This window comes from Hibiscus syriacus, unplaced genomic scaffold, assembly GCF_006381635.1.
Source record: "Hibiscus syriacus cultivar Baekdansim isolate YM2019G1 unplaced genomic scaffold, ASM638163v2 tig00112350_pilon, whole genome shotgun sequence".
NCBI lineage: Eukaryota > Viridiplantae > Streptophyta > Magnoliopsida > Malvales > Malvaceae > Hibiscus > Hibiscus syriacus.
Window position 1 is genome coordinate 172,557 of NW_024063311.1, and position 72,089 is coordinate 244,645.

Consider the following 72,089-nt stretch of genomic DNA (forward strand, 5'->3'; position numbering starts at 1 on the left):
ATGGACTTTTTAATTCAACATCATCTTCTAATAATCTTCGTCCCGACTTTTCTCCCTCAACATCAAGTAGTTCTTCACCAATGAACGAACCTTTTGCTTCAACGTCGTCTCTCAATAATCTTCTTTTCATCTTCATTCCCTCATCATCAGATGATTTTTCATGGGCGGACGAACTTTCTGATTCAACATCGTCTTCTAGTAATCTTTTCGGTTTCTCTCCCTCATTATCAAATTGTTTTTCATCAGCGGATGAACTTCCTACCTTAACGTCATAACTTTTTGTTTCAACGTCGTCTCTCAGTAATCTTCTTTTTAGCTTATCTCTCTCATCATGAGATGATTTTTCACCGGTGGACAAATATCTAATTCAACATCATCATCAGATGGTTTTTCACAGGCAGATTAACTTTCTAATTCAACATCATCTTATAATAATATTCTTTTAGGCTTCTCTCCCTTATCATCATATGGTTTTTGACTAGCGGACAAACTTTCTGATTCAACATCGTCTTCTAGTAATCTTCTAATCGGCTTCTCACCCTCAACATTAGGTGGTTTTTCACCAACAAACGTGCTCTTTTCCTCAATATCAGGAGTTTTTGCTTCAAAGTCATCTCCCAACAATCTTATTTTGGGCTTTTCTCCCTCTTCATCATATGGTTTTTCACCGCTAGGCGGACTTTCGGATTCAACATTATCTTCTAGCAATCTTTTTTTCGGTTTATCTCCCTCATCATCAGATGTTTTTCATTGGCAGACAAACTTTCTAATTCAACATCGTCTTCTAGTAATCTTTTTTTTTTGCTTCTCCCCTTATCTTCTAGTAATCTTCTTTTCAGCTTTTCTCCCTCATCATCATATGGTTTTTCACTGGCCGACAGACGTTTTGGTTTAACACAGTCTTCTCATAATCTTCTTTACGACTGCTCCCCCTCATCATCATATGGTTTTTTACCGACCAATGGAATTTTTGATTAAACATCGTCCTCTAGTAATCTTCTTTTCAGCTTCTCTCTCCCATCATTAGATGGTTTTTCACTGGCCTAAAGACTTTCTGATTTAACACATTCTTCTAGTAAACTTCTTTTCGCTTCTCTCCCTCATCATCATATGGTTTTTCAACCGCGGACAAACTTTCTGATCTAACACTACCTTCTAGTAATTTTCTTTTCGACTTATCTCTCTCATATTCAGATGGTTTTTCACTGGTCGACAGACTTTCTGATTCAACATTGTCTTCTAGTAATCTTCTTTTCAGCTTTGCTCTCTTATCATCAGATGGTTTTTCACCTATCGAAGAACTTTTTGATTCAACACCGTCATTTAGTAATCTTCTTTTTGGCTTCCCCTATCTTTATATGGTTTTTCACCAGCCAACAGGGTTAGGGAAATACTTATTGCTATTGCACTTTTAGGGAACTTCACATGTATGAGGGCTCTCCAATCGTTCTAGTTGTTGTTGGAAAAGTCAATGGGAAACTTTCGGTGTGAAAGTGGTGCATTTAATTGCACCGAATTCAAGCTTTTTTTTTGTCTGATAATTGCACCGAATTCAAGCAGTTTTTTGTTGAAAAAAAAAGGTAAGAGGAAAAATTACAATTAGTCACTGACTTTAGGGTATTTATAAGATTAGTCCTTAAGTTTCAACTATAAATACCCTAACTTATTTAGCTTCAAAATCATCCCAAATCATTTCTTTCTCCTAGTACTAGAGAGCTTTCTTGTGAGTAGTGAGTGTTTTATAAACACCTGTAAATTTTCTCTTAGTAAAAGATCAGCAGCAGTCCGGAGACGTAGGCATAATTGGCTGAACTCCGTTATCAATTTTGGGTATTATTTTTCCTCTTTTATTTCACATTCTCACTAATCTGATTATAGGAAAATTACTTGTTTTCGTTTATTTCCCAACAACTGGTATCAGAGCTTTTGGTTATGAATTTTATCAATTTTTTGTGAGGTTACTATTCATTACTATTCACATGAATAGTAAATTTTGTGAATAGTAAAAATTTTATCGACGATACGAATTTATCGACAGATGTGTTCTAATACACAGTGGTTCGCAAGAATTATCAGAAACGATCCAAACGAAGCCAGATTCGAGTGGGAGCGATTGCTACAGACGAAGGGAATGTGAAAATTGAAAAGTTCGATGGTGCAGACTTTGACTTTTGGAAGATGCAGATTGAAGATTTTATGTACCAGAAAAATCTATATCAACATCTCTCAGGAAAGTAACTATAGGGCATGAAGAATAAAGACTGAGCTCTTCTCGACAGACAAGCTCTCGGAGTTATCCGACCGATGTTGTCCCAAAATGTTGCTTTCAACATAGCAAAGGAAAAGACAACGGCGGGTCTTACGACGACTCTCTCCAGTATTTATGAGAAGCCATCGACCTCAAACAAAGTTCACTTGATGAGGTAATTATTCAATTTACGGATGACGGAAGGGGCATCAGTGGCTCAACACCTAAATGAACTCAACACAATCAACACCCAGTTGAGTTTCATGGAAATTGAATTCGAAGATGAAGTTCGAGCTTTAATTCTCTTATCATCTGTACCAGACAGTTGGAATGCTACTGATACAGCAGTTAGTAGCTCGTCGGGAAACAACAAATTAAAATTCGACGATGTTCGGGATCTGGTATTGAGTGAAGAAATTCGACGGAGAGAATCGGGTGAAGCATCAAGCTCATCGACCTTGCACACGGAGTCCAGAGAGAGAACTTCAGAAAAAAATTCAAATCGTGGCAGATCGAAATCTAGAAGGGGAAAATCAAGAACGGGAAAGAAAGATTTTACCTGTTATAATTGTGGCAAGAAGGGTCACTTTAAAAGAGATTGCCGAGCACTGAAGAAATATACCAGCGCACAGGAATCTGTCAACATGACAGAGGAGACAAGTGATGTCATGATTCTAAGTGTCAACAGTCCGATTGAATCATGAATCTTGGATTCAGGGGCATCTTTCCACTCCACCCCATGCCAAGAAATCATGGAGAACTATGTCAATGGTGATTTTGGGAAGGTTCATCTAGCTGATGATGAAACTTTGAAGATCGTCGGAAAAGGAGACATCCGATTAAAGCTACCAAACCAGACCACTTGGACGCTGAAAGGTATGAGACATATTTTTAGTCTCAAAAGAAATTTGATTTCTGTAGGACAACTTGATGAAGAATGATATAGTACAACCTTTTCAGGTTGTGAATAAAAGATTACCAAATGAGCACTCGTCATTGCTCGTGGTAAGAAGACTGATACTCTCTATGTAACCTCAAACTTAGAGAATATCATTATAGTAGCAGATGATTATGGAAAATCAAATATATGGCACCAAAGGCTTGGTCATATGAGCGAGAAAGGGATGAAGACACTTTTGTCAAAAGGGAAGCTGACGGATATAAAGAATGTAGATGTCGGACTATGCGAGGATTGCATCTTTGGTAAACAAAAGAAAGTCAGTTTTGAAAAGATTGACAAGACACCCAATGCAGAAAAGTTAGAGTTGGTTCATACTGATGTATGGGGACCATTTCTAGTTCCATCTTTTGTAAGCTCACTAAATTATGTCACATTCATCGATGATTCTAAAAGAAATGTATGGGTTTATTTTCTGAAGAAGAAATCAGAAGTCTTTGATACCTTCAGAAAATGGAAGGCCATGGTGGAAAATGAGACTGGTTTGAAAGTTAAGCGGCTGAGGTCTGACAATGGAAGAGAGTACAGAAACAGTAGATTCGGAGATTTCTGCGCAAACAATAGGATCAAGATAGAGACAATAGTTCCCATGACACCGCAGGAGAATGGCGTAGCAGAGCGTATGAACAGAACTCTGAATGAACGTGCCAGAAGCATGAGGATACATGTCGGATTACCCAAATTTCTATGGGTTGAAGCTATCAACAGTGCAGCTTACCTAATCAACTGTGGGCCCTCAGTTCCCTTGGATGGTGGAATACGAGAAGAAGTTTGGAGCAAGAAAAAAATAAACCTATCACACTTAAGAGTGTTTGGTTGTATTTCTTATGTACACATAAATTCTACTGAAAGAAGTAAACTTGAAACCAAGTCTAACAAATGTGTCTTTGTTGGTTATGGTAGTGATGAGTTCAGTTACCGGTTTTGGGACTATGAAAATCGAAAGATCATCATAAGCAGAGATGTCATTTTCAATGAGAATGTGATGTACAAAGATAGGTCAACCATGGAATCAAGTAGCTCCAACACCGAATCTGAAACAAAGGAATTTGTTGAGTTTGAGGAGATTTCTGGAAATGATGTTCAGATCACTCCTGAAGCAGTTCAAGAAGAACCAGACACACCAGAATTGAGACGCTCCTCCATAATTCCTAAACCAACCCAGCGTTATTCGCCTTCTTTGTACTACTTGTTATTGACTGATAATGGTGAACCAGAGTGCTATGATAAAGCAATGCATGTGGAGGATTTAGTCAAGTGGGAGTCTTCCATGAAAGATGAGATGGACTCGCTTATGTCAAATCAGACGTGTGAATTAGTTGAATTACCATCAGGCAAGAAAGCGCTCCACAACAAGTGGATTTACAGGATCAAAGAAGAGCACAATGGGAGCAAACGCTACAAAACAAGATTGGTTGTCAAAGGTTTTCAGCAAAAAGAAGGTATTAACTATAATGAAATTTTCTCTCCAGTCGTGAAACTGTCTACAATCAGACTGGTGTTGAAAATTGTAGCTGCAGAGAATTTGCATCTTGAACAGTTAGATGTAAAGACAGCTTTCCTTCATGGTGATTTGGAAGAAGAAATCTATATGAGACAGCCAGAAAGCTTCATAGATATGCAAGAAAAACCTGGTATACAGGTTGAAGAAGAGCTTGTATGGTTTAAAACAAGCTCCTAGACAGTGGTACAAGAAGTTCGATAGTTTCATGAGTAGCAGTGGTTTTACCAGATGCCAAGCAGATCATTGTTGCTACATCAAGAAGTTTGACAATAGCTTCATTATTTTATTGTTGTATGTTGATGACATGCTTGTTGCAGGTTCAGACATGCAAGAGATTATAAACTTGAAGAAAAAATTGTCAAAGCAGTTTGCAATGAAAGATATGGGCGCTGCAAAACAGATTCTTGGGATGAGGATTAAGAGAGACACAAAGTCGGGGACTTTGATGTTATCACAGGCTGAGTACATCAACAAAGTACTCTCCAGGTTCAACATGCAAGATGCTAAACTAGTAAGTACACCTTTAGGTGTTCATTTTAGACTCTCCAAAGAACAGTCACCAAAGACGAAGGAAGAACGTGCACACATGGTGAAGGTGTTGTATGCCTCAACAATTGGAAGTCTGATGTATGTCATGGTTTGTATCAGACCAGATATTGCTCATGCAGTGGGAGCTGTTAACAGGTACATGAATAATCCAGGCAAGGTACACTGGGAAGCTGTCAAATTGATCCTCAGATATCTGCGGGGTACTACAAACAAAGCACTTTGTTTCAAAGGTGAAGATACGATACTGACAAGCTATGTAGATATTGACTTAGCCGGAAATGTTGACATCAGAATGAGCGCTACAGGGTATGTCTATACTCTAGGAGTAACTGCAGTGAGTTGGGTTTCTCAACTACAGAAGATAGTTGTTCTCTCCACAACTGAAGCAGAATATGTCGCTGTTACGGAAGCCAGCAAGGAGATGGTTTGGCTCCAAAGTTTCTTGGAATAGTTAGGCAAGAAACAAGAAAATAATGTCTTGTATTGCGACAGTCAAAATGTTATCCATCTAGCAAAGAATCCGTCTTTTCATTCCAGGACGAAGCACATACAATTACAATATCATTTTATCCGGTCTCTTCTGTGGAGCTCAAAATCCGACAGACATGTTGACAAAGACGGTGGCCACTGAAAAACTGAAGTTGTGTTCAACTTCAGTTGGCATGCTAGAATAACAAGACTAGAAAAGTTGATGCATTGATCGAGGTGTGAAAACAGATTAAAATCAGTCTTCAAGTGGAAGATTGTTAAAAAGTCAACAAGCGGTGCCAACCAGCATGATATTGCTGGAAAAAAATTAGGCACCGAATGGTGCAGCATTTGTTGAAAATGGTAATGGGTAAATAACACATTTAGTCATTGCACTTTAGGGTATTTTCAAAGATTAGTCCCTAAGCTTCAACTATAAATACCCTAACTCATTTAGGTTCAAAATCATCCCAAATCATTTCTTTTTCCCAATACTAGAGAGTTTTCTTGTGAGTAGTGAGTGTTTTGTAAACACCTGTAAATTTTCTCTCTTAGTAAAAGATCTGCAACAGTCCGAAGACGTAGGCCTAATTGGTTGAATTCCGTTATCAATTTCGGGTATTATTTTTCCGCTTTTATTTCGCATTCTCACTAATCTTGTTATAGGGAAATTACTTGTTTACTCGTTTATTTCCCATCAACTTTCACCAGAAGATCAAAGCATGTAAATGGTTGAAAGACCCTTTTAACCAGTATCGAACATTTACACCCGAATTCGAGTAATATGGGATTGTTGAGTGTTTTCGTGATCCAGGAGACATTCATGGTCAGTATGTTGACTGATGTTCCAGAATCTAGCTTAATTTGTAATCTCTTCTGGTCTGGTCCTAGTAAAGACATTATGGACTGGGTGTAAATGATCGAGGAGTTTCCTACATGTTCTGTACCAATAGGCCAGTTGAGTTTCTTGAGAGGCTCAATATCGATATAATATGTCGAGCAAACCAGGTTTAAATTCATTTCACAGGAAACATTTGTTAGATTTTCATGGCTTTGGGTTCTTTTTTCTCATTCTATGATCTCCATGCTTGTAGGTTGTTGAATATGGATATGAATTCTTTGCTAACAGGTAACTTGTAAACATATTTTTTGTTCCGAATTACTCGGAGACTTTGACAATGTTGCTACCATGAAGATCGTAGATGAGAGTTTAACTTGTTCTGTCCAGTTATTAAAGGCTGCGGATAAGAAACTGAAGTTCGGATTTGGAACCTTTGCTCCAACCAAGTCATCTATTACACTCTGATAATCAAGGTATATTATATATGGATAGAGTTCACACAAAGCAATGTAGGAAGGAACTATAATCTGTGTAATTTTTGCTCATTTATTGGCGGAAACTACACATGACTGATGTTGGTAATAGCTAATTGATATCATCTAATTCTTTTAAAAGCTCATGTGTTTGTGTGTGTATATCTTGAGCATTGTTCATAACACCCTAGGCTCTTCGAGGAAGGCTTAAGTTTGCAGGTTGGCTTAATCCGATTTATTAGACAGATAACTAAATAGTTTTAATTACCATTCTTGCTAGAAGTACGTTCCAAATCGATGTTATCATGTATCGATCGCTTCATATCAGTATATCCGTACCTGCCACTGGACGATGAACAAGATTGGGGAACAGAGAATGACATTCTACTGATACTTTGCCTGTTAGATGCCGAAGATTCAGTGGTCGAGCATAGGTCTTCTTCGCCTATAGAGGTCTCTGCTTGTTTATTGTGATTATCATTAGGTTGATTGATGGACAACCTTTCTTCTTCCACATATTTTGCTCTCTTCCTGTGCAACGAACCATTGTTGCCATTTTTAAATGATGGAACCCTTTGATCCTTAGATGAATATATCGGGATCGGAAACGTATCCATACCATCAGAATTTTCGAAAACTTCTTCATTCTTCCCATTTGAAGTTGAAGCCTTCGCAGCAACTTCTGTTTCCCACATATTCACTATAGCTTCTCTAATATGTTCTCTAGTTGTATCGATGTCGATTACCGGTTTTGGATTCTTTAACCACAACTCCACACCGTCAGCTTTAAGCACAGAATGAGGTGTATCCCAAGGGTGATGGATCCACTCGGGCCATTGCCTTACATTTTCACCTTCGAGGTCGAATTTCGACCCTTGAATCTGACTAGAAAAAAAAAATCAACTTAGGAAAATACTTGTTGATTTAATATCGGTACTGAGTGATGAGTGTCAATACTCATTACTGACACCAAATCTGGCAATTAGAATGCATGATATCAAAATTGTTAGTGAAATATCGAAACCAATAATATTAAATTGTTAAAAACTTGTTTTCAAAACCTTTTAACCTCATTCCACAAGCCTTTAAATGCATCTTAGCATTATTAAACTTGAAAATCACTTCAAATTTTATATGAAAAACTCATTTGAGAAAATATCAAGAACAAAAGAAAGAAATTATTATATTAGCATCAAAATACGTATATAATCCCGTACAAAATTTAGAGATTCTAGGAACAAATTTATTGTTGTACAAACACACAAATGATTCAAGGTTGTAGTCAACCACTAATCCTTATTTTTCTTTTAATTTATTTCTTCATAAAGCAGGTTGTACCATAAGTCTGCTAGCTTGTTGGGTCGGGCCAAAATGGAATTCAAATCACAATCTCTCCAGTAATCTTCTTTCGGTTTCTCTCCCTCATCATCATCATTAAGTGGTTTTTCACCGGCGAACGGACTCTCTTCCTCGACATCTAGACTATTCGCTTCAACATCGTCTCCTAGTAAACTTATTTTCGGCTTCTCTCCTCATCATCATCATCAAGTGGTTTTCACCAACAAAAGGACTCTTCCTCAACATCTGGACTTTTAGCTTCAACGTCGTCTCCTAGTAATATTCTTTTCTTCTCTCCCTCTCATCATCATCATCATCATCAAGTGGTTTTTCACCAGCGAACGGACTCTCTTCCTCGACATCTGGACTTTTCGCTTCAATGTCTTCTCCTAGTAATCTTCTTTTCGGCTTCTCTCCCTCATCATCATCATCATCAAGTGGTTTTTCACCAGCGAACGGACTCTCTTCCTCGACATCTGGACTTTTCGCTTCAACGTCGTCTCCTATCGGCTTCTCTCCCTCATCATCAAGTGGTTTCTCACCAGCAAACGGACTCTCTTCCTCGACATCTGGACTTTTCGCTTCAACGTCGTCTCCTAGTAATCTTATTTTCGGCTTCTCTCCCTCATCATCATCATCAAGTGGTTTTTCACCAGCGAACGGGCTCTCTTCCTCGACATCTGGACTTTTGCTTCAACGTCGTCTCCTATCGGCTTCTCTCCCTCATCATCAAGTGGTTTTTCACCAGCGAACGGACTCTCTTCCTCGACTTCTGGACTTTTCGCTTGAACGTCGTCTCCTAGTAATCTTCTTTTCGCCTTCTCTCCCCCTTGTAGAAGGTGCCTCCAAGTAGGTTCACGTAGCTGGAATGGGTTTTGTTCCAATAGTTTCTCGCCTGGAAATGGAGCCATGGGCGGTTGTCCATTGTCATTCGATGCATAGGTTGAAGAGGGAATTGAGGTTAAAACAATCACCATTCCGAGGAGAAACAAATGTAATAAAGCTTTCGACATCTTTAAGATCAATGGTTTTTCTTGTGATGTTATGAAATTGGTTCAGTTGGTTCCTTTTTATAATGGAGGAATGGCGTTGAAGCCACATCTTTATCACACTTGTATGCAACTCCGCATTTTCCTTTCTATTTTGAAACTTTCTTCTTTGATATTCCGTGGGACATTCATCACATGTACCACAAATGCGGGATTTAAAAGGCCATAATACAAGATCAAGTGCGTCTTTTTTCTGGGTTACTCTATATTAAGTTAATTCCTCCCTTGAATATTTTATGCATACAAATATTACCCTTAAATATTTAGTCTTAGTGAGATTAAAATTTGGACCTGTAAAATCTTAAATAATCAGGCTTTACCAGTAAAGTTTCATTGATAATTGTTGGGTAAACTTATACATAATGGCATACCCTAATGATGAAATTTAGATATGATTACATTAATATCTTAGTCCTAATGAGACGTTAGATCTTTAAGTAAGATCAAAGGTTCGAATATTGATAGTATATAGAGGAGTTAAAGTATATATATTAAACCAAAAATAATTTACTTTTTATTAAGCTAAAGACATCAACTTACTCTGTAATCTCCTCCGGTCTGATCCTAATACAGACAATTTGGGATGGGGTCCGAATAATCGAGGAGTTTCCTACATGTTCGGTGTCGATAGGGTGATCGGTTTTCTCGAGAAGCTCGATATCGATATAATATGTCGAGCAAACCAGGTTTAAATACGTTTCATGTGAAACATTTGTTGGACTTTCATGGCTTTGGGTTCCTTTGTCCCATTATCCATGCTTGTAGGCCGTTGAAGATGGATATGAATTCTTTGCTAAAAGACAACCTGTAACAATATTTTCCGAACTGAATTACGGCGGAGAGTTCGACAATTCTTCTTCCATGATGTGCATGGATGAGAGTTAGGGATCGTTGGATTTGAAGCATGATTTGATGTTAAAGTATTGTAGTATATATGGATGGAGTTTATACAAAGCAATATAGAAAGAAACTATAATCTTAGTGTAAGTTTTGCTCATTTATTGCAGGGAACTACACATTGTTGTTGTTGCTATTAGACAGATAACTTAATAGCTTTACTTTACTTACCATTCTTGCTTGAAGTTTATTCGAAATCGATATTTTCTTGCAGCATATTCATTCTCCTGCAAAGGCACGCCAATTGAAGAGGAACAAGATTGGGGAACAGATAATGACATTCTACTGAAACTTTTCCTCCTAGATGTCGAGGATTCGGCAGTCGAGCATAAGTCTTCTTCTCATGTACGGGTCCGTGCTTATTTATTGTGATCATTATTAGGTTGATTATCAAGCAACCTTTGTTCTTCCACATATTTTGCTCTCTTTCTATGCAATGAACCATTGTTGCCATTTTGAAATGATGGAACTCTTTGATCATAAGATGAATACGTCGGGATCGGAGACATTTCCATACCATCAGAATTGTCGAAAACTTCTTTCACTCATCCCATCTGAAGTTGCTGTTGAAAAGTCAATAATATAAGGCACCGAAAGTGCCTATAATCAATGCACCGAAAATTCCAGCCTAATATTGTTGAATTTTTTAAATGGTAAAAGCATTTTTTAGTCATTGTAATTTAGGGTATTTACAAATTAATCCTTAAGCTTCAACTATAAATACCCTAGCTCATTTAGCTTCAAAATCATCCCAAAATATTATAGCTTTCTTCTAGTACTAGAGAGAATTTAGAGAGTTTCTTGAGAGTTGTTTTCTCCTTTTTATCAAGAGATAATTATCATTGTTTTCTCCTTGGTAGATCGAAAGAGGTTGTAATTCATATTTTCTCATAGTGAAATTCTTCTACCGTTGCCCGTAGTTTTTACCCTATATTATTTAGGGTTTTTCCACGTAAATTTTTTGTCTTCTTTATCTTCATTTTTTTCTCAAATTATCAGTTACAATTTTGCTCTATCCGATAGCCGTATTCCACAACAATTGATATCAGAGCCAGATTAGAGTTTGTAATATCTGTTTATTGTCTTTGTGGTTACCACCAAAAGGTGGATCCTCCAACATAAGAAAGTAAGAAGTTATTATCTATTCTTTGAAGGTTCCAGAGAATTATTTACGATAGTGAAATAGTGGGAGCTATCCGTAAAAGAAGTTATGACAACGAAATTTGATATTGAAAAATTCAATGGGAGAAATTTCTCATTGTGGAAATTGAAGATGAAGGTCATCCTGAGGAAAGACAGTTGTCTAGCAGCTATCAGTGAAAGGCCAGTGGATTTCATAGATGACAACAAATGGATCGAAATGGACGGGAATGCTATGACAAACTTTCATCTAGCATTAGCAGATGAAGTATTGTCAAGCATCGAGGAGAAGAAGACAACTAAGGAGATATGGGATCATCTCACCAAACTGTACGAGGCCACATCACTGCACAATAAAATTTTCCTTAAGAGGAAATTGTACACTCTTCGTATGCCAGAATCTACTTCAGTGACGGAGCACTTAAACACACTGAACACTTTATTTTCTCAACTTACATCTTTAAGATGTACAATAGGAGAACAAGAACGTGCTGAACTTCTACTTCAAAGTCTATCGAATTCGTATGATCAACTCATCATCAACTTGACAAACAGTAATGTCATCAGTCTAGTCTTCGATGGCGTTGCAACTGCTATTCTACAAGAAGAAAATCGGCGCAAAAACAAGGAAGACAGACAAGTAAATCTGCAACAAGCAGAAGCGTTGACAACGATGAGAGGGAGATCAACAGAACGTGGCAAAAGCAGCAGTCATAAACATGGTAGATCGAAGTCGAGGAGCAAGAAGTATTTAAAGTACTACAACTGTGGAAAAAAATGTCACTTGAAGAATGATTGTTGGAGTCTAAATAAAAACTCCAATCCACAAGGCAATACCACAAACACTTCAGATGATGGAGATGCTCTATGCTGTGAAGCGTCAACCACCGTGGAAGGTAAAAAAGATTTACAGATATATGGATCATTGATTCGGGAGCAACATATCACATGACCTCAAGAAGAGAATAGTTCCATCATTATGAACCTGTCTCAGGGGGATCTGTGTATAATTGCAATAATCATGTCTTAGAGATCGTTGGTGTGAGAACCATCAAATTGAAGATGTATGATGAAACAATTAAAGTTGTTCGAGATGTGTGGCACGTGAAAGGCCTGAAGAAAAATGTATTATCCTACGGATTGTTGGATAATAATACAAGCAAGATTGAAACACGGAAAAGAATCATGAAGGTGTTCCGTGGAGCACTTGTGGTGCTGAAAGGCGAAAAGATAGCAACAAACTTCTACATGCTGAAGGGAGAGACTTTGCTAGAAGTAGAAGCCTCTGTTGCCTCATGTAGTTCATATTCTGCAATGTTATGGCATCAGAAACTTGGACACATGTCAGAACAAGGAATGAAAGTCCTTGTGGAGCAAAAACTACTTCCATGCTTAACAAAAGTATCACTTACTTTGTGTGAGCACTGCATAACAAGTAAACAGCACCGGTTGAAATTCAACACGTCAAATTATAGAGGCAAAAGTGTTCTAGAATTGGTTCACTCTGACGTATGGCAAGCACCAGTTACATCCCTAGGCGGAGCATAATACTTTGTCTCATTTATTGATGACTACTCTAGGAGATGTTGGGTGTACCCTATTAAGAAGAAGTCAGATGTGTTTTCAACTTTCAAAAACTTCAAAGCGCGGGTGGAACTTGATTCTGGAAATAAGATCAAGTGTTTCAGAACAGATAATGGAGGAGAATACACAAGTGAAGAATTTGATGACTTTTGCATAAAAGAAGGCATCAAAAGACAGTTAACAGTGGCGAACACTCCTCAACAAAATGGAGTGGCAGAGCGGATGAACATAACATTGTTAAAAAGAACAAGAGCAATGTTGAGGGACGCAGGCCTAGAAAAATCATTATGTGCAGAAGCAGTCAATACCGCCTGTTATTTGGTGAATCGAGCTCCATCAACTGCAATAGAACTGAAGACACCAATGGAGATGTGGACTGGTAAACCAGCTGATTATTTAAACCTCCATGTATTTGGAAGTATTGTGTACGTGATGTACAACTCCCAAGAAATCTCAAAGTTGGATCCAAAATCCAGGAAATGTAAATTCTTGGGGTATGCTGATGGAGTAAAGGGGTATCGTTTGTAGGATCCCACTGCCCGCTACGTGATCATCATCAGAGATGTTATCTTTGTAGAAGATAAACTACACAGAAAAGAAGACGATGATAGCGCTGAAAAGTCAGAGACTACTCAGATACATGTGGAAAAAGAGTTTGAACAAGGAGATTCTTCTGAAGCAGAACCAGCACATGATGAACAAGAACCAGAGAGTTCTGAAGCTCCAACAACTCGTTAATCAGATAGTGTGAGAAGACGTCCCAATTGGCACTCAGATTATGTTATAGAAAGTAATATTGCATACTGTCTTTTAACAGAGGATGGTGAGCCATCAACATACCAGGAGGCAATAAACAGCTCAGATGTTTCACTGTGGATGATGGCGATGCAAGAAGAAATTGAAGCCCTTCATAAAAATAATACATGGGACCTTGTGCCACTACCACAAGAAAGGAAGCCAATTGGTAACAAATGGGTCTTCAAAATCAAGCAAAATGGTGATGATCAAGTTGAGAGGTATCGTGCAAGACTAGTGGTCAAAGGATATGCTCCAAAAGAAGGTATTGATTTCAATGAAATATTTTCTCCCGTGGTTCGACTAACAACAGTTCGAGTAGTCCTGGCAATGTGTGCTACATTGAACTTACATCTAGAGCAGCTAGATGTTAAAACAACTTTTCTTCATGGAAATCTTGAAGAAAAGATTTAAATGCTCCAGCCTGAAGGTTTTGAAGAAAAAGAAAAGAAGAACTTGGTTTGCAGGTTGAACAAATCTATGTACGGTCTAAAGCAGGCGCCGAGGTGTTGGTATAAGAGATTTGATTCCTTCATTATGTGTCTTGGATACAACAAACTTAATGCAGACCCTTGTGCTTATTTCAAGAGGTCTGGTGATAACGATTTTGTTATATTGTTGTTGTATGTGGATGACATGTTGGTTGCAGGACCCAACAAAGATCATATTGAAGAATTGAAGGCACAACTGGCTAGGGAATTTGAAATGAAGGACTTGGGATCAGCAAACAAGATTCTAGGGATGCAAATTCACCGAGACAGAAGTAATAGGAAGATTTGGCTTTCACAAAAGAATTACTTGAAGAAGATCTTGTCACGATTCAGCATGCAAGATTGTAAGCCAATTTATACCCTTCTTCCTATTAACTTCAAATTATCCTCCAGTATGAGTCCTAGCAGTGAAGATGAGAGGATGGAGATGTCTCGAGTACCGTATGCATCAGCAGTGGGAAGTTTAATGTTCATTATGATATGCACAAGACCAGACATTGCCCAAGCAGTGGGAGTGGTTAGTCGGTACATAGCGAATCCAGGCAAAGAGCATTGGAATATAGTAAATAGGGTTTTGAGATACATCAAAGGGACCTCAAATATTGCATTATGTTACGGATGATCAAACTTACTAATCAATGGGTATGTAGATTCTGACTATGCAAGAGATTTGGATAAAAGCAAATCTACTATAGGATATGTGTTCAAAATTGTTGGTGGAGCTATAAGCTGAGTTTCAAAATTGCAGTCAGTTGTGGCTACGTCAACAACAAAAGCAGAATATGTAGCAGTCACACAAGACAGTAAAGAAGCAATTTGGTTGAAGATGCTATTGGAGGAGCTTGGGCACAATCAAGAGTATGTGTCTATGTTTTGTGACAGTCAAAGCGCCTTGCATCTAGCAAGGAATCCAGCATTTCATTCAAGGATAAAACACATACGAGTACAGTACCACTTCATTCATGAAAAGGTGGAAGAATGGACGGTAGATATGCAGAAAATCCATACCAAAGACAACATAGCAGATTTCATGACGAAGGCAATCAATGCTGATAAATTTACTTGGTGTCGATCCTCCTGTGGCTTGTTAGAAACATAAGCAACATGAAGGTACAAGGTAAAAAGAATGGTGTGAAGATATGATTGTTCCAATCAAATCTTCAAGTGGAAGATTGTTGAAAAGTCAACAATATAAGGCACCGAAAGTGCCTATAATCAATGCACCGAAAATTTCAGCCTAATATTGTTGAATTTTTTTAAATGGTAAAAGTATTTTTTTTAGTCATTGTAATTTAGGGTATTTACAAATTAGTCCTTAAGCTTCAACTATAAATATTCTAGTTCATTTAGCTTCAAAACCATCCCAAAGCATTCTAGCTTTCTTCCAATACTAAAGAGAATTTAGAGAGTTTCTTGAGAGTTGTTTTCTCCTTTTTATCAAGAGAGAATTATTATTGTTTTCTCCTTGGTAGATCGAGAGATGTTGTAATTCCTATTTTCTCATAGTGAAATTCTTCTACCGTTGCCCGTGGTTTTTACCTTATATTATTTAGGGGTTTTCCACGTAAATTTTGTGTCTTCTTTATCTTCATTTTTTTTCTCACATTATCAATTGCGATTTTGCTCTATCCGATAGTCGTCTTCCGTAAAAGTTGTAGCCTTTGCAGCTGTTGTTGTTTCCCACATTTTGAATATAGCTTCTGTCAGATGTTCTCTAGCTGTATCGATATCGATTACCGGTTTTGGATAGTTTAACCTCAACTCCACACCGACAACTTTAAGCACAGTAAGAGGTGCATCCCAAGGATGATGGATCCACTCGGTTGGCATCCTAGCTAGCTCCGGCAGCCATTGCCTTACATATTCACCTTTAAGGTCGAATTTCGACCCTTGAATCTGACTCGAAAACAAAAATCAACTCAGGAAAATACTTGTTTCTATTATTCTTTTAGGGATCTTGACATATCTGCGGACTGTCTAGTCGTTCTAGCTTATGACCATCCGGTAAGCTGCCAGAGATGTACTACCAACCAGGATATCGCATTCTGAATTGGCATCCAATAGTGTGTCCCAGAAATACTTCATTCCCCATCTCCATGGAAGAATAAGAAACTTCACCGCAAAACGTGAAACGATAACTCGTATTCGATTGCGTGGCCAACCGGTTGCCTAAAGCTCCCTCATTCCTGAATCGATTAACATATACCCGGTCCGACCTTGTCTCCAAGCCTTAAAACGGTTGACATCAGCATGCCAAGGAAAATACTTCAAGCTTCTCAACAAAGGTCGCTCATGAGTGAACGGACAGTTGAAAGTAAGGTATCAGGAGTACTCTCGAAGGCTGATCGCCCTTAGAAAAAGGGTTACACTCTCTTCCCCTTGAGCATTATGTTCTCTTGACCATAGTAATTGTTTGATCCGTGCACTCTGGAAAACTTTCCTCACACTTAGCTCCCCAAAATGAAGATACGGAGACAAAAGCGACGTGGAATTGCCCCAATCTTAAGCCTACTTTTTCGAATAGTCGAATTGATTCCGTTCAACAAACTCGGTTAGAGCCTTATCCGCTTTTCCCCAACCTGGAGACCATGCTCTTCCTAACAATGAATTGCTAGCTTTTTCTGTTTCGTTTTCGAGGCCCAAATTTTCGATTGGGCACCTTCCTATGGTTCTTGTCACTGATAAGGAAAGCTTATAGCAAACTAGTAACTCATTTGTGCACTATATATCATGCTTGTTACACAAGTTTCACTATCAAGAACGAACCAGTCGGATTACATGTTATTCTGTTCAAAGTTACCTGCAACAGGAAACAACCTCCATGGGGGAAGAAGTGAAATGGGTTCTATTTGCATGTTCAAGCACTTGTCCCGATACGCGTCAAATGTCGTAAAAGCTTGCCCCTTCTCATCGTATATCTCCCATGGTTCATATAACAGATCTCCATTATGGCTTTGCACAGAAATGCCAACCTCTGCCAGTTTCGTTTTGATGTTATGATCTCAAACTAACGAAACCGGATCTAGGAAAGAACAGCACACATAACACATAAGTATCTGCTAATAATTAAAACGACATCATCAGAGGAATTAGAGTATACCATAAATATGATTAAATACGACTTTAGTGGTGCCGGTAGCGCGGATGCAGTCCAAAAGAGCTAAAAGAGTCCTATGTGCTTTGATCAGCACAAGTTCAGAACCAATAGACTTCAAAGAGTGCTCCAGATGAGCAAGAGATTGCTTCAGCCCAACTGCTCTTCCTCATTGGAACACCATATATAGACCGGGAAAATGCCACCGTCTTTTGCGGCGGCGGCCAAAGCAGGATTATCATCAATCCTAAGGTCTCTCCTAAACCAAACTATTGTCTTATTGCTGCTACTACTACTCATGTTGAATCTAACAAGATCTTCCCGATGAGACCAATGTGTTCGAACTCATAAACATGAACATCAACTAAGTTCCAAGTTCCACAGATTTATGATATACAAAGCAACTCGAACTCAAAAACAAAAACCAGATTTTCCAACCAATCAAAAGTACCTGTCACAGTTAAGACTTACCCTACCAGTTTCAATGATCCCTCAATTCTACCAATCAAAAACATCAGAAGCTTACAAAATATAACCAAAGCCAAGACCTTTGATGAAGAAAAAAAAGTGATTACTTTACTAATTCTTATTAAAGAATGTTATCCAAAAACAAAGACAACTAAACCACAACTAAACCAAGATAAAAACACAACTTGACAAGACCCAGTTTTTTCTTTTTTAACCCATGAAAGAAACTAAGCAAAAACAAACAAAAATGTTTTGGTAAACATAATTGAACCAATGTCTTAATGCCAAAGGAAGCTGCTTTATGGATCCTTTGTATATGTCAAGATCACGTGGGGAGTTTTAACGATGGAAGTCATATCTTGTCTGCTTTGTGGATCCACTGTGAACTTAGTCTCAAGATAAGGTGGTTCTTTTCTTCCTATCTTTGTCTTTCTCTGTCTCATTCAATTGACACTTTGGTCATGTGATAGATTTTTATTTATTACTGTTTAACTGAGGAATGAATGCATTGAGATCATGTAGGAAGAAGAAGCAATCAGCCAGAAGCCTGAAATCCCAGGTTTTGTAACTGATGTTTTTAGTGATTTTAATTCATTTGCAAGCAACTTGATTGATTGAATCAAAACATTTCTCATTAGCTTCCATTTTCGTGATGATCATACAAGAAACTAGAACAGTTGAGAATCTTAAATTCAACCCCTTTGGCATGACTTGAATCAAAGTTTGCTTATTTGCATGCCTGCCATTTTTATTTGCTTATTTACATGTCATAAACATTAGGTGAAATTCTGTTGTCAATCCCTGTGCTAAGTTTTGGAGTTAGCCCCCATACTCTTATCTAGTCAATGTCAATCACTGCACTTTTCGGATTTTGAAATTTCAGACCTGATTCAAACATGGGGATAATATGACTAAATTACTTAAACTAAATGATCAAATTAGAAACAAAAATTAAATCCATAGGTGGAAAATCAGCTCGCGAAGGATCTAATTAAAATTTTGACAGAATTTAGAGACCTAATTGAAAATTTAAAAAATGAGGGGTTTAATGAAAAGTTCGTAAAAATTTTGGGCGTCCAATTAAATTTTTTTAAAATTTTGGTAGGCTTAATGAGAATTTTCAAAATTACTAAGGGGTCTAAATAAAAGTATACAATTTATGGGGCTTAATGGAATGTTGCCCTAGCCGAAAACTTTAAAAATTTTGAAGTGCTTAAATTTCTGGTTATAATACAGGAGCTAATAATAAGTTTTAATTGCAAAAGTATAAGAGTGCCGATAACCAAATTAGAATAAAAAAACTAAATGCATAACTTACACATAGTACAGGTAGGGGTGCACAAAAAATCCGAATATCTGATTTTGTGAAAAAAAAATATCCGAAACCGGATTTGGGAAAAACCGGTTTTTTTTAACCGGATCGGATTTTTTTAAACCGGTTATTTTAACCGGTTTGGAGAAAAAAACCCAGACCGGTTTTTTAACCGGATAAAAAACCGGTTTGAAAAAAACCGGTTAAAAAACCGGTTTTTATCCGGAAAAAAAAAACGGTCTGGGTTTAAAAAACTAGCCGTTAATATAGCCGTTTTTGACCGTTTTTTTCTTTAAAAAATTACTATTTTACCATCCTAAACATGTATAAATAGGTTGGGGATGTATTTGGTTGATTACAACTTTCTCAAATCTTATTACACAACACTTAAACATCTCTCAAATCTTAGTTTTGTAATTTTTTATTCATCATGAGTAACACTGCTGAATCTTCCGTCGGGGGAAACCTTGAAGTCGTGAGAGTGATCGAACACACTCGAAACAAAGATATTTGGGATCACTACGATTTATGTGAGATGTCAAATGGATCGAGGAGGGCGCGTTGTAAACTTTGTCTAAAGTTTCTTGCATCGGAAGGAAACACAACGTTGAAGAACCATTTGACAAAATCATGCAAGGCACTTCGCTCAAGATCGGATCCTAGTCAATCGAATCTTACACCGCAAGGTGGTGTTTTTGTTTACGACAACGAAAAATTACGAGAAGCGTTTACAAAGTTCGTGATTACAAAAGCATTGCCGTTCGACCACTTTGATGATGAAGATTTCACGACAACAATTCAACAACTAATGCAACCACGTTACTCAAGTAAGTCGTACTACCCTTAGAAGAGATGCTATAAAAATGTGGCGTACGGCGAGGGAAAAAATGATTTTAGGATTCCAAGAACACCGTTATGGTGTGTCGCTTACATGTGACGTTTGGAGTTCCCCTCATAATACCGGAAATTCTTTTTTAGCCGTTACGTCACATTGGTTAGATCAAGATAATTGGCAAATGATGAAAAGAACAATCGCGTTTGAATTATTCGGTGAGCCGCATACCGGTGCTAATTTATTTACACTTTTAAAACGGGTAATTTGTCTTTATAAATTAGAAATAAAGTTTTTTCTATATCCTTTGATAATGCATCGAATAATACAAACGCGGTTCCAAGATTGAAAATATTACTTTCACCGATTTTAGACGGTGCGTTTTTTCATACCCGTTGCGTTGCACACATAATTAATTTATCCGTGCAAGCCGGTTTGGAGGTTATTGAGCCAATTAGATTAGAATTTAAAACAATGATAAAATCGATTCTTTGTAACAACAACAAAAGACTAAATGATTATAAACGATTTTGTAAGTCTGTTAATAAAAAAGCTTTGGGTCCTAATTTGGATTGTCCAACTCGTTGGAACTCAACTTGGATGATGATGCATACTGCCTTAAGGCAAAGGGAAACATTGCAAACATTTCACGATCGGCTTTTCGAGAGGGGTCATGTCCCAGACATTTATTCGGATTCGAGTTGGGAAACTATAGCCAAAATAACCGATTTGCTTGAGGTTTTTAAAAATGCAACAACTTTTTTATCCGGTGTTTATTACCCTACTAGCCCGTTGGTTCTTAATCAAATATTTTGTTGGCTACCCGACTAAATGACTTTGAATTTGAAACCGAAGTTTTTCAAGAAATTGGCTTTGCAATGAAGGAAAAACTTTTAAAATATTTTAAGGAGATTCCCCCCATTTTTACTTGTGCCGCCGCTTTAAACCCAACGTTAAATGTTGGTGGGGTTGAAACACTAATTGAACAAATTGCGTTTGCTTTTAATCTAACCGATGATGAACCCAACTTTGTCCAAAACCAAATAAATTATTTTAACAAATGTTTTCGAGACATGTTTGCAATTTATTTAACTAAATACGGATCAAGTAGTGTAATACACGATCAAATGAGAATGAATGCGGAATCATCTAGTAGACGTCCAAGTAACATAAATTTGAATCTTTTTAACACTCTTGTAAATTCCCAATCCAAACGATCACGTACTACCACCCCAAGTAGCGAGTTGGGAAATTACATGTCATGCGATTTTCTATCAAAAATGACATTTGAAGAGTTTGAAAGTTTGTATATTTTGGCTTGGTGGAAAGAAAAGGAAGCACAATTTCCGATTTTAGCCGCCATGGCCCGTGATTTACTAACCGTCCAAGCTTCTACGGTAGCTTCGGAATCCGCTTTTTCTGTTAGTGACAGGGTTATATCACAACGGAGATCAAGACTAAGTCCCGAGTCGGTGGAAGTATGCATTTGTTTAAAGGATTATTTGGATGGAGCGGCTCGTAAGCAACATATCACCACCCTAGAAGATGCAATTGATGCCGATTTGGAAGCAAACTTACACATTGAAGAAGTCGAACTTGGAATATCCCCTCCAAACGAAGAAGGCGAAGATGATGAAGAAGAGATGGCAATGTAGTTTATTTTATAACTTTATTTCAATTATCGTAAACTTTGTTTCAATTATCGAACTTGAAGTTTTTAAGTATTTGAATTTATCGAACTTGGAAGTTTTTAAGTATTTGAATTTATCAAAACTTGGAAGTATTTAAGTATTTCAATTATGTTGAGTTAATTAAGTATTTCAATTAAGTATTTGAATTTATCGAACTTGAGGTTTGATGCTTTCTCTTTGATTCTCTCTTGATTCTAGTTGCTTGATGTTTCTTGTCTTTGATCAATGACTTCTAAGCTTGCTTAAATACACCTTGAATCACTTCTGAACGTTAGTGATAATTAATGAAGATAATATAGCCGTTTAAGTGTGAAAACATTTAATAAAAATGCTTAGAGCGTGGGGGAATCGGTACCCTCTCATAAGGAATCGGTTCCCTAAGTGTAAAATTCAAATATTTCGACCGTTGAATAGGGGGAATCGGTACCCCTATGGGGGAATCGGTTCCCTCCCGAGCATTCTGGAAATCTCGGAGCCAAACCATTCAGTGAGGAATCGATACCCCTTGGGGGGGAATCGGTTCCCTATGAGCAATCTGGAATATTAAAATCGGTTTTTTTATAACTGGTTTTTTAAAAAAACCGGTTTTTTAAAACCGAAACCGATTACACCGGTTAGGATATCCGGCCCTCCAAACCGGTTAGAAACCGAACCGGTTATTTTATAAACCGGTTTTTTTTCTATGGGAAAAAACCGGATCGGATAAAAACCGATCCGGATCGGATTGAAATCCGAATTATGTGCAACCCTAAGTACAGGGACTATTAACAAAATTTGACCTAATCATCATCCTCTTTTTAATACCATTGACAAGTCAAGGATGATCAAACTAGTCTCAAAGCCTAGCAAGAGGTTGTTAGGTTTTCCATCTAAAACCCGGCGAATTTTAGGCCATCTTTGTGGACTTTCAAGGCATCCCATCGTTTTCAGGACGGTAGCCGGCTCTGTTACTCGGACTCGATTTCCGAGTTCATTCATGTATTTCCAAGATCATATCTTTGTAAATATATTCAAGGGACACAAAATGAAAGATTGAAACAACATAAATAAAGAATAACACTTCAAATATCTCCTAATAACACGCCCATCTTCACCTGAGAAGCATCACAGCAATGAGGAGCCCAAAGTTCTGAACCCCGGAGCTCGAAATCAGCCTTCTCAGGTGTTATTTTAACAACAATAACATATGTGCATTGTGATAAGGATAGATAGCTACAGTACTACACTTAGTAACCCACTTAAGCACGGGAATTTTCTAAGCAAGCGAAATCAGTGATGGTATTCGACACTTAACGTGCACGCTCTCTGATCACCTCAAGATCCATCTCAGTCGGGTCAGTTGCCTGAATTTCATAATGAATGCCCTGCAGTTCCCTTCTGAACCTATCCTTGGATGTTGCGTAGAGCATCTTGGAACGGATCCTTGAAACAGAAGGAGACCTACAAGATAACATTGAGTCAGCCTTGTATATGGAAAACATCAACCGTCAATGGCATGAAAAGAAAACTCGTTTCATGATTTTTCCTGCAACCTATTCGCAGATTCAAACAACTTGGGCTTAGTGAACCTTAAAGTGAAAACCAGCACAGATATACTTGACTCGATATTCGATCAGATAAGCAGGACCGATATTACTTGTGCTACTCAAGAAGCCACCATGGCATAAATGAATTTACAAACAAAATACCATTTGCAAACAATAAAACTATTAAAATATGTGGAATAAGGATTATAATTGTTCAGCCATAATCGCTTCCGCTTTCAGTCAAGTTGCAGAACACAATGGGGGATAATAAAGGTGTTCCAATCATGGAGAAAGTTGTGTTACCATCAAACTAGACTTGCTGAGTTATAATGCAAATGCAGCACATGATTTTCCACAGAATCAAACTATTCTGCAACTTAAAGGGACACTGACCACGCAATAAAGAAGATCTTGCTCTTCTGGCAGTTCTCGGAAGTCACAAAATCGAAGTCAAAAACGGCATAGCGGCAATCAGCCTCAGGCAATGAATCAGTGAAATCATCATAGCTCTCGGATGGACCTCCAGTCTTTTCAACCACAACCTCCTTTCTGTTCTCGTCGATCTTAAATATCACGTATCGGAACACCTTCTTCCTCTGCAGCTCCAGGTACGTGCTCTTGCTGTGTTCAGACACTCCCATGCCAGATGACGCATTCGCCTAAAACCAGAAACAGATGCTCAATCTTCAATGTGCACCAATTTCAATATAAAAAATAATGTTATAAAAGAAAATCAAACTCGGTTCAACCAACTCTATAAGAACAGGTCTAAGATGCTAAGGTGAGTGATTCGAGCGAGAAAGCTTCACAAATTTTAAGAAGGTCAAATGTGCAAGGACACAAAACAATATTCTCCAACACAATCCTTAATTTCCAACTCGGATTATGCAATGTAAATACAATTTCCAAGTTCATAAGTAAACAGACCAATCAAAAACACTTCAGAACCCTAATTCTGCTACCATTACAATTGAGGTGAATATGCAAAAAGAACACTTTTTTTAGTACAAAATCAAATCTTTCGTTGTTGAGATAACTTTACTAGAACAAAGCTAAGACATAACCAGTCATGGCAGATTCAATCTCACCAAAATACATGCATGCATGCATACATACATACATACATACATACATAAAAACCTTAACTTTGTTTAAGTTTCAGCATGAAAATAAGAAATCAAGTAACTTTAAGCTAAAATAAAGAGAATAAAAAGAACCCAAACCAGATCAGATCTAAAAGAGTCATAAGAAAGAGAAACTTACTCCTCTGAAAGACATGGCTGCTTGAAGATGGAGAAAGGGAAAATGGGACGAAGAGAATTATTATGGATAAAAGGAAAATGCAAGTGAAAATAAGCAGCAACCAGAAAGAAACTCTTTCGAATTAAAGAAATTATTTTTTTAAGATTAAAATAGGAAAAAAAAATTATACTTTGAGAGGATGAAAAGGGTGGCGTGGCGTCCCAATTCTTTTCTTTGACAATGACAGCACCGTCATCCTGTATGTGGACATCTTAAATTGATTTAATTTTTGAGTAAAATACATTGCAGCTCACTCAATTATTAATTTTATTATAAATAGATCACCCTTTTTTCTAAACATTACAATTTAAATACTCGGTTAAAATATTCATTTACAATTAAAAGATTGATTCTTGAAGAGAATTCCATCTTTTGTCCTCAACTTTGTTAGTTTAGTTATTTAAACTTTTATTGCTGTCTTTTATCTTAATTTTTTATTTATTTTTTATTAATTCACTGAGAGTTTCATGAATCAAGCAACTCCAATGGTTTAATGAATGGTTGTTATCATAGAAGTTCCAGGTTCGAGCACGATGTTTGTAGATATGTTTGAGTGTTCAATGTTAAATGGTTGGGAGTCTTTCGAATTGATATTATCTTGTAGGGTTGAGCAACGAAATCAAGAAAACCTAAAAATCGATCCAAACCGAATCAAATTATGTAGTTTGATTCAATTTAAGTTTTTTTATTTTGCATCTCATTGTCGGTTCGGTTTAAAAGTATAATTACATAACTCGTTTCGATTTTTTCATATGGAATCCGTTTGTTCCAAACCAAAATGAATTAAAAAAGTAGTTATTCAAAACAAATTTATTTTGAATTTATTATAAGACAACATTTTTTTCTATTAAGCTAAGATGATTACAAGCAGGGGCGGATGCACTAAGCCCCCTAGGGGTCAAGCGCATCCCCATTATTTAGGGAAAAAAGTGAAATTTAATATAATATGTTAAAGAAAAATAGAAGAAAATATTTTTTAGCACCCCCCTTATTTTTTTAAGAAAAGAAAATTAAAATTTTGGACCCTCATTTATAAATTTTTTAATCTGCCACTGATTACAAATAGTATTTATTCTAACTATACTATCAACCATTTGTCAATAAACGTTCAATCACCTTTATAATCGCTGGTGCTCAAACTCATGACCTCTAGGAACAACAATGATTCCTTTAATCGCTGAGATAAATTGGTTCATGCTATTATAAGACAACTTAAATAAATAAAATTTTAAAACTAATAATATTTTCAATTCGTATATTTTTACTCTATTTAAACTTTAAATTTGCTTTATTTGAATATTGAATTTGAAAAATAATGAACAATCAGAAATTACAAAATCGAATCGAACCAAACCTGAAAATCGTAATTTTTATGTAATTCGGTTTCAGTTTCGATTTTAATTTTTAAAATCGCACAACGTTCGATTCAATTCATTATTTTTTTAAGGTTATTTGTCTTACAATTTGAGATCAAATTGAAAGAAGGCAATGGTCATTTTTACAATTATTGATCAAGTTGATAAATACATATAAACATTAAGAGTACTTAAATATATTATTGTACTGACTGTTAAACGATCATATATCCATCCATTAATTTCACCTTCAACCGGAAAAAAAAGTATATTTTTTAATCCAATGACCAAAACATAACATAACTAACAATCAAGTGATTAAGGTATAGTTCACCTTTAAAATTATTATCACTATGTAAACATAGCAAGATATGTATATCAATACAAGAACGAAAAACATATATTAGCCACCATAGTAATTACCATGTAAACGAGTTCTTATAACATGGTAGCCATTGTCGTCAGAAGCGAGCTTTGCGTTTTCGAGCCGTGTACTTGGTGTCTGGGGGCACAGCATTCCCCTTCCTTCTCATCTGTTCCTTCTTCCTCAACACCCATTCTCTGCCCTTGCCTGCCTTGTTTATTTTCTGCTTTTTTCCTGGGTCTATGCCTGTCCGAAATGCTAACCTGCAAATCCCCGGAAATAGAACAATCGACTGAAGCAGCTATGAGCAAAGAAATAAACCTTGCAAAACCTTTATCTACTCATTTATTTATTTCCTTTTTCGGGAAAAAATTGACCAGAAAAGAGCAATAATGTGGTGTGATATAAATATATGGTAAAACTTTCGAGATAATGTTCTCGAACAAATTAATTCACGAGATAATGCACTCTCCAGATTAATTGCTCAAATAGGGTGAAATCTACAATTGGTCGTAGGTCGCCATGTCTTCCCGGCGAGCTATGAGAGAGATTGCATGTGTCATGCACGTTCCAACACGCTGGGCATCCGAGCGAGCTATGCGAGAGCATCCGAGGCCATCCGATCGAGGGCATCCGAGCGAGCTATGCGAGGGCATCCGAGGGCAAGAAGAATCACGCGAGGAGCAGGAGGGAGTGCATGGCGACCTACAAGGTCGCCCGGAGTGCATGGCGACCTACAAGGTCGCCCGGAGGGCATGGCGACCTATGTTTGGGGACATGCATGGCTGGCCACATAGTAGGTCGCCCGGAAGGCATGGCGACCTACGGTCAAAATTGTAGATTTCATCCTATTTGAGCAATTAATCTTGGGATAGCATTATCTCGTAAAATAATTTGTTCGAGAATATTATCTCGAGAGTTTAGCCTATAATATATATATAGGCTCACCGTTTGATTTTCTTCATCGGAGCAATTCTCTCCATCTTCACCTTTTCCACCAGGATCGGGAGTGCCGAGGACAAGGTATTCTTTTCTCGTTTTGGTACTCGCAGAAGATGATTAGTTCATGTTAGAGCGCTTGAAATGATATCATGAATTGTCAATTCAAACCATCTATCCACTTAAAAGGGATATTGAACTCTCCTAAGTTCCTGAATGCATATTTTCACCAAAATTATATCCCGTGCCGTTAGAAGCAATAGCACCTTCCCGGCACTAATGAACAAAAGCATATAATCGATGGGCGAATGCATCATAAACAAAAATAAAAACGCAAATGCAAAGTACAAGAGGTAATTAATACGGTAAAAAGAATTGAACGCTAAGATGAATATGCCCACAAGTGCAGAATAGCAGAAAAACAACACCAGTAATCATGAAATGTTGTAGACAATTTAATGCAACAGATTCTATTGCCTTGCAAAACTCAGCAAATGGGACTGTTAATCTTTTTCTTTTAAACAACTTCAAAACAGATGGTCCAACAAGAAGCATAAACAATCGATCTAAAACAAGTTCATCAAAAACAGCAAAGGCATTGATGCAAGTATATGTAGTCATGGAATAGAAACAACTCTCAGTGCCGATGATATACCCTGCATCATTAACTCAGGCATCCATCTAACAAAACATGAATACAGACGCAAAAGAGGAGGCAATTTTAACTCCTGTCATAAATTGTTCATGCTGAATAGAGGCGTACCTGTGTGGGTAGTCAACAACCACACCACCAGCAAATCCAGCACGCATTGCATAACTCAAAATTAACTCAAACTGGGCTAGGTTTTCAGGATATACTTGAAGCACAGCTCTTGCTCCCCTTGCTAAGCATCTATATAATGATCCGAAAAATGCCGTAAAAGATCATGAGAATCATCACACATTAAATTTAAGGAGATATGTTTTCCATTTGCATGTATGTAAAAATCTCGGTTTAATTTATAAAAAGATAGGCATATAAGAACCCAACATACTTTAATCTCAATCTTGACTCATGAATAGACTTGTCAGCATTGCACAGCCACTGCATGTCAAAGCAACAAAAGGGCAAAAATCATGAGCAAGAATAGTCTTTTAACTAATTTGCCTATGAATTATGAGAACACTTTGGATAATGCTTATGAAGGTTCTCAGAAGTTAAATAAATAGCTGGTGGTAAGTTGCTGGCTTTAGTTGCATTTATTCTCTCCGTAAAGAGAAATTTTACAAAAAGAAAAAAATGTGCCATGCCAACCCGTAAAAATTTAAGAAAAATGATTAGGTCTTTCCCCATCAAATCTCCGAGCAACATTTGGTATTTTACTGTAGTCCGTAGAAACCATGAGACACGGTACACATAATTTATTTTTATATATAGTGTAATTGTACTTATTGCACAAGACTTCGGATATAAGCAAGGTCGGGAAGGTCCAAATAAATACAGCATTCTCGGCATTTACAATCACAGATAGGACGCTTCACGATTTGAACAACAGGCAGTTTTGCAGCAAAAGGAAGTTCCATGAACAACAGGCAGGAGAATGGTGGAGAAACAATAAAAATAGGGTGTTTATGAGGTACAGTCCCACTGCGATATAACAGGCTTTGGCTGTTTCATCCCCTACTCCACCAACGGCAGCATCGCCGTCGCGCCTCCACCTTCTCAAGCTTAGTCATCCGGCAACATAGAACTATGATACCCGGACAAAGGTATGTTCTCAAATATATGAAGGGAAAAACAAAGCTTTTATTAGAAGACTCGAATACACTTACATCGGATATGTACTCGTATCTGACACTTAGTGAAAGCGAAGCTCAAGGGGCTATGTTGCAGCAACAAGATCATCTTCTTCCTTTTTCTCTCACTCTCTTGATTTCTCAAACTACCTTAGTGAACTTTTGTAGCTGTACAATAGATAACTTGTTTTTTTTTCATTATGATCATTGGTGAATCTATTTTATATTGTTTTGGGAAATTGAGTTGATAAAGACGGGTGAGTGATCGTCTGAGGATGATAAAGACGATCGGTAATGATCGATGATAGCTAGTAATAAGGTTGAAATGAGAGATTTTAACTTACGAGGCTTTATTTTAATAATGTTATCAAATTTTTAATAAAAAATAATATATTTAAAACATATAAATAGTCGATTCATCGTTTTATAAATTTTAATAATTACAAAGTAGAATCAATTTAATATACTCAGTTTTAATGACTTAATTAATTTATTCGATTATTGGTATATAAAAACTTGAATCGACTAAATGCATATCCCTCATACATCAACTACATAGTTTCAAACAATCATAAATTATTATAATATAGTCTCTAAATCTATGGAACTGTTATAATATAAAATCATCATTAGATTTATTTAATTATTATAAAATGATGATTAAAAATTTTAAATCATAATATAAAGATTCGTTAAATTTTATTAGACTCTTACAAAATGATCCTTAAATTTATGGAACTTTATTATTATAACATCACTTGATCGTTTCAAAATATTTAATAATAATTTTATAAATTTTGAAAGTTCAATTATCAAAAATTATTTGAACATAGTTTAGTGACCTCTTGCTTACTTTATCCAAAAATTAATACTTTGAATTTCCTCAAGAGAGATAAAGTACACCACATGTCACTTAATTATAGAAATTATCATTTTAGTCATTTAACTTTTAAAAATCTAAAATGATAATTAGATTTATTGAATTGTTACAAAAGAGTCATATAGTGTTATAATAAGTGTAAAATATCAATAAATTTAGTGATCATTATAACAGTTTAATGATTCTTTTATAATATTTCCATAAAATGTAAGGAATATTATATAACTTTTAAAAGTTTAATAACAAAAAAACATTATTTGAGAATAGTTTAAGGACCTATAATGTACTTTACCCTAAAAAAGGGTTCCTCTCGACTTCCAGACATTCTTCTCCATTAAGAAATTAATCATTTCTCCAGAATTAATCAATTTTTCCATCCTAATTTTGAATTTATTTCCATTTCAATTTTCCGGGAAAACAGTTTTTTTCCTGGGAAAAGAAAGAAAAATAAAATCCGGGCCGAATTTTCCATCGGATCAACCAGAAGCGTTTTTGAATGGGGCAACAACAATCGAAAGACGAACTGCTATACAATCAAGTGAATTACGGTAACGTTGAAGGGATTAAATCTCTTTTCAATGAAGGCGCCGGCCTTGAGGTACCAAATAACAGATCTTGTTTTTTACCCTCATTTAATCACACTGATTAAGTTAGGTCTTTACGTATATATATGGTTCTGGATTGACAGTGGATTGATAAAGAAGGGAAAACGCCGTTGATATTGGCTTGCTTGAATCCATCACTTTTTGATGTAGCCCAAATTTTGATCGAACTCGGTGCCAATATTAACGCTTATCGTCCAGGTTTCAATTTTATTGATTTAATTTTCATATTGCTAAATGTTGAGTTCTGTTTCTAACTAAAAAGCAGAAATGTATGGTTTTGAAGGATTTTTTTAAAAATTTTACCTGGAATTTTCTCGTTAACATTAATGATGTTGGTTTAAGGAGGAAGAAATTTACAATTGTCAAAGTAAAGAAGCTTTGGGGGACTTTGTTGAAGTAAATAATTTATGAACTGATTTTGGTTTTGGTATTCTAATTTGTGTTTAGGTCGGCATGGCGGGACTCCCTTGCACCATGCAGCAAAGAGGGGCCTTCTAAATACAGTCAAATTACTTCTTTCCCATGGAGGTTAGCGAAAACCGAGTTATTAGTTCCTATACCACAAAAATGCTTTATTTGAACTGTGTAGAGTTGTCTTAGTGACTTGTTTATATTTTCAGCTAATCCATTGGCAATGAATGATGATTGTCAAACGCCTCTAGATGTTGCTAGGGCGAAAGGTAACATCAATGTTGTGCGAGCTATCGAGGTATAATTTGAAGTTTATCTTTGATAATTCTATTTATTGTAAAACCTTCTCACAACTTTGAATTTTATACTCTGTAGGAGCACATATGTTTGTTCTCTGGTTGGATGCGAGAATTTTATGGGCCAGGATTCATCGAAATCTTTGTTCCTCAATTGGTTTCAAGAAAAGTGTGGGTATTAGTGTACGAAATGCTTTTTATTTCGATTGATTTTTTGCTTGTTTGTTGCGTTATGCCATAGAAGCAATATGCCTTGATGATTCCTATTAATGTGAACCTTAATTTGCTTCCAATCAGTAACATTTTCTTTCTCTAAACAAATTGTGTATCTTCTCATTAATGCATTTCTTGCAGTTGGGTGGTTGTTCTACCAACTGGTCCGCGTAATCATACAACGCCTCTGAAGTTGGGGCTGGCGATATACTCCATTTTGCAGGTATTGCAAGTTTAATTACAATCTATCTCTCTTTCTGTTTTTAATTTATTTTAATCTAAGGATGAAAAGAAAGGTGACGTGAGCCAAAGATTAAACGCTTAAAACTCTTCAAACTCAGCTAAACATCCTTATGTCTTTGTTAATCTCCAAGCTCAAATAATGACTGAAAAATCGATACAATAATCCACAAGCTTGTCTTAAACTGTCCTGAATCTGATCATCAAATTAGCTTCAGCTTTCTTAAGTACTTATGATGGTATTATGCGTATAAATAACGAGTTTACTTACTATATAATGGTATTAGATGTAAAAACTAGATATAGGCTTCAAGCTGCTTTAGTTGTTCAATCTAAAATTCTGAGTGTGCAAGGTCTATTATTAACGATATATCTTATAGTGATTGGTTGGTAAACTCAAACAAGGATTCTTAGGGGGCTCTGGAATTATTTCCTCAGCCATTGTTTGCTCTTGAATAATACTTTAAATTTTAATTAGTCGTCTCTGTTGTTTGCTTCTCCTTAAGTGATTTTCCAACATTATTTGGGTAATTGGTGAAATAACAGGATGCCCAACCACGTACAGTTATTCCATTGTGGAAAGCTAATTTGGAGGAACCAAAGCCGAACCAGCCTGATCCTTCAGCAACAATTGTTGATAACTCAAGCAGTAATTTCTCTTTCCAGTATTTCTAGTTCTCAATTTCTTTGTGGCCATGTTATGGATTTTGAAATCAGGTTCATTTCGCAGTTGCCATAATTTGATTGATATTAATCTTCATGAATTGCCTCAAGACAGGGAAGGCAAAGGTGAAGTACTTGCACCTCCAGAGAGGCTAGGTGTAAGCATGGTATTACCTGTTATTTAGAAAACCCCTGAACTTGACTTAAGTTTCATGTAGACATGATAAAACTATAATTCTTTGATATCGGATATCACTGGGGCTCCAAATTGCAGCCTCCTTGTTCTTCGAGTAACTAGGTTTACTTTGCCCTTGTGACTGCTTCACCAATAATTAGGTGAAAACCAGTTATTAGCTCCGATGCTCGGATACTTTACCACCTTCATTTGTTTCAGTTTTTGAACAATAAATGCATGTTTTCTACAATGCAACTCACATCAACAAGGTCTGGTTCTTTTCCAGAAACACGAATTAAACTTGCACCTGGCAAAGAAAATGACATGCTACAGCTTCAGTGGTTTTGTGATGCATGCAAAGGAATTCCACAGGTATTATTTACCCTTTAAATCCCTATGTTAACCGGAATCTTCATTTTTCATGAAGTACGGCACTCATGACCGACATTTGGATAGGGGGATATGATCCAAGGATACCTTAAAATATATGGAAAAACTTAAGGAAATGTAACCATACCCACGTGTCTGACACTTACACCCGAGTCCGAGTAACATAGGTTTTTCCATTATGATTCTTTGTAAAGCCATTATCAATCAGAAGCTTAATTTTGTGATAGGTACACTTACAAAGACGGAACATTTTGTTCATGATGCTTTCTGGTAAATTTTTATGTTGAATCTCCGTTTTCTTTATGGTATTGGAATATGTAGGTAAGGATTCCTGCATTTCTGCATAATTCTCATCCTCCGGCTGCTCCAGCAACTGCACCACCGGATGCGGAGGATTTAGAATTAGCAATGGCAATCAATGCTTCTATCCAGTCAACTATTGCAGAGACAACTGCTGTCGATTTGCACTCTGGCAATCAAGCTAGTGCATCTGCTGGTTGGGATAGCACCGCAAGTAGTAGCAATCACAGCGGTTCAGTAGCACCAACGGCATTTCCACCTTCAAAAGCAAGTATAAGCAAATGGGATTTGATCGAAGGTGGTTGTGGTAGCAATTCAACCGAGGGCACCGAGATCCATAATAATGAAATTTCCGCTGTCAATACAACAATGCAACCCTCAGATTCAATCCCATCAGCTCCACCGGCACCTGCCATGGATGAGATTGTAGAAGATGGTTCAATTCAATATCCGTCGATTGATTCCACTCCTATCTATTTGTCTTCCTCAAACAGCGAAAACTTGCATCCTAGTGCTGGTCAAACAAAACAAGATGAAGCTCCTTCATGTCCAATATGTCTGGATGCTCCATCAGAAGCAGCCTGTGTTCCTTGTGGCCATGTCGCCGGATGTATGCCTTGCCTGAATGAAATCAAAGCCAAGAAATGGGGTTGCCCCGTTTGTCGTGCCGAGATTCAGCAAGTTATAAAGCTTTATCGTGTTTGACTTCCACATCTGAATTATTGTTATCCGTAAATGTTTGCATTGATTTCTGCATATTGAACAAGTTTGTTTCTTGTTTTGAGCTCAAGCTATTAGCATTTTAAACTATATACTGATGAGAATTTGACCCGGAGCGGGCGGGTTTTGATCAGATTTAATCATTGGCCAAGAGTGAATTAACAGAGACACTGCTCCCTTTAACAAAAGCACTTTGAAAGGTAGATAATATCCTAGTATGATATTTGAATTTATAATAATATTTTAATTGAATAATTATATCATAATTTTTTTTAAAAAAAAAGTTATAATTTAAAGCTGTTTGTTTGAATGGCAGCCAAATATATTAGGGCTGCAGCCGTTGCTCACATCAAGGAACTGTGGTTTGATGGACTGATGCATTAGGGTGATGCAATTGCAAATAAGTCAGTAAGGGTATTGTAGTCAATTTGATTCAATAGTGTTGTCAATCAATGAAAAATTAAAAAATAATAAATAAAAGGTGAATAAACAAAATCATGTTATTCTATTTTTAGGATAAATTACATTAAAAGTTTAAATTATATTTAGATAATTATTTTAAATTTAATCATTTAATTATTTTAAATTATATCTAACGTTTAATTTGATTTTATTTTAGTCATTTAGTGTTAAAAAATAATAATAATATCGATGTATCATCATAAGAATTATCATTAAAAAATAAAAATATCATATTAGTAATTACATTAATTTTTTAACTGTATATGATCAAAATAAATTAAAACGTAACGTATGTATAATTTTGAAAAAATAATTAAATGATAAAAAAATAAAATTAATAGTTGAGGTATTAGAAATAGAGAAAATAACCTCAGTGACCGAAAATTCCTTAAATATACGATTTTGACTAGAGCTGGGTATATGGGCTAAGGCCCGCGGGCTACCCGTTTAACCCGCGACCCATGCGGGCTTCGGGCCTCAAAAATTGAAGACCGTTTAAATTGTGGGCTTTTTAGCCCGGACCGTTAAACCCGCGGGTTTAATGGGTATAACCGCGGGCTACCCGTTAAACCCGCTAAAGCCCGCTTAATTTAAAATTTATAAAATTTTAGAAAAAATAAACTTAAAGAAATTTATAAAAAAAGAAAATAAATTACTTATAAATATAATGTTACTTATAACTATTGTAGTTCTTAAATTTATTAGGGTGTTTATCATAATTTTACCGTCATTTAAATATATATCATTATCATTTTGGTATTTAAAGTTTTTTTATTTAATTATGACCTTTATTTTTTTTCATGAAGTATGTTATCCATTTTGTTCTTTAATTATAAAAAGTCACGTGATATTCTAATATATATCACATGACACGTAATATTTGGATTAAAATAAGAAAGAAAAGTAAAATAAAAAATTAAAAATATACTTTTCAACTTTTAAAGAATTTTACAAAATAAATATATTTTAACAAATTAATACTTATATTTTATCAATTTTAGTATAATTGTATCTTTCAAATTTGCTCTTATACTGTAAGTATTTTATTTTATATTTTCATATTATGTTTTAGTATTTCTCTAAAGTATCCATAAAATACAATTATTAGAAACACTTGACAACTTTCTTGTTAGATTTGTATAATGTTTGACTTTGTTAAATTTTTAAGTTTGAATTTCTACTTTCAGACACTTCTGTGTATTTATATTATAGCCTTGAATAATTGTGTTTTATAAAAGTATAATGTGGTTATTGTTTTATTTATTTTTCAATTTGGTGATATAAGTGAATATTGTTTTTTTAATTTGAGTTTAAGTAATTATCATTATATATATATATATTAATGATTAAAAAATTAAAAAAATATTATTTTATAATCATTTCCGGCTATTTAAAATAAAATTTAAATATTATTTATTATTTTGACAGTGCTACCTTCCTTTTCAAGTTGCTCGATCATTTTTAAAGGTGTAGTAAGTTAAAACATTATTTTTTATTGTATTTAAAGCATTTAAAATTATTTTTATTAAATGGGCCGCGGGTAAGCCCGTTTAGCCCGCGGGTTAAATGGACGGGCCACGGGCCTTAAAATTCAAAACCGTTTATGAATGCGGGCTTTTTAGCCCGCACCGTCAAAACCCGCGGGCTAAACGGGCGGGTAGCCCGTATACCCACCTCTAATTTTGACCAACTTTTTTTCGATTTGCCAAAATGACCAACAAAATCGCAATGCGATCTCTAAATCGCAACGCGATATCACAAATTAGTTTCCAGATTCGCAACGCGATTTTGACTATCGCAATGCGAATATGTAAATCGCAACGCGATAATACGTAATCGCAACGTGATTCTGACTATCGCAACGTGATAATACGTAATCGCAATGTGATTCTGACAATCGCAACGCGATAATAAGTAATCGCAACGCGATTCTAACTATCGCAACGCGATAATACGTAATCGCAACGCGATTCTGACTATCGCAACACTGAATTTCAAATTCGCAACAGGTTTTAATTTCGCAACACAAATGTTTTGGGTATATAACTACGCATCAGCAGCAACTCATAACCTAAATCCCTAAATCGCAACTCATTCCATCTCCATCTATCACTCTCTCCGGCGACATCCGTTCATATATCCAACGACATCCTTCCCCATCCGGCAACAGGTTTTAGTTTCGCAGCTCGTTTGTTTAGTAAATTAATTTACAATAATGAAATCATCTAATGTTGATCATGTTTGGATAGATTTGTGTTTTGGAGGGTCATGGGAGAATGTTCATGGTGTTTTACAATATATGCCTTTACCCATGAATCTTCAACTAAAACTGTCATTAAAAAAATTAACCTATGAAACTCTAATGTTATGTGTTGCAAATAAATTGAATTTAGAGCCCCTAAGTGGATTTAGGTTATCTTATCAGAGAAAATGTAAAGTTTATTTGTTAACCGACAATGAAGATGTTGAACGATTCATTGCTTACATTAGTGTTTCGCAAGATGATGTTACATTGTATGTTGTTGAACCTAGAAGTAGTGAAGTTGGGTCATTAGTGGGTAGTAATCAACTAAGTTTTTCAACCCCAGTTTATGATGCTCAAAATTTAATGGTTCCACCACAATTTCATCACCAAGCAAATTTTGTTTCACCACATTTCCAATACCAAACACAATCTCAAAACCCACAACCTTTCCCTAATCCAAATCTCAATCAACTTTCAACACCAAATTTCGATTTTCGTATTGACCAGTTAGACCATGATGAGCCAACAGAAAAAATTGTGAGTACTAGTCAGTATTCGAAATTTGATCTTGATCAATACCTGAACTTTGATCTTGGTCAATACTCGGATTTTGTTGATGTTTCAGAAGAAGAAACAGACCCTGCGTGTAATGATTTTGATATTGGTCAATACCTGAATTTTGATGATGAAACAGCCGCTGCCGAGGAAGATGTTTTTGATGATAATGAGGAGGAAGTTACGACTGTGAATGAACATGTTGAACATTCATTCTATAATTCATATAACCCTGAATAAGAAGAAATCCCTGAAAAAAAGTCCCCGAAGAAAATGCCACGGGAGTATAACTGGAATATGCCAGAATTACTTCAGATACCGGAAGAAGAGTTGGTAAAGATAGCAGTTGATTGTTACACAAAAATTATTCGTATCAAGAAAGATGATTGTTTTGATACAAAGGAAGACTTGAAGATAGCTTTGTATACTAAATGTGTGGAAGATGGTTATCAACTAAAAGTTAACAAATCAAGCAAAGATCGTTTCGAAACAAGGTGTATGATTGACAAAAATTGTACGTGGCGTATGATTGCAAAGAGGATAAAAGATTGTGAAATGTTTCAAGTTAGGACTTTTATTGATAAACATACATGTTCAAGAACCCAAGTTTTTCCTCACCATAGACAAGCAAACAAAAATGTGTTGAGTGGTTTTTTGGCCGAGTTAATGTTTTTGAATAGAATGGTATATCGGGGACATGAAATTATGACTGACATGAATGCTCAACTCAAGATTAGTATCTCATATTCTCAAGCTTGGAGAGCTAAATGTTATGCCTTGGAATTGTTGAGGGGTTCGCCAGAAGCATCGTTTGCCCAACTGCCGGCTTATTGTCACAATTTAAAGCTGAAAATCCTGGGTCGGTAACTCATATCAAAACAGATAGAGATGGACGCTTTGAGTTGCTGTTTATCGCCATTGGTGTTGCGGTTAGTAAATCAATATAATTTTGTTGACTCGTTTTTGTTAGTTACATGCATTTCACATTTAAATGATTATATTTCTTGTGTATATTATTTTGTAGATTCGTTCTTTTATTACTTGCATGCGCCCAGTTATTATAGTTGACGGAGCACATTTGAAAGGTCGATACCTTGGAGTAAACTTATTAGTAATAGTCATGGATGCTAACAATTGGATATTGCCAATAGCTTACGGGGTTGGCAAATCTGAAACCTCTGATTCATAGACATGGTTTATGGGGCATCTTAGGGATTGCATAGGTCCTATTAGCAATCTGACAATCATATCCGATAGGGCAAACTCAATTGACAACGCTGTTAGAAGGTGTTTCCCAGATGCTTTTCATAGACTTTGTGGTGTTCATTTGTATAGAAATCTAAAATCAAGGTCTGCTGGCATAAAAATCACAAATGGACATACTGGAAGGCTGTAAAAGCTTATCGAGAAGTGGATTTTAATAAGCATATAAATTGTTTAAGACGTGTTTTGCCTCAGTGTGCTCAAACACTAGAAGATGTCGGGTTTGAAAGATGGTTAAGAGTACATCAACTTGGAGCAAGATATGGTTTCATGACGTCTAATAGTGCAGAATCAATCAACGCTCTAAGTCGTCATTCCCATAAATTACCCATTACTATGTTAATGGAGTTTTTTCGAGCCTCTATTCAACAGTGGTACTACAAGAAAAGAAACCATGCAGGTATTATTTCTTTAAATTCGTAACTTATCATATATTTTAGTAAGTATTATTTATTTAAATTTACAGGAACATCGTGTTACACCATGGACTGAAAAAAAGATAACGAAACATGTTATGAAGTCAACGTCATGGAGAGTTGAACCATGTTCAAACACTTTGTTTGAAGTACTGGATAATAACTTAAATGGGCTTGTCGATCTAAATGCAAAGACGTGTAGTTGTATGAAATGGCAAACATCTGGTTATCCGTGTGGCCATGTTATAAAAGTTGCTCTTCATCTAAACCAAGATGATTCAAGCGCATACACTATGGATTGCTACACTATATAAGTATATCGACAAACTTATGCCGATATTATATACCCTATTCCACATCCTTCTAAGTGTGACATACCAGATGACTTACAAACAGTTTTGCCACCAGCCATGGACAGAAGGCTACCTGGCCGACCAAAAAGTCACGATCGTATACCGTCTAAGGGTGAAGAGAAGAAGAGATCGACATGTAGTCGGTGCAAGGAAAGTGTTCATACAAGATTGACATATGGATCACCAGTCCCATCATAATCATATTTTCCTCTACCAAAATATGGATCCTCATCAAAATCCAAAGCTCATATGGTGTCAAGCAAAAGGCAATCGAAATCGCAATCAAAATCAAAATCCCAATCACAACCGGCTTCACCTTTTGGGACTATTAACTTAGGTGATTTTTAAATGCAAACGTTGTATTATGTGTATTTTATGTACTTTTAACATTTTCAGTTAGGCATGTATTAGTAACTTGAGTTTGAACATTGCTATGATCTGTTCAGTTGTTATCACTTGTTACACATTCATTTGAATATCGCAACGCGAATTTGACTATTATGTGTATTTTATATGTAAACTTTTAACATTTTCAGTTAGGCATGTATTAGTAACTTGAGTTTGAACATTGCTATGATATGTTCAGTTGTTATCATTTGTTACACATTCATTTGAATATCGCAACGCGAATTTGACTATTATGTGTATTTTATGTGTAAACTTTTAACATTTTCAGTTAGACATGTATTAGTAACTTGAGTTTGAACATTGTTATGATATGTTCAGTTGTTATCACTTATTACACATTCATTTGAATATCGCAACGCGAATTTGACTATCACAATGCGAATTTGACTATCGCAACGTGAATTTGACTATTGCAATGCAAAAATCGCAACGCGAATTTGACTATCGCAACGCAAATTTGACAATTGCAACACGAATTTGACTATCGCAACGTGCATTTGATTATTACAACGTTGCAAAAGTGTACCTTCAACAGGTCTTTTGCCTTCAATATGATGCAGATTGAAATTAACAAATCAACTTTTACATTTCAATCAATTAAACAAGCACAAATAAGAATTATTTACACATCAATTAAACAAATCAACTTTTACAAATCAATTAAACAAGCAAAAAATAATAATAATTCTTATTTTCCTCATCAATTAAACAAATCAGACTTTTAAGAATCAATTAAACAATCAAAAAAGTGTACCCCATACAGTTGTTTATGCACCCATACATCAATTTCACGCAGCCCACTTCAGGATTAACCTGCAGAAACCAAACATTTGCTCAAACAATATTTTCTACACATCTAAAACCAACAAACATCAAATTATTGAATTCTAGGTACTTAACAACACTTGCATTTAACTTACCAATTGTTTATGGACACATTCATAACGCGGATGCAGGTAGGCAGTGTCTCGCATATATCGCTCTAGCCATAAAATGCCGAAACCACAAGCCTACTGCACCTCTATCTCTATCGGTGGGAGGTAAAAACTGTGTACTTCATATCGTCAAACGCTCCAAGCACATGCATACGAGAGGACCACAATCCCCTATGGCTTCCTACGTTTGTTGTGGCGCGGTCTCGTCTCTGATAATTGTAACATTGAACTTCTTTGGCTTCTTGTTTCCATAATAAGTCCAATAATTAATCGCATCCAAGAATTTAGCCAAATGAGAGCTCCATCCCTTAATAATATCTCTCAAATCAGACAATGATATGTAATTTATCATGCTGTCATATATTATTATCTTCAGGGATGGGAGCTGAAACTCGACGAGAAGACAATCAGTACATTCCAAAACAGGGATAAACACCTGCAATCATAAGTAATAATTCAATTGCGCACTTATTTATGAATACCTTTAAAATATTTAAAAAATAAATACTAACCTTATTGACCTCCCACCATGCAGGATAAAGTTTAGCTTGTCCATTAGCCAACACATATGATTCATGTCGTTGATTCTTCAAGTAAACTACGTGAAAAAACGTCGGTATAATTGTATATCGCGTATTTTTTTATATTTTTCCTCATTTTCCCTACTATTAGAAGACTTGACACTCATGCATCAATATGTTGTTTTACAAAAAAGACATATATTAGTGAATTACATAAATTTAAAAAAAATTAATCAAAATAAAATATAAGAAGAAAAATATAAGACTTACCCCCCATCGAAATAGCCTTTGTCTTCAACCCCTAATAACACACCCCACCAAGACCGATCAATCAACAAATATATATCATCGTTGAGTTTGTATATATCAGCGTAACACCCCTGGCTCCGCTCATGTAGATAAAAATCAACTGTGGTCTTAGCCCAAAGGGTATTATCCAGAATTGTTTCCGGTAGTTGTCTCATCTCCACTTCATCTGTCGGAATGGTACTGGTCGGTAACAGTCATACATCATGTCCGGCACGTGAGGGGTTTCTCAATAATTCGACATATTACGTCGTGTGAATTGGGCTCTAGAATGGTGGGAGGGACCTCTTCAATGATGACAAGGGCATCTTGAACGGTGGGATGGGACTCTTGAGGGATGATAGGGGCATCTTGAATGATAAGAGAGGCCTCTTGAACGATGACAGGTGAGTCGGGATTCTTCTTACGGAGTCTTCGCACTATTGGGGTGAACGGAGACATAATGGCACGTGCACGTCGTCTGATGCGTGAACCCCATAGTGCAAGAAAAACCCAACTTAAAGCAACCACCTTATCGGGCCGTTAAAAATAAATTAATACATAAATCAGTAAATAAACAGACATGATATTAAACAGTGAAAACAAAGACAAATATGTTTCAAACTTGCACGGTATTCACCCAAGTCATTATTCTATCATAGTTCACAAAATGCATCAGATAACATTCCAGAAGTAAGCACTTATATAAACAATTAAAATGATAACATATAGGTTTAGTGCATGTTCAAGGACAACATAAAGAGTAGTAGTTTATTCTTGAAACTTAAATTTGCAACACTGTGAAGTTAGTATTTGTCTTTGTCTTTTGGTTGAAGTAATGCAATCCATTCAAGTTTCAATTTGCAGAAGAAGAATAGTTTCTGAAACTTAAAATCGCAATACGAAACTTAAAATCGCAACGCGGAAATGACTATTGCAACGCAAATTTGAATATTGCAACAGGATAATCGCAATGCGAAATAAAAATCGCAACGCGAAACTAAATTCGCGTTGCGATTTTCATTTTCGTATTGCGATTTTCACATTGCGATTTTTATTTCTCATTGCGATTATCCCGTTGCGATAGTCATTTTCGCGTTGCGATTTTAAGTTTCGTGTTGCGACTATTCTTCTTCTGCAAATTGAAACTTGAATGGATTGCATTACTTCAACCAAAAGACAAAACAAAGACAAATATTAACTTCATAGGGTTATTTTAGAACTGTTTAGCAGTATTGGCAGCAACCGAATGAATTTACTAAGCAATCTAAGTTAAATGGTTAATCTAAGTGAAATTACGAGTAAATCAAGTTAAATATGAAAAATCTTAAACTTACCTCGTTGCGTAGAGTATGAACCTCATTCTGCAACGATACTACCATCTCACGTAGAGCTGCTACCTCACCACGTAAAGTAGATACCTCATCACGCCATGCACCATTGTCATCGCGTAAAGTACTGACCTCCTCACGCAAGGCATTGACCTCATCACGTAACTCCCCTAACTCATCCCATGGACGTAGAGGTGGAGAACAGGGAGATAAATTTCGTGGCATCTTTTTCGGTCGCCTATCATGAGGTGATAGTGGAGAAGAGGCTCGATGATATGACGGAATAGGTGATGTCTATCGTTGTAGAGGTGTATAGTGTGGTCGATCAAGTGATGGCTCTGGGTGAGGTGATGGAAGTGGAGGCTGCTCATCATCCGTGCCATCAAAAAAACGCTTATTAGCTTGCCACCAATCAGTGGCAAGCTCAGCCTCCGTGGGTGTCAGCCTCTGTAATGGAGTGTTGGCCTCCTAACAATATAAAAGCTCAAACAAAGTTAAACGTGTACTAGTAATAACTTGTTTATATATGGTAGTATTTGTGTTAACTTACATCATTTATTGTCGTATACCTTAGTAACTCTTCTCAAATCAATAGTCGTCGTTTCCTCTTCCAGGAAATAGCCCTAGGAATATCATTTGAAGTTTTTAATGCATATGTCTGCATGTCGGGAAAAGCCTCAAATATCCAAATCTACAAACAATATAATACACAAACATTAGTAATTGTTAAATAATTAATTATAATTTTGGAAACATTATATAGAAATTCTTACCATAAAGGCCCAAATAAAGCCTGACAAAGTATATTTGGAACCATCGCCACGCAAACTTTTGCGGTCATCAAAGGCAGACGACAACTTATTCCAAGTAGTTTTCCATAGATACGAACCCCACGGAAACATGTTTTATGCATTTAGGTCCTCTACCAATAATATTAGGTCCTTAGGAATAGGTTGTCTGGCCTCTCTGCCTAAAAAGCCGGTATGCAAAAGTACTAAAAGGCATACTCAGACAACATCGACGTCATCCATCCGAGTAAAACCATCTTTCTTATTAAATAATCTTGTCAAGTCGTCGACGTGTAAATTCGGCTTCTCCATTGACAGCTCAGGAAAAACCCGGGATAACCATGATGGGCGGGTAATATGACTAGTTTATCGACCTACATCATCGTGTCCGAAGCGTAGACCAATGATTAAGTAAAACTCCTCCCACCCAAAACACGTATACGCCGGTAGAAAATGAAACCATATCTCTTCATTACCACGTTCTATACTCACGGGTAGATCGCGTGTCATGGTCTGAAGCCACAAATGAGTCAACATGGCATCTCCACCCGGATGTTGTACTTTCAGCCATGGCCCGAAGTAAATATCCTCAAACAATTGTCTTTGTACAGGTGAAAGCTTTGACGCAATTGTAGTGACTAGGCTTATTTTATTCCTTAAGGTTAATTGAGCCGAAAAAAAGTTTTACAAAAACAATAAACATACCAAGTTAGATATACCAAAAACTACACTGTGAAGATATACCAAAAAACAATAATAAACATAAAGAGTAGTAGTTTATTCTTCAAACTTAAATTTGCAACACTGTGAATTTCGTGTTTGTCTTTGTTTTTTTGTTAAAGTAATGCAATTCATTTAAGTTTCAATTTGCAGAAGAAGAATAGTTTCTGAAACTTAAAATCGCAACACGAAAATGACTATCGTAACGCGAATTTGACTATCGCAACGCGAAACTAAAATCGCGTTACGATTTTCATTTCACGTTGCGATTCTTGGTTTCAAATAGTCATTGTCTAAAATTAAAACTTGAATGAATTGCATTACTTCAACCAAAAGACAAAACAAAGACAAATACTAACTTCACAGGGTTAAAGACTAAACATTTTAGCAGTATTGGCAGCAATCGAATGAATTTAATAAGCAATCTAAGTGAAATGGTTAATCTATTATTGAAATTACCAGTAAACTTATCATCAATTTCAATATGAAAAACCTAATAATAATGCAAAAATTTCAAAATAAAAATAATTAAAAAAACTAACCTTCGGTGGTTGATTTGGTTGATTTTCCTTTTCTGATCGTGAATGATTGTGAGGGTGGCTCTGAGAGATGGAGATAGACTGAATTTGTCAGAGATGGGGACAGATTTCACCGGAGATGGGGACGTATGTCGCCATAGAGAGTGAGAGATGGAGATGGGACTGAGTTGTGATTTAGGGTTTTAGGTTAAGAGTTGTGATTACGGGATATATTAATATTCGTGTTTGGAATTTGAAAATACAATATGCGTTGCGATACTAATGGCGCTTTGAAAATCGCATTGCGATAGTCAGAATCGCGTTGCGATTTAGATATTCGCATTGCGATTTACATATTCGCATTGCGATTTTCCAAATTCGCGTTGCGAATCTGGAAAATGATTTGCGATAATGGAGATCATGTTACGATTTAGAGATCGCATTGCAATTTCGTTGGTCATTTTGGCAAATCGAAAAAAAGTTGGACAAAATCGTATATTATAAGGAATTTTCGGTCACTGAGATTATTTTCTCTTAGAAATATAGTTTATCCTAAAATTTTAATTTTAATAAATTTAATATTTATTTTATAATCTTTTGAACCAATAACCTTATTTTGTCTCCATCAATCATATTTATTTTCACTCTTGTTTTTTACCTCACAATCCAAAAGCAACCCTCTTTTCATTTCCCATAAAAATCATGGGGTTTTTCCCAAAAAATCATCTTTTTAATTTAATATTTTTGATCAGGTATCGGTTAGATTATATTTTTCGATCTAACATCCTTTGCAGAAAGACGCACCTCCTATACCGCGCTATACGCTGAGTTTGCGTCACGTGGGGTAAGGCGCGCCTTATGCTGACATTGATACACGTGTGTATGGCACGGGGTAGGGGCCGCGCCTTACGCCACGTAAGATATAGCGCGGGGCAAGGGTCGCGCTATTCAATTATCTCAATTATCAAACATGTATCATGCAAGATGCTATGCAAGAATCACGCCTTGCATTATTTTCCCAAACTTCTCGCCTTTAAGGCATCCTCTCTCGGCTATAAATAGTCGTCTCCCGTAAACTCTCTCACCAACAATCCTTTGAATAAGTAAATAACATACGACAATCATCTTATATTTGATTTAGAAGTTTGCTCGATCTTTCGTTATAAGGTAATTTTGTTATAATATTTATTTTATAGTTATATATGATTATTTGAAAAAATATTATACTAATTGATTTCAATTAATTTATGTGTTTGTAGAATTAGAAAGTGGGAGCATACGTAGAAATATTTGATTCAGAAGTTTGCTCGATCTTTCGTTATAAGGTAATTTTGTTATAATATTTATTTTATAGTTATATATGATTATTTGAAAAAATATTATACTAATTGTTTTCAATTAATTTATGTGTTTGTAGAATTAGAAAGTGGGAGCATACGTCGAAATATTTTAGCGGTGCAGGTAATTATATAAAAATAGATTATTTAAATTATTTACGTTTATGTGTAAAAAAATTATTTTGTTATATTTTTGGTCATATATTATTTATTTAATCAAGTTTGTTTCAGTTGTTTTTTTTTTTTGCATATATAATATTGTTGCACTTTTAAACTCTAAGAATGACGAGACTTTCAGATATTGTTTATTATGATGGAGAAATTCGAGAAGATGAAACCGGTGTTGTATTCGTATCAAATGAGCGTGTTAAAATATCATTCAAGAGAAACATAACTCTTGAGGAGCTGATAACGAAGATTTCGAGGAAGGTTCATGTTGGAAGTAGTAGAAGAATCTCGTCGTTGCAGTACATATTTCCAACATCATTGTTGCAATTAATTTATACAGCGTTCGAACTATTGAACAATGATGATGTTGAAATTATGGTTGATTCTCAAAGTAATTATTTAGACGGCGATATTAAGATGTATGCAAAGTTTGTTCAAGTGCGTGTTGTTCGGGGTCAACTATTAAGCTCACACTATGGGCTGGCTGAACAAGTTGATCAAGTTGACAATCCGACTACAGTAATGTGTAATGATTTTAATGCCATAATGGGAAATCCACATCATGGTGCCGTCACATCAACTTCAATGGGGAGACATTCATTCGCAACTCCTTACGATATGTACCGAGATGGGTCCACGAATAATCTGTATGGCAACATCGCGTCCAGTTCGAGGGGAAGGCATTCATATGCAAATTTCTTTGACCTTAATATGGAGATGCAATCGACACAACAATCTGTGCAGTTTCCATTTGACACGATGGCTTCAAGATCAAGGGGGAGGCATTCGACTGCGAGCTTTTTCGATCTCAATCCAGATATGTCTTCTAGTTCAAGGGGAAGGCGTACCAGTAGTAGGTTCTTCGACCTAAATGTGGAGAGCATGGAGGAACCATCATCTCCACCAGAAGAACCGCTTCGTTAGCCTGGTGCGGATGGTGCTGAGACTGGACTATTCATTCACCTAGAATCACCACAATTCAACTCCGATTGTGATGATGATGTAGATGAAGTTCCAGAAAATGTGGCACAAACTGACCCTCCACCACACATGTATGAAGCTGATTATGATGCAATGTACGGGCCAGAATTTGCGGATACATCTCGGTGAGTATGGATATTACTCATCAATAAATAATGGTGAGTTATCTTTAGGCATGGAGTTTTCAAGCAAGGAAGAAGCGATGATGGCTATCAAAAATTACAATATCCGTAATTATGTTCAGTCCAGAGTCGATCGCTCCACGACCGAAAAATATGTATGCTACTGTGCCCGACGCGAAAACGGAAGCAGTTGGATGGTTCGTGTATCGAAGAGGAAGAGGAAAAACAACAGATTGGAACTAACAGTATACAACGGTCCTCACACATATTGTGCTAGAGGGGTCAACCGAGATCATATCAACTTGGACGCCTGTAGTCAATGACTCGACACATCTCCCTGTACAGGCAAGCCAAAACTACCGAGCCCCAACTGAGTGATCTGGCCAGATGAAAGTCGCTAAGATGTTGCAACCACATACAGTGAACTTGGTTACGCGATTTATCCGGCATCAGCAACCCTCCTATCAGCTGCAGTATGCATGCTCGTGCATACTGTTTAACTTCCTCGTCAGATGCGTCATCGCTCAACTCTCGAAAATTGGCATCTAACCAATTTAACGGTATCCGTCCACCGTTAAAATTTTCCGGGACTCGTCCTAGACTAACCCGACACAAAGTAGTCCAAGAACCGGAAACTATCTCTAATATCACACCTCCATCCACCAGAAGCTCCAGGTGCATAGAAATATCCTCAAGCGTGATCGTGCACTCTCCGCACGGAAGATGGAATGTGTGGGTCTCCGGCCTCCACCGCTCTACTAAGGCAGAAATAATGTATGGTTCTATCTTACAGTGACTCTTATATCTACCTAGGTGATTAAATCCAGCCTCTACTAAATACGACATTACACGAGTAGGTATAACTAACTTAAGGTTCCTAATAAAAGGATCTAATATACGGTTTCTCTCCTAAAAAATAAATAATTACACAAATTAATTTTTAAACTAATAATCATGCATTAAATAAATAAATAAATTAAATTAAAACGTTAAAATGTTACTATATCAGCAAAGTGTCGAGATATATGATTTACATTCAACCAAAGTAAATCTCTTTTCATTTTATGTCTGCAAAAAAATTAATTAAATAAAATATTTAACAATTAAAATAATTAAATAAATTACTAAAAAAATTAAATATAATAAAATATACCTTAATAATAGAATATAAGAGAAGTTGAGAGGATTTGGTGTAATAAAAGTGATTGAGAATTGGTGTATTTATAGGGAGAGATGGGTGTGAACGGGCATGCATAATTTGGTAATTAAAGGTATAGCGCGGGGCAAGGTCCGCACCTTTCTGAAGCGTGTCATAATTATAGGTAAGACGTGGCCCCTGCGCCGCGCCATACCCTTAATTATCAACTTACCCTTGCCCGTTCACACGTGTATCCATGTCAGCATAAGACGCGTTTCAGGAGATGCACCCTACCCTACGTGGCGTCAATTCAGCGTATAACGCGGTGCAGGAGGCGCGTCTTATTGTAAAAGGTGTTAGATCGAGAAATATAATATAACCGGTGTCTAATCAAAAATATTAAATTAAAAAGATGATTTTTTTTTTTTGGAAAAACGCGGAAAACCCTAGAAAATGTTTTTTCCCCCTCAACTTTTACCCCATTAACCGTTGCCTGTCTCACTCAGTGTTCATTAAACATCTTTGCAGTGAAACTCAGAGTTTCACTGAGAGTTTTAAATTAATTTATTCATTTTCTTTTTTCAGAAATTAATTTTGAAAAATAGGATACCACATTAAGGCATGATCATATGAAGTTTTCTAGGATTGATCATACAAAAAGATTGAAAGAAACCTCAAAGAAAACAAAGGGTTTCTTACTAGACCTTAGCTAGTTTATATGTAAGTTTTGCCTTCGAATCTGTCATCTTCTTCAATCTTTTGCTCCCATGGCGACCTTTTTTGAGTAGTCCTAGGTTAAAGAAGACACCCGCCTGTTCTTTTTCTTACAAATCATGGTGTTTTTCATACTACTTTGAGTCAGATCAACAAACTACTGTTCATCTTCTCCCTTTTGTTTCCCTTTTTTTTGGAGTTTTGGATATGGATTCTCTTCAAGGTTTCGAAACCCTGAATTCTAACCCTTCTTTCACTGCTTTAACCCCGAATTTTCCCGGGAGCCTGTCGATGACCACCGTTACCACCACCGGAAAAGGAAACGGGAACCCTTTGTCGGTGACGGCTTCATCTTCCTCGTCCACTTCTCCGACTACTCTCAGCCGCTACGAGAACCAAAAGCGTCGTGACTGGAACACTTTCGGCCAATACCTCTGCAACCACCGCCCGCCTCTCTCGCTCTCCCGCTGCAGCGGCGCGCACGTCCTGGAATTTCTCCGGTACCTCGACCAGTTCGGAAAAACCAAAGTCCACACCACACTTTGCCCTTTCTTTGGCCACCCTAATCCGCCGGCTCCATGCCCCTGCCCTCTCCGTCAAGCTTGGGGAAGCCTAGATGCTCTCATCGGCCGCCTTCGTGCCGCCTTCGAGGAGCACGGAGGCAAGCCCGAAGCAAACCCGTTCGGTGCTAGAGCTGTTAGGCTTTACCTACGTGAGATTCGTGATTCACAGGCCAAGGCCCGAGGCATAAGCTACGAGAAGAAGAAAAGGAAACGACCACCGCAAGCTCCTCCATCTCCTCCGCCATTAAATCAAAGGCAGTAAGCAAAAAACAAAGAAAAAAAATCTTAAAGTATCCACAGCTTCATGAAAAAAAATGGTTATGGTGCCTTAATTATTACATAAAGCAATGCTTCTACTATTTGTAGTAACCTAAGATCTATGTGATTTTCAACATCCAATTTGTCTTTAGATTTGTACTTTCGATAATCTATTTATGACAAGTTTAGATTTGCAGATCAAGTCGTGTGTCTGTTCTTCAATGGTTATTTCCTGTTTTAGTGACCTCTGATGTTCATCGTTTTCTTCTCTTAGTTTCATGTTTTTAAAGATAATCAGTCACAGATTATGATAAGTGGTGTAATAAAAATGGGGATTTGGGTCTTTTGTCTTGGTCTAGACAGATATTGGGACAAATCCATCTCCCATTTCTTAATTTCTGTCATGCCTGTTCTCACAATGGGGAGATACATATTTTTATTATTATTGTTCACTTTTAGGGATCTTCACATGAACCCTAATATATACAAAATATGCAGCTACCACAACTTGGATTAGGTTAAATATATATACATAATATATGTATGCACGTAGTTTGATATATGATTTTACATGGTGTAACTATTGGGTATTGGCTGATAAAACATTTACTAAATTTTCTCTTTGGTGTTTGGTTTCCATGATTGATTCATACAGAGTTACAGCCATTATCTGAAAGAGAAATTCATGTTTGAAACATGTTTTTCTTTGGGTTTTATTCATGCAGCATAATCATGTATGCTATATGTTGTCTAGAATGAATCCCTCCTAGTTTTTTCTAAATATAGCTAGGGTTTTTAGATACATTGAAATATATATATATATATATATATATATATATATATAATGCCGTGGAACAGCTCTCTTCAGTTGCTTAACTAAATATATCAAAAAATATATATTAAGTTGAACCTTTATTATTACAAGGGACTATTAATTTGACTAAAGCTGCCCATCATTACATGATATGTTTTAAGATTCTGCTGGGACCAAAGTTGATACTAATGACCTTACTTTTTATATTTTCTTGGTATAGTTAATAATATTCCGTGAATAATATATTTAATTAACTCTATTTATAATATCATAATTTAAATTCTAATATTATTTAAAAAATTAACATCTTATTCTTCTAATAGTTGGTAGCTATTAAGAAATACAATTAGCAATCTTAATTAAATAAGAGAGAGATTGCCTCATCGAAAGTTTGATTCAATTTTTGTTTGTGGAAGTATTAATGTTGTGTTGTTCTTTAATTGTTTATTTGAGGAACATGAGATTTAAATCAAAATAAAATTTGAATTTAATTATTTATTCATCTCAAAGTAAAAATTAACTTTAAAGAGACTTATGTATGTTGAGCCAAGTTTAATTATATAATAACGCTAAATTTAAATTAAGCTTTAAATTAAACATTAAAAATGGTTTAGGTTTAAGTTTATGTAATCATCCTTAAAAAATTAGGGTAAAGAATACAAATTGTCATTTTGACTATAGAGTGTTATTTTGTTTGGTCATCTAACTATTACAAGTTACAAAATGATTTTTTTCATTATAGAACGTTATTTTGTTAAATCCCCTGACTATTAAAAGTTGTAAAATAGTCATTCAACTATTCATATGTTTCAAACTCGTCATTTTCCGTTAAAAAATTAACGATCGTTTGATCTGGACGTTAACATGTTGAATGAGATATGATAAAATTATATTTTAATGATATTTACTGAAACCTTTGTTGCTTTCAAGCATTGACTTGATGACATAATATTTTAATCATTGACTCAATGACATAATATAAATGGATAATCGATCGACAAAACATAACACAAATGTTATGGGATCAAATTTTATCATATCTTAGTTAATACGTTAATGTCCATCTTAGACGGACGCTAATTTTTATCAGACAATGAAGAGTTTGGAACATATAAATAGTCAATTGACAATTTTGTAACTTTTAACAGTAAGGAGACTCCAAAAAGCGGTACCCTATAGTTAGAACATCATTTTGTAACTTTTAATAGTTAAAGGACTTAACAAAATAATATCATATGAGGATCATTTGTATATTTTACCCTAAAAATAACACGTAATTAATTTAAAATTATTATTTTAATATCTAAAAAAATCTCCAAAAGATATCAAATATTCAAATCTGATTATATATATATGATACCCCTTTTATCTAAACGTGTGTTTGTCCATCCATGTTTAATGCTCATTGAAACATTGTTGCACCAACTTTCTCTATCATGTTTTTCGATTTTTTTGCTTAATTAATACATATTTGACCTAGAAAAATGGACTTATTTTGGGGGGGAAATGTTTATTAAGGACGTATTTGCAATCTTTATGTTTACGTGTATTTCATTTTCACCCACCAAACTCTCGTTATCGTAACTCTGCATCATGAGCCATGCCGACTATACCTCTGCATCATGAGCCATGCCGACTATCACTTTCATGAATTTTCAAACACACCAAAAATAATTCATTATTTTATGTTACGTAACTATTTAACCAAAGTTGGAGAATATCACTATATGATTATGATAATTAATCGCGATTAAAGTTAAAAAATTATGGTTCGAAATTGGATTACAATTTTTTTTGGGGAGTCAAAACATAATTTTACTATTGAATTAACTTATAAATTTATGCCTTTTTATGAGGATCGAATCACAATTTCATCATTTTAGAAGATAAAATATAATTTTATCTTGTAACTTATAGTTTTACAATTTTCAGAATGATTCATGCACAATTTTTTTCAGGGACGAAAGTGTAGAAAAAAGTTGAGAAAGGATTTGTTTGAGGCCTGCACTACACATTATTCTTAAGGATACTTCGTAGTAAAATCATTTACCCTAATTAAAAAGAAAAAACCAAAATGAAAAGGTTGGGAGAATGGGTAAAATCTGTTCAAGAGTTCCAGTTGACAAACAGATCTCAGTGTAAAAAATTGTACCCTACCGGTTACTGATGCTTCACTTTGATGCATGCTGAAAGCTGACAGAACCTGAACCAGTGGATGCTCCTTTTCTCTCTTGTCATTCATGTCGGTCTCCCACATCCATCCCTCTAAGATCTTGCCACGTGGATAAACTTTTACCCGTTGATGGATTGTACATTTGACCCCACTCCTTGATGATGTGGGACATCACTGGTATGAGTAAGGTGAAGAAGAAAAGCTTTGTCATTTGTCAAAGTTGTCGTGTCTATAACTTTATGATGCTTTACTACCGGTGGTGCTACTCCTTTCAAACAGTTTTTTCTGGTTTATGTCTGTAATAAGAAGCTACCGACAGTAATGGATTATTATATCAACTTAATTAAATTCATTATTGTAATCGAGGGTTTTATTGACGAATTAGAACGTAAATAATCCACGATATAACAAAAACATGCCACATTCTTACCTTTTCCTTGTTTTGTTTTCTGTACATCCGTTTCTGGTTTGCCCGCGGGCACTTCTTGCAGGTCTCCTTGCCGACGGGTTTTATTTGGAGTGTTGGATCCATACCCCTGTTAGTCTCACTAGCTCAGAGTTGTGATTATGCAACCATTGTTGGCAGCTACTAAGTAAGGATTAAATATTAGCGGAGTCAAAATATTGAATTTTTTTTAAAGAAAAATATAATAATTTATTAAGAATTTAAATTTAAAATCCAGAAGACAATGCATATTTATTTAATATTTAAATTTATAATGATCTAAATTATTATTAAACTAAAAAATTTAAGAATATGAGATTATCCATCTTTAGTTCTATTCTCTGTTTAATTAAATATTTAATAAATTCTTTTATTTTTTAAATTAAATATTTTTTTACACGAACCAAAATAATAATACACAAAAATTTATTAAATATATAAATTTTTACATGGGCTGGAACCCCTTTGGGCCATAAGGGAACTCCTTTCCTGATTGTTGGTTGCCCAGCACCATCTCCACCACAGTTTTGGGATATCATCGCGCCGGCTAGTTTGATCCAACAAGACGTGGTTTATAGAATTATTTCGAATTAATATTAAATTGATAGAGTGTGTAAGTTTTTAGGGTCTAAAATTGATATTAACCATGCACATTATATTTTTTTAAGTTAATTGTCAAATCTAATGCCAGAGAACTAAAATAGGAAAAAAAAAATGACATTGGGTATGATTTAAAAAAAAATGATTGAGTGACCAAAATAGAAATACATAAATAAACTCATAGCCAAATAGATAGTTTACCCTATTGAATAGGGATGGATATGATCGGGTTAGGTCAGATTTTCGATTAACTCGATCCAACCCGATAAAAATATATCCTTCACTTGAAACTTGACCGACTCGAGTTTAAAGTGATCTCACTCGACCCAAAATTCGACTTGTCTCTTGAGATAAAACCTGATCCGACCCGACTCGATATGTCACAACATATATATATATATATTTCTTAATTTTATTCGGTAAAACATATATCTAACTGAAAAATAATATAGAGAGATATATTATTACAATTGTCTTAAATATACAAAGTATAATTATATTATTTTTTGAGTCGAGTTAAATATTTTTTACCTTAAACTCTAAATCCAAACTCAACCCAAACTCGAAATTTTAGAAAATATCTACCTAATAAAATCAAATCGAATTAAAATCTGTCGGGTCCATCCGTGCCCATCCCTATTATGGAAGATGAAGGCTATCAAAACCGAAAATTTCATTAGAAAGTTTAGGGTTAGAAGTGCATAAAGGTAAAGCAAAACCAAGGCCCTATTCATTTTACCAAGGCCTATGAATATTTCAAAATAAACGATATTATGCCTTGATGTAATCCATCACCAGCTGTTTCCCTTGAGTTGCTACCCTGGTTTTGTCAATCCAAAGGAAATTGGAAACACTGATTTTCTTCTTTGAGTGGGACACAATTTTACAACTTTGAGAGAGGACGGGAGGAAGTTTGAGTAGGGATGGCAACGGGCCGGGTTCGGGCCGGGTATTGGTCCCCCGTCTCCGTCCCCGTTTAAAAAATCGGTATCCGTCCTCGTTTAAAAAACTGCGGGAATTTAAACGGGGATCCCCGTCGGGTAATCGGGGAAAACCGTGGGGAAACGGGTATCCCGTTTAGCATAAACAATTATTTAAACGGGTATTGGGTTGGGTATTGGGTCGGTATTGGGCCGGGAATCGGGCCGGGTATATATATATATAAATTAAATATATATATTTTATTTAAATTAAATTTATTAATATTATATATATATATATATATATATATAATTATTTTTAATATTTATCGGGTCGGGTATCGGGGCGGGTAATCGGGGCGGGGATTACCAAACCCGTCCCCGTCCCCATTTAAAATAAATAGGTTTTCCCCGTCCCCGTCCCCGTTTATCATCCCCGAACCCGACCCGTTTAATTCGATTTTTGGTTTTCCCCGTTGGATTCGGATTTTTTTGCCATCCCTAAGTTTGAGTGAGCTAAACCTAAATCTAATCGTCAACCGAGCCATTAACAAGCACATGCATTGCCCCAAAATTTCCTGTATGCAAGAATAGGTGATCATGTATTCATGTTCCTTTGACATTGTTGCCTCGCAACACATCATGTTTTAAGAAAAGGTAAAATTACGAGTTTAGTATCTAAACTATTATTTTTGTTCCATTTTGGTACCCTAAGTTTGTTTTTTTAAAACCATACGTAATGTTTAGTTTATGTTTCGATTTGATACTCCGCTGTTAAAAAAATTAACAAAAATACTGACGTGGAAATTTTTATTTTTCAATGATGATGTGGCATACCTTATGGTGACACGTCAACATCAATGTTAAGTTTTTAATGGCGTTGTGCTAAATTGAAACATAAACTAAATGTTAGGATGATTTTGAAAAAAATAAAGTTTAGGTTTCAAAATAGAACAAACGTAATAGTTTAGATACTAAACTTGTAGTTTACCCTTTAAAAATGTTTTCTTTTCTTTTCACATTTACATTTGATTTATATTTAAATATGAGTATAATAATTATTCTAATCTTGACCATTTGTAGTATTTTTAGGGTAAACTATATGCTTAGTACCTATACTACTATTTTTATTTCATTTTGGTACGTGAATTTTATTTTATTTTTCAAAATCATACCTAATATTTAATTTAGGTTTCAATTTGCCACCTTATCGTTAAAAATTTAACAAAACTATTGGCATGATATATATATATATATATATATATATATTTCAGTGATGATGTGTCATTACCTTATAGTGATATGTTAACATCGACGTGAGGTTTTCAATGGCAGTGTATCAAAATGAAACATAAACTAAACATTAGATATGATTTCAAAAAAATAAAGTTTGAATACCAAAACAGAACAAAAATAATATTTTATATACTAAACATGTAATTTACCCTTTTTATTTCCTATAACAAAAACCCTAAGTACAATATAACATACCCTAAATTTATTTGTCATCTGTAAAAGATGATATTGGATAAATATAAGATTCATTTTAATATTTAAAAAAATCTTATATCTCCATGCCATAATTCCAGAAAATGAAATCATATAATGAACCTTCTTTTTTTTTCATGTATATACAAAGGACATTGTTGGTGAGTTTAGCTCCAAGCAAATGAATGCCCTAACCATGAAAAGGGGCAAACAAATGGGACTTTATGATGAACAAATAAAGTAATCTAGTGGGGCAATGAGACAAAATTTATATCTATATAGCTTTCACATAAAACATATTTATGGTTATTATTTTATATATTATCAGTAGGGAAAAATATTTGATTTGAAATGAATTTATTAAGTGGTTTCAGGGGTTGAAGGGATTATTGTTCTCCCTTGAGGTCTTGAGTTTAAGCAAATGTGTCTACAGGGTGTGTGTGCGTTGTTGATAATTAAGAAAAATTCTGAATATATACAACCTTATTATAATCCCAGAGTTCATATCGAGTTTTTGTAAGAAACATAAAATCAAATTACTATTTGTTTGAAAATTGATGTTTATCTAAACCAAATGCCTTGAAAAACATGATATGGTCCCCTAGTATGATGCCCTACTTCTAAGGGAACCCACACCATTCTCATTCTTCATCATCATCAAAGTTGCCATTGCCTCGTTCCCCTATTGCTTTCCCCACATCCTATACTTTGTTTACAAGAGTTTTATTGATTCATTTTGGGGAAAAGGCATGAGAATTACCATTGAAGCAATTATAATTACCATACCACTTGTGTGTGCTTTTCATAAGAAAATAACAACCATGGGATTTTCTTTTAAAAATGATAATTTGATCATATCATGAATACATTAAATTATATGTTTATCTATATGAATTTTAATTGATTTTTATTCTGATTTATTTGTTATTTAAAATATAAAAATAATAATATATATTATGCATAGTTTAGTTAGGGTCAAATGTATAATTAGTATTATTATTATTTTTATAAAAAAAAGTTACTATTAATTAAGACAATAATTCTTGGCAGACAGATAGTTATATAATCTCATAATTTCAAAGTGGTCCAGCTCATCTCTCCTACATAATTACATTGTGCTTTCAACATCTTCAATTATTATGGTTAATAATAATAATGATAATTACATTTTTTTTACAACAAAAATAGGAACATATTAAATTGGATACGAGTCCATATTGATCCGGTTAAAATTTGAGTCGATTTTAGTGCATTTTAATTTGTTTCAGATTGTAGATCAAGTTTAAGTCATTGGATTTGATTTTATTTCAAATTTTAAATAAATTAAATCAATTTAGATAATCAAATTCAAATCTAATTTGTCAAATATACATAAATTAGCTTGTATGGTCCTGCATGGTCCACTTCATCCATAAACAGAAAACTTAACCTAATTCATTTAAAATTTCAATTAATTAGTGGCTAAAAAATGCTTTAAGTTCTTATACTTTTAATGTATTTGAAATTTAGTATTTTTTCTTTTTTTTTACATTTAAAAATTTAAATCTAATTATAAGTCATTAAATCATCGTATTCTTTTTTATTATATGGCTACCAAGTGACCTCAGTGATAAAAGAATTGATGTTATTTCTTGAGGTTTCGAGTTCGAGCACCATGAATGTCAAGGGTGTAAGCATTCAATATCAAATGGTTGAGAATTATCTTTGGACATATATTACCTTGTATTTACCCGAGATTACTCAAGAATTTTATAAATAAAAAAATAGAGTGACTAAAATTCTACATAAAAAAGAGGAAGACTAAATTATAAATATATGAAGAGCATAAGGACTTGGAACATATTTAACCCTAGTTAATTAATTAGTTTGTAAATACTAAAATTTTGTGTAAAAAGACTAAAGAAAAAAGTTGAAATGTAAATAAATATAAAAGCAGTTAAAAGCAAAGCAATGGCCTTTGCAAAGCGAAATGTCACGGACTTAATCGCTCGATAAGCCTCGTGCGGCCTTAGCTCCTTTTCGCCCCTCGCGATAGCTAATTCAGCCTCACTCGAACTCGTGCTAGTGAAAGGATTGGCAAGGAAACAAAGAAGAGAGGAAAGAACTTAGAGAGAAAGCTTGTTGAATGCTTGAATGCTTACAACTCTTGGATGATTTACAAATGAGGATTCTACACCTATTTATAGAATCCCACCTCCTCAATGGACGGTGGAGATTGATTTGATCTTACGGTAGGGAGAGATTATCTAGAATTCTCCATTATTTCCTACCTAACATGGAAGACTCTAGAATGCTTCTAGAATATGTACAAGTCTTGAGTGTTCTAGAATAATCTACACTATTCTATCAACCTCCAAGACCAAATGTGGCCCAACATAGCCCAAAGTGTGGGAAAAAGCCCAAGTTCGTGACATTCTCCCCCACCTATTCTGGCGTCGTCCTCGTCGCCTCGTACGCTTTGAGATGTTCTTCGAACTGCCATAAGTCTTCAGCTAGTTCCCATGTTGCCTCGGACTCTGGTAGTCCTTTTCACTTGATTAAATACTCGGTACGTGGTGGGACTCCTCTCTTGCGGACCGTCATGCTTGTGAGCACCGTTTCCACCTATTTGTCATAAGACTTGGTTACTATTGGAGGTGCTCGATACGAATACCCTCGGCTTGGGTCTTCCTTGTCGGTATGATATGGCTTGAGCATACTTACATGGAAGACCGGATGAATCTTAAGTGTACTTGGCAAGTCTAAGCGATAAGACACTTTACCCATCTTGGCAAGTACTTGGAACGGTCCCTCGTATCTACGTATTAGTCCTTTGTGAACGCTTCGAAGAGCTTTGAACTGTTGTGGTGAAAGCTTCACAAGGACTAAGTCTCCAATGGAGAACTCTCGATGTCGCCTCTTCTCGTCCGCCCATTTCTTCATCTTCTTCCGTGCTTTCTCCAAACATGTGCGGGCGATGTCGGCGTTCTCCTCCCATGACTTAGCCATCTTGGCAGCCCCGGGACTCTTACCCTCGTCAAGTGGCATTGTCAGTGTGTGCGGCGTGAGCGGTTGTTGTCCGGTCGCAAGCTCAAACGGACTTCGGCCTGTGGCTTCACTCTGCTGCAAGTTATAAGAGAATTGGGCGACGTCTAGCAATTTAGCCCAATCTCGCTGGTTAGCACTCACAAAGTGCCGCAAATAACACTCCAACAAAGCGTTCACCTGTTCGGTCTGCCCATCAGTTTGAGGATGAAAGCTTGTGGAGAAATTTAACTCGGTTCCAAGGAGCTTGAACAATTCCGTCCATAGGCGTCCGGTGAATCGATGGTCTCGATCACTAATGATGCTCATTGGTAAGCCCCAATGCTTCACGACATTCTTGAAGAATGCTCGTGCGGCCTCCTCCGTAGTGCAATCCTTGGGGCATGGTATGAAAGTCCCATACTTAGAAAATCGGTCCACGACGACCATGATCAAACCGTATCCCTCGGACTTGGGTAATGCACTAATGAAATCCAAGGTGATCGCATCCCAAGGTCTTTGGGGGACTGGTAAAGGTTCCAGTAATCCCACCGGCTGTCGGTTCTCCACTTTGTCTTGTTGGCACACAAGACAAGTCTTCACGTAAAGCTCCATGCTATCCTTCATATGGGGCCAAAAGTATGCCGTCTCTAGCAATGCCATAGTGCACTTTTGACCCGGATGACCAGCCCACTTGGTGTCGTGGCACTCTTTGATAAGATCTCGCCTTAAGTTGTCCCACTTTGGAACATAGATTCGCCGTCCCTTGTTGTAGAGTAGACCGTCCTCTACCTAAAACCGTTGGGTTTTACCATCGCTAGCTAGCTTTACTAATTCTCTTGCCATTGGATCTTGCTCAAGGCCCTCCTTGATGCGTTCCAACACGGTTTCCTTGGCTAGAGAGATCACGGCGAGCTCTGCCTTTCGACTTAAGGCATCGGCTACAACGTTGGCTTTGCCCGGCTTGTATTCCAACGTGTAGTCGAACTCGGCTAGGAAGTCTTGCCACCTAGCTTGTTTTGGTGATAGCTTCTTCTGAGTCTGAAAGTAACTCGTTGCCACGTTATCGGTTTTGATGGTGAAATGCGCGCCAAGTAAGTAATGTCTCCATACCCGCAAGCAATGGATGATGGCCATCATCTCATTTTCTTGCACCGTGTATCGCCTCTCGGTGTCATTTAGCTTGCGGCTCTCAAATGCTATCGGATGCCCCTCTTGCATTAATACTCCCCCGATAGCGAAGTCAGATGCATCGGTATGCACCTCGAACGACATGGTAAAGTCGGGTAAGGCCAAGATAGGTTCTTGGCTAACTGCTGCCTTCAGGTTCTCAAAGGAATTCTGACATTGTTCAGACCACTCCCACGCCTTACCCTTCTTGAGTAGGTCCGTCAATGGTGATGCTCGCGCCGAATAACCCTATATAAACCGGCGATAATAATTTACTAGACCAAAGAAGGACCTCATCTCACTTACCTTGGTCTGTGGCTCCCACTCGGTTATGGCTTTGATTTTGCTCCCGTCCATGAATAGCTTCCCGTGGCCGATTACATGTCCAAGGAAGTGTACTTCCTCGGTGGCAACTTTTCCTTCTTGACGTACAACTCATTTTCTCGAAGTATCTTGAACACAGTCCTCAAGTGGTCTACATGTTCCCCAATAGAGTTACTGTATACCACGATATCGTCCAAGTACACCACCATGAACTGATCCAAGTACGGTTGGAAGAGCTTGTTCATGAGCGTGCAAAACGTTGCCGGTGCATTGGTTAGACCAAAGGGCATGACCAACCACTCATACGATCTGTATCGGGTGATGCATGCGGTCTTTGGCTCGTCACCTTCTGCAATTCGAACTTGGTAGTAGCCTTTTTGCAAGTCCATTTTCGTGTACACTTTGGCTCCTCCAAGTCTGTCAAATAAATCAACAATCAAAGGGATCGGGTAGCGATTTTTAATGGTTACCTTGTTAAGTGCCCGGTAATCGACACACATGCGCAACGACCCATCGTGCTTCTTTTGGAAGAGTACTGGTGCGCCATACGGTGCCTTCAAAGGTCGAATCATTCCCATATCGACTAGCTCCTTGAGTTACCTTCGAAGTTCCTCAAGTTCGGGTGGGGCCATTCGGTAGGGTGCCAAGGCTGGCGGCTTGGCACCGTGTTCCAACTCGATCTTGTGATCCACCTCACGCCTTGGGGAAAGTTTATTTGGTAACTCGAGCGGCATCACGTCCTTGTTCTTCTCTAGGACTTCACAGATGATCAATGGTAGGTCGTCCGTTTTCTCGATCTCGTCATCTTCCTTTAGCATGGCCAAGTAAGTAATGTCCCCTTTCTTGATGCCTTTACCAAGTTGTATGGCCGAGAGTTGTGTGGCATCTCGACCTTGCTCTTTCGGTGCCTCGACCGTGGGGATCATGCAAGGAGACCCTTTCTCCAAGATGCAAACGAAACTAAAGGAAGGCATAGGGATAACAGTTACCTGTCAGAGAAAGTCCAACCCCAAAACGACCTTGAAGTCATCCATGAGAATGACAGAAAAGTTCACTTGGCCCTTCCAAGTGCCTAAGCGTAGCTCGACCCCTCGTGCCACGCCATGGAGTGGTACCGCTTGTGTGTTTACCGTCTTGAGCCATCCTGTGCTCCTAGTGTACTTTAGGCCCAAATGGTTGACTTCGTCTTTAGACACTAAATTGTGGGTAGCTCCCGTGTCCACCATGGCTCTTGTCGGCTTCACGTTGATCACCGCTTCCACATACATGAGCCCATTACTCGGTGTTGGTGTCAATGGCTTGACCTTCAAGGCGTTTAGAACTTGGAGTGACCCCATCTCAGCTTGAGACTCTGTGTCTTGACGATCGACGATGGCAGACAATGAACCAAGTTTGGGGCAGCTACTCATCGGATGCGGCCCTTTACACAAGAAGCATCCTCCTTTGGGAACGAAGGCCTTTTTCTTCTCTTCATAGTCCCTTCGGCCCGGACGTCGATCACGATCTCCCTCTTTAGCTTGTGGCCTTCGCTGATCTCAGTCTCGGTTGCCTTGGTAATTCTCCGCCGTTCTCCCCCACGTTTGGCGTTTGGCTGGATACTTATCTTTATTTTTCGTCGCATTGGTGTGGGAGTAGGGTTGGAAGTCGACGAGTGACTCGGCGATAGCAATGGCCTCATCAACCGTTTTAATGTCCCGACGGTGCATCTCTTGCTTGGCCCATCCTTGTAGTCCGTCAATGAAATAGAACAATAGATCTTCTTCAGACATATTGGGAATTTGAAGCATAAGAGTTGTGAATTCTTTCACATAGTCCCACATAATACCCCGTTGTTTCAATTCCCGCAATTTCTTGCGAGCCTCGTAGACCACATTCTCGGGATAGAAGTGCTTCTTTAGTTCTTTCTTGAACTCATCCCACGTATCTACCCGACAAGCTCCTCGCTCAATGTCGGCATGTTTCATACGCCACCATAACATAGCAGTATCTGAAAGATATAAGGCAGTGGCGGCCTCGTCGTTAAGGCCGATTCCCTCGAAGTATTGCTCCATCAGTCATAGGTCGTTTTCGACTTCCTTGGCGTCCCTTGCCCCGTTGAACCCTTGCGACTTGGGACACTCGACCCTCGGGTTGGAGATGGTGATGTTAGCACTCCTGCTAACGGCGACTCTCTTGCAGAGCGTTACGTCCTCCCGCATCCCCTCGATGCTTTCACGTAAGGATTGGATCATATCTTCTAGCCGTATGAACCGAACTTCTACCTCATTGCTAGTCTCTTTGGCACTCCCCTTGAGCGCGTTAACTTGCTCCAAGACATGGTCCTCCAGCGTCTTGAAGTCATGCTGGACCCTCTCCAGCCTCTTCCCGAATTCTGCCACAATCGGTTCTAGTGAGTTCCCCTCGCGAGCCTTACTATGGTCCCTTTTCTTCTTCTGGTTGGTGGGTGCAACTCTCTCCCACGTTCTTCGGTAACAGTTGACTCGTTGGTGCTCTTCTTCGGGTTGGTGGGTGTAGTTTCTTTTCCACGTCCCTCGGTAGCAGTCGACTCGTTCGAGTTCCCGGCCATTCCTACAAGATACGTGCACGATATCGATGCTTTAACCTGCTCTGATACCAACTGTCACGGACTTAATCGCTCAATAAGCCTCGTGCGGCCTTAGCTCCTTTTCGCCCCTCGCGATAACTAAGTCTGCCTCACTCGAACTCCTGCTAGTGAAAGGATTGGCAAGGAAACAAAGAAGAGAGGAAAGAACTTAGAGAGAAAACTTGTTGAATGCTTGAATGCTTACAACTGTTGGATGATTTACAAATGAGGATTCTACACCTATTTATAGCATCCCACCTCCTCAATGGACGGTGGAGATTGATTTAATCCTACGATAGGGAGAGATTCTCTAGAATTCTCCATTATTTCCTACCTGACATGGAAGACTATAGAATGCTTCTAGAATATGTATAAGTCTTGAGTGTTCTAGAATAATCTACACTATTCTATCAACCTCCAAGATTAATGTGGGCCAACATAGCCCTATGAAAAATAGCCTTCGTGACAGAAAGCTTCCATTCTCCAACTTCTGGAAAAATTAAAGCCTGAAAATCATTGATCAATGGGCTTCAATTTCTTCTCAATCTTCTCTTCTCTCTGTTTTCTCTTCATCTCTAGGGTTTTGCTTCACCATTCTTTGCAATTTCAAACCTGATAGTTCCATCGTCTCTTCTGCCCAATCCTTCCGGTTCAGTTTTTACAGTGATTTAATGGTGTGTTCAGTTGAATTACTGCAATTATTTTTGGTTTCTCTTAATTGGGTTTTTTTTGTTCATTTTAAAGTTTTGTGTACGACCGTGAGTTCTGAGTGGGTTGAGATTCGGAATTTGGTTGGGGAGAAACACGCGACAATTGAAAGTCGATTCGGTGTTTTTGGGTTTTTAGATTGTTTATTCTTGTTATTTGATTCTCAACTCTTAGATTATCTTTAGTGTAGGATTTTGATTGTTCTGTTTAGTTGGTGAAGGGAGGGAAAAAAAGGAGGGCAAAAAGCTCCATTTTTCCCGTGTATTTAACTCTTTCTCCGATAATATCTGATTTGAACTGCTATGGATTATATTGATGCTATTTTTTTTTGTAGATATAACTCTTCCTCCGAGTGTATCTGATTTGAATTGTGTGAATTATATTGATCAACTTAGCTGGCTTTAACTTTTTTCTAATTTTTTTTATTTATCTTGGTAACTAGGTGAGGATCACATCATCATTTCACTTTTTGTTATGAATTGATGATGAAGTGTTTCCATATCGTGATAAGTTTTTTTTTCAGTGTCGACCAATAATGCTTTTCGACTTGTTTTTTCTTTGCCTTGTTCTTAGTTGGGACTTGGGTTTTGAATTTAGGTCTGTTTTGTTGTTTAGGTGCTGGAAAGTGTTGGGAAAAATCATGTTGGTAGGTAAGCAATGTGCAAAAGAGTTTCTAATAATTCATACCTGGCTGCCTACTGCTAGTATGTCACAACTAACTAAGCTTAACATAGTATTTATTTGTTTGGTGAGACATTAAAGATCATGAGGTTTATGATAATTAGAATGCTTCTTTTTGCAATTATCCGATCTCTGTTTGTTTGTGTCGTATCCTTTGACAACTGATATAAACCTAAAATTTTTCATAATGTTGCTTTCCCATTTTTCTAATCTAACCTACTCGTATTTGGCTCTTTTTCTTTGCAGAATTTGTTTGTTGGATGTTTTGATAAATACTGTTGAGCTAAAATGTACATCTAGGAGAGTGGCTTTCGTAAGGGTTGTATTTTTAAACCGATGGAAACTTCAAGGTGTTGGCTCAACAAGTTGAAAGCTAAAGATAAGTCACGGCCTTCAAAGAAGAAAGAAGGTGCAGGTAAAGCAAAGGAGGGGTCTAAACCACCAACAAGTGAAGAGGCGCCATCAAATGTCACCAAACAGCGGGTTGCTGCTGCAAAGCAGTATATCGAGGACCATTACAAGAAGCAGATGAAAAGCCTCCAGGAAAGAAAGGAGAGGTATGATTTAAATTCTAGCTTAGTTCCTCTCATGGAAACTAATTTTCCACATGTATAATTTACAAATAATGTTGCAACATGCTCTATACTGCGGACTGACAGTTTGGTAGAATTATCTCATATAGATACTTTGTAGCATGTTTGACATAATGTATAATCAGAAAAATATACAGCATGATAGGATAAGTTTCGTGATCAGAGGACAGCGGGGAAAGTTACGGTAGTTCTTTTTGAAGATCAGGGATGACCATTTTGAGGTAATTGTGATTTTTTCGCAGACGTGATATTCTAGAAAAGAAATTGGCTGATGCTGAAGTTTCTGAGGAAGAACAAAACAACTTACTGAAGTATTTAGAGAAGAAGGAAACAGAATACATGCGTCTTCAGAGGCATAAGATGGGTGCCGATGATTTCGAGCCATTGACCATGATAGGCATGGGTGCATTTGGTGAGGTAATTACCTCTTCGTTGTTTTGTACATCATCACATAGGTTATTCTCTTTCTTCTAGTTGTGCTCTTGCTTCGATATACTTGCCAAAATTGAGAAAATTTTGATATGTTATGTCTACCACTAGATTTCTGTGTTCCTTTTAACTTTGCTTCTTCTGATCACAGGTTAGAATCTGTAAGGAGAAGGAAACTGGTCATGTTTATGCCATGAAGAAGCTTAAGAAGTCCGAAATGCTTCGTAGAGGCCAGGTACTCCATTTCAAGCCTGCTATAAAATTGCCATAACGTGTTCTGAGCCACGATGCTAATTCGTTAGTTTGCATTTCTAATTGTCAGGTTGAACATGTGAGAGCCGAGAGGAATCTACTTGCAGAGGTTGACAGTAATTGCATTGTCAAATTATATTGTTCCTTCCAAGACGAAGAGTATCTATATCTAATCATGGAATATTTACCTGGGGGATATGATGACTTTACTGATGCGGAAGGATATACTAACCGAAGATGAGGCCAGGTTTTATGTCGGAGAAACCGTCCTGGCGATTGAATCGATTCACAAACATAATTATATTCATAGGTGAGTTGATGTGACATTAAACCTACATAAACTTTTATGTAACGGTCTTCCTGAATTTGCACTAAAGGGTAAAACTCATTCTACTTGACATGTTGCAGAGACATCAAGCCTGACAATCTGCTCCTTGATAAAAACGGTTATATGAAATTATCGGATTTTGGATTATGTAAACCATTAGATTGCAGTAACCTCCAGGAAAAGGACTTTTCCATGGCTATTGTCAGTGGGGCTCTTCAAAGTGATGGACGACCTGCTCCACCAAAACGCACACAACAGGAGCAACTGCAGCATTGGCAGAGGAACAGAAGGATGCTTGTAATTACTCGACTACCATGTAGTTAATGAAACATTATTTATCATTATTAGTGGTTGTACTATTCAGTTTAGAAAGCAAGAAATTATAGACTTGTTTCTCCATATTTTCCATTGTTCAGGCTTTATTCGATAGAATTTGCAAGGCTTGTATATTTCTCAGCTTTTAGTTACCTTAGATATTCTATAGAAAGATCACACGCTCACCTCTTTTTCCTGCTAAGTTCATTTAGAGGGCTTTCATTTTTCTTTTTGTTGATATTGCAAAATAATGTTGCTTAAACATTTAAATTTTGTTATACGCAGGCATATTCTACGGTTGGCACGCCCGACTATATTGCTCCAGAGGTTTTGCTGAAAAAAGGATATGGAATGGAATGTGATTGGTTCGTATATTAAACACATTTTTTTGAAAATATATATAATTTGTGAGGTCTTCTTTTAGGATAATATATTTTTAGATATCTTATAATGGTTTTTTTATACTTTTCCAGGTGGTCTCTTGGTGCTATCATGTACGAAATGCTTGTCGGATATCCACCCTTTTATTCCGATGAGCCAATGTCGACCTGTCGGAAGGTAAGTTATTACTACTTTTTGTCCGTCTTTACTTATGAACATTGTGTGATAAGCTTCTATATTGCAACTCTAAAGTAGTTAACACTTCTTATTGTTCTATGTTTTAAATATTCCAGATAGTAAATTGGAGAACACACTTAAAATTTCCTGAAGAAGCAAAACTATCCCTGGAAGCTAAAGATCTTATCAGTAAACTCTTATGTAATGTCGAGCAAAGGCTTGGAACGAAGGGTGCCAATGAAATTAAGGTGTGTGTTGTGTTCTGTTTAAGATTCTTCGATTTTGTTTTAAAATGGAATGCAAATAATTAAATTAACTAGTTGGATTTGTTTTTTCTTTCAGGCTCACCCATGGTTTAAAGGTGTTGAATGGGACAAATTATATCAAATGAAAGCTGCATTTATTCCTGAAGTCAACGATGAGTTGGACACACAAAATTTTGAGAAGTTTGAAGAGGTAGACTAGTGTTGCTACGTTTAAATATGCGGCAACCTGTTTAGACATATTCTTATTGTTCTCTTTTCTTTTCACCAGGTTGACAACCAAATTCCATCTGCAGCAAAATCGGGTCCATGGAGAAAGGTTAGTGTAGATACAATTGCTACTTTTCCGTAAATGACGAAGCCTGTTTCATGTGAAATATATCATGGGAACATGCCATTTACTGGCCTGTTTCCTTTGATTTATATGTTATGTTTCATCATGTTTCGGACATTATCGAACTCAACCTAATTCAACACGGTTAATTTTACCCTTTGATGCAGATGCTTTCATCCAAGGATATATTCTTTGTGGGCTACACATACAAGAACTTTGAAATCGTAAATGGCAATCAGTTACCCGGCATAGGTATTTTGCTTCCTCTGTTGCTTTTGTCCCTTCAATCTTTCATCAAAGGGCAATATCTTTGTTTTCAACTCGTTTTTATTTTTTTCTGTTGCAGCTGAGCTAAAAAAGAACAGCTCGAAACCCAAGAGACCCTCCATCAAATCCCTTTTCGGTAAGACATTATTACTATTATCGTACTTTTTTCACGGCCGAGCTCCGATTTGTGGCTTATGCAATCTATGAAGCTGCGAAAGTTTTGGCATGATATTGTAGTATGACCAAGGCATACATTGGTCTATATATTTTGCAGAGGATGATGAGTCTGCCTCAGCTGCAAGTCAACCTGTTCAAGGGAGCTTCGTAAACATCTTGCCACCGCAACATGAAGCCCCCGGAGAACATTATAGAAAATGACCCGACACAGTTCGGCAGTGCCTGTGGGATTTTAGCGATAAAGCTAATATTTACTTGGTGAGTAGCTTTTGTTTTGCCACATCTTACATTTCAAGTTCTCATTGGAAAGTTTTTAAGAGAAAACAGAGTGAGCTGACATTATGAGATTGTCTCTTGAATCAGCTAGGTGATTGTTCTTTTGTAATATCACAGTACTAATCATAGATATATGAAAGTAAATATTCTTTCACTATAAATTAAAATAATTTTATTCGAGCCAAAACCGGTTTTCTTCGAGTAATGCATTCGAGTAAATAAACCGGGTTTTCTTACCACAGGTTCTTGATCTAGTACAATCCATCTACTGTAGTTCTAGACCTACACTGATCACTTCAACATTATGCCAATACTCCTATCATTCAACTATAAACCCAAAGGTGCTGCAAACCATACCTTGTCATAACACCTCTGTTGTTGACATTAGTTCTTTGGAACAAAGTGGTCGAACCTTAAGACGAAGGGTTAGACCGATGTTTTACAATTCGAGGGAGAAAGTGGCCCGGTACTTGTGGAGGGAAACATAAATTGGTCGTTGAAGAATCAACACCGGCGAAATTTGCTGTTGCATTTGAAACAGACCCCATTTTGACATCATTAAGTGAATTGTTAACCTAATTAAATAAAATTAAAAGGCCATAGCATGGTTAGATTAGTGATTGTTAAAGCTTTACCAGTCAACCGGTTTCATGTTCCTTTGTTGATCTCCCCCCCCCCCCCAACTAAATTTACTATCATACTTTCAAATCATATTAAATTGATTTAAATAAACATTTAGTATCTGAAATAGATATTTTCTTCTAAGTTGGTGTCTAAAATTTTTTAAATACCTAATTTGGCATCTAAATTAGATACATTCTCCTAAATTAATGCCTAAAAGTTTTTTAATCTCATTGATATTCGAATTTTTAATTTCATCCACCATTTTTATACTTTTAGAATTTTTTGTAAATCATTTTTAAGAAGCATACATGATGACATCATGATGGATGATATTTCGTATACTTATCTCAACAAACATCACAAACTTCTCCCAACGTGAAACGAGCTTAAATATTACTAATTTATTAAGCATTATATACATATTATATATAAATAATATTACACAGAAATGAGACATGAGAAGCAACATTTACCTTTAGATTGGTTGCATAATAAAACATCAAGGTTTTTTTACACAGCTAGAGTGCTGGAAACATATGAATAGTTACCTAAAATGGGATCTTTCATCTCTTTCTTATACCCGAGTCTAGAAGCATCATAACAGCAAGCAAGACTGCCTGACAACGGTTTGAGAAGACGGATCGATATTTTTTTTTCCAGGGATAGAATTCATTGAAGAGATTGTTGTGATGGAACTCGGTAACAGACGCATATAACGGTTTGTGAATGCCGTTATAGTGCCGTTATCTCCATCAGAAGAAACTAGAATAGGGAAAATTCTTCTTACCAGTTGAATCTGTCGTTTATTTCCTTTTTCCACTTCCAATTGTCAAGAGATCGAAGCTCCGTAGGGTATCATCAAGGCCACCTCTAGTGGCTGCAGCACGAGTGAAAGATGATGCTTTGGAATCGAAACCGGGTTGAACTCTCTGAGTCGTTGACAAGCGACCACTGGTCGAGAATAATCTGCTAGAACGAATCTCACTAGGCTCACCAGAGGAGCCAGGTCGGCTGCTTGATACGACAGGCCTCTTTGAAGCACTATCATTTCTCGATGAGCGAATCCTATCAGAATCAGGTTGCTGAAGTAGAGAAGTTCAAAAAGAAAATCCATTAACTTCAGTAGCAAATAGCTAACACATTAAACTTTGATTTTCAAGAAAGAAAGCAAAATTTAATGGAAAACAATAAGTAAGATGTACAAGTAAAGGTTGTTCACCGCTTCCTTTGATGATGTCAAATCCTCTGAAGATCTATATCTCAAGTGATCACCATGCAAACCATGGCCAGAGCCGTTTCGTCTTGCAAATGCCTCAACTGCACCAGAGAACCTTTCTCGATTCTCATGTCCAACTGCAGTAAATAAAGATATGCATAATAAATGTAAGTTCACTAATTTAAGGAAAAACCCAAGTCGGAACATGGACAAGTCAGGTGTCTCAAATATGATATTTATGTCAAAATTTATAACCAGTTAAATTGTCGGAATATATTCCCAAATTGGGTTGTGAAAAGGAACCGACCAGAAGGCCTTTCTGTTCTTTCAGCAGATGCTCCAGGGGGATTTAAACCTGGCTTTGGGCTTGGCTGTTGAGGAACAACAAGAAATATAAGTATCGGAATTCTTAACGAATAAAAACAAATCAGTATCTCCATGAAAATCAAGGTCTTCGAATTAAAGATCACTGACCCGTGCTCTTGAGCTAGAGCCAACCTGTGGATACCTCAGTATAGTCCAATCAAATACATAGTCGAACTGATAGCCTGCATCAGTTAGTTATCAAAACCAAATTAATTTAGGAGTTCAATCAAACAGATTTTATGATAAAATATCTCATCCAAATTTGTGGTAATGAACAAATGAGATCGATCAAATTTTTAATAATTAGAAAAGTGAACAATATATGAGCAAGTTAACCTTCACGAATAAAAAGGTCCCGAAACAGCCTTTTCAGGTACGAGTAATCTGGTTTGTCTTCAAACCGTAGTGATCGACAATAATGGAAGTACGATGTGAACTCAGACGAAAATGATTTGCAAAGGACCTGAAGATGGCATATTACATATCATACATGCATTCAATTTTCAATTTCTAGAACACGGATAATAAGTAGAATTTCCCAGATTAACAGCAAGTAATGGTACCTCTATGGGAGTAAGCATCTTCTTTTCACTAATCTTGTCATACTTCTGCTTTTTGGTACCGGCCTTCAGACCCTGCCATGGGAGGCTGACAGGGAACAAGAAAGTTAATGATGTGACTCGGCATTTAAAAAGGTTTATGAAGTAAGCAACCAACCTTCCCCGGAGGAAGTACATAAGCACGTAACCAAGAGATTCCAGATCATCTCTCCTGCTTTGCTCTGCAAGTTCCACGGAGCATAGTCGGATCAAATATTAAGCCAAAAAAGTCAAATGGCAAGGGATGCACTGAAAGTAGAACACAAATGAATCCCGATGCAGTAAGTTCACTCACCAACTCCCAGGTGAGTGTTAACACTTGCATATCGAGCTGTCCCTGTAAGATTCTTGTTTTCCCTACAAGAAAAAAACGGACAACTTAATAAGTAACCATAGCTAGGCATGAGATCACTGTGGTACGTATAACATGATATCAATAGAGAGCTATCATTAATGGAAGAATTGACAATTAATGGCTAAAAGTAAAAGCATAATAAATATCAAGCTTTCCGCAAAATAGCTAATTATATGAAACCAAATTGTTTACAAGGCACTCTTAAGTCTAGAAATCCCAAAAAGGATGCCTTAAGTTTAACAATAATTGAAAAACATAA

At 36.6% G+C, this 72,089-nt stretch overlaps 5 protein-coding genes, 1 long non-coding RNA gene and 2 pseudogenes across 8 annotated transcripts in view; 4 read left to right on the top strand and 4 right to left on the bottom strand.

Annotated features, from left to right (window-relative positions):
* LOC120178479 (1-aminocyclopropane-1-carboxylate oxidase homolog 1-like) overlaps positions 1–1,400 on the top strand; it is a 27,334-nt gene extending 25,934 nt beyond the window's left edge. The window contains exon 5 of the mRNA XM_039184311.1: positions 1,387–1,400. The gene's annotated coding sequence lies outside the window, so the exon portion shown is untranslated. The remainder of the gene's footprint in view (positions 1–1,386) is intronic.
* Positions 1,401–17,087: 15,687 nt separating this feature from the next.
* Positions 17,088–17,984, bottom strand: LOC120178481 (annotated as a pseudogene).
* A 4,782-nt stretch (positions 17,985–22,766) lies between these two features.
* On the bottom strand, positions 22,767–24,665 carry LOC120178463 (actin-depolymerizing factor-like). The gene is made up of 4 exons (XM_039184299.1): positions 24,522–24,665; positions 23,652–23,917; positions 23,010–23,172; positions 22,767–22,942 (listed from the first exon to the last, which is right to left on the bottom strand). Exons 1-3 carry the CDS (start codon positions 24,534–24,536, stop codon positions 23,022–23,024), a joined length of 432 nt encoding a protein of 143 aa, XP_039040230.1. The 5' UTR covers positions 24,537–24,665; the 3' UTR covers positions 22,767–22,942; positions 23,010–23,021.
* A 2,572-nt stretch (positions 24,666–27,237) lies between these two features.
* LOC120178461 lies at positions 27,238–28,268 on the bottom strand. Its single transcript, XR_005521516.1, has 3 exons — positions 28,253–28,268; positions 27,982–28,110; positions 27,238–27,324 (listed from the first exon to the last, which is right to left on the bottom strand). It is a non-coding gene; the product is annotated as an uncharacterized LOC120178461 (long non-coding RNA).
* A 1,971-nt stretch (positions 28,269–30,239) lies between these two features.
* On the top strand, positions 30,240–33,957 carry LOC120178500 (putative E3 ubiquitin-protein ligase XBAT35). Of its 2 annotated transcripts, XM_039184327.1 has the most exons (10): positions 30,240–30,472; positions 30,563–30,677; positions 30,927–31,007; positions 31,100–31,188; positions 31,266–31,357; positions 31,541–31,622; positions 32,186–32,288; positions 32,764–32,849; positions 33,189–33,500; positions 33,591–33,957. In XM_039184327.1, exons 1-10 carry the CDS (start codon positions 30,371–30,373, stop codon positions 33,870–33,872), a joined length of 1,344 nt encoding a protein of 447 aa, XP_039040258.1. In that variant the 5' UTR covers positions 30,240–30,370; the 3' UTR covers positions 33,873–33,957. The 2 variants fall into 2 exon arrangements, with proteins under 2 accessions (XP_039040258.1, XP_039040257.1); XM_039184326.1 differs by having other exon boundaries at positions 33,189–33,957.
* Positions 33,958–49,045: 15,088 nt separating this feature from the next.
* Positions 49,046–49,987, top strand: LOC120178455 (protein LIGHT-DEPENDENT SHORT HYPOCOTYLS 4-like). Its single transcript, XM_039184295.1, has one exon. The coding sequence runs from the start codon at positions 49,355–49,357 to the stop codon at positions 49,970–49,972; it is 618 nt and encodes a 205-aa protein (XP_039040226.1). The 5' UTR covers positions 49,046–49,354; the 3' UTR covers positions 49,973–49,987.
* A 13,986-nt stretch (positions 49,988–63,973) lies between these two features.
* Positions 63,974–68,779, top strand: LOC120178465 (annotated as a pseudogene).
* Positions 68,780–69,680: 901 nt separating this feature from the next.
* Positions 69,681–72,089, bottom strand: part of LOC120178466 (casein kinase 1-like protein 10) — a 4,937-nt gene continuing 2,528 nt past the window's right edge. The window contains exons 7-14 of one of the 2 annotated variants that reach the window (XM_039184301.1): positions 71,771–71,832; positions 71,594–71,657; positions 71,440–71,524; positions 71,213–71,339; positions 70,985–71,058; positions 70,818–70,881; positions 70,514–70,647; positions 69,681–70,376 (exon numbers count right to left, since the gene is read on the bottom strand). In XM_039184301.1, the coding sequence (XP_039040232.1) occupies positions 70,098–70,376; positions 70,514–70,647; positions 70,818–70,881; positions 70,985–71,058; positions 71,213–71,339; positions 71,440–71,524; positions 71,594–71,657; positions 71,771–71,832 (889 nt within the window). In that variant the 3' untranslated portion in view covers positions 69,681–70,097. Of the gene's footprint in view, positions 70,377–70,513; positions 70,648–70,765; positions 70,882–70,984; positions 71,059–71,212; positions 71,340–71,439; positions 71,525–71,593; positions 71,658–71,770; positions 71,833–72,089 lie in introns of those variants that run through there. The other variant, XM_039184302.1, reaches the window with a different exon arrangement.

Coding starts and splice junctions, on each gene's coding strand:
- LOC120178463 (XM_039184299.1), bottom strand. Junction 23,173..23,651: donor AAGATCTTCTTTATTGCGTG/GTCAGTGTCCCT, acceptor GTTATCTTGTAG/GTCTCCTTCTGTTTCAAGGA.
- LOC120178500 (XM_039184326.1), top strand. CDS start 30,371: ATGGGGCAACAACAATCGAAAGACGAACTGCTATACAATCAAGTGAAT. Junction 31,358..31,540: donor CAATTGGTTTCAAGAAAAGT/GTGGGTATTAGT, acceptor CATTTCTTGCAG/TTGGGTGGTTGTTCTACCAA. Junction 32,289..32,763: donor AATTGTTGATAACTCAAGCA/GTAATTTCTCTT, acceptor GTTCTTTTCCAG/AAACACGAATTAAACTTGCA.
- LOC120178455 (XM_039184295.1), top strand. CDS start 49,355: ATGGATTCTCTTCAAGGTTTCGAAACCCTGAATTCTAACCCTTCTTTC.